At 49.5% G+C, this 58,454-nt stretch overlaps 1 protein-coding gene and 1 pseudogene across 3 annotated transcripts; one reads left to right on the top strand and one right to left on the bottom strand.

Moving 5' to 3' along the window:
* Window positions 1-18,033: 18,033 nt before the first annotated feature.
* Window positions 18,034-36,099, bottom strand: ASL (argininosuccinate lyase). Of its 3 annotated transcripts, XM_030932789.1 has the most exons (17): window positions 36,009-36,099; window positions 35,772-35,826; window positions 29,221-29,415; window positions 28,770-28,853; window positions 28,283-28,339; window positions 28,043-28,140; window positions 24,589-24,666; window positions 24,430-24,507; window positions 23,883-23,935; window positions 23,480-23,542; window positions 22,352-22,466; window positions 22,098-22,182; window positions 21,939-21,998; window positions 21,578-21,661; window positions 19,143-19,223; window positions 18,563-18,669; window positions 18,272-18,458 (listed from the first exon to the last, which is right to left on the bottom strand). In XM_030932789.1, the coding sequence occupies exons 2-17, from the start codon at window positions 35,781-35,783 to the stop codon at window positions 18,314-18,316; spliced, it is 1,395 nt and encodes a 464-aa protein (XP_030788649.1). In that variant the 5' UTR covers window positions 35,784-35,826; window positions 36,009-36,099; the 3' UTR covers window positions 18,272-18,313. The 3 variants fall into 3 exon arrangements, with proteins under 3 accessions (XP_030788650.1, XP_030788652.1, XP_030788649.1); XM_030932790.1 differs by having other exon boundaries at window positions 18,034-18,458; window positions 35,772-36,029; XM_030932792.1 differs by lacking the exon at window positions 21,939-21,998 and having other exon boundaries at window positions 18,034-18,458; window positions 35,772-36,029.
* Window positions 36,100-40,253: 4,154 nt separating this feature from the next.
* On the top strand, window positions 40,254-40,766 carry LOC104674100 (annotated as a pseudogene).
* Window positions 40,767-58,454: the final 17,688 nt, after the last annotated feature.

The raw sequence follows: 58,454 nt of genomic DNA on the forward strand, positions 1-58,454 counted from the left end.
ACATTAAATGTGCACTTTATTTCTATTATTATTGCCTTGTAATAGATAATGAAATATTTATACAACTCACCATCATGTAGAATCAGTGGGAGCCCCGAACTTGTTTTCCTGCAACTAGACAGTCCCATCTGGGGGTGATGGAAGACAGTGACAGATCATCAGGCATTAGATTCTCATAAGGAGCGCGCAACCTAGATCCCATGCATGTGTGTTTACACTCCTATGAGAATCTAATGGAATCTAATGCTGCCACTGATCTGACAGAAGGCAGACCTTAGGTGGGAATGCGACCAATGGGGAGCTGCTATAAATACAGAAGAAGCTTCTCTCACTCGCCTACCACTCACTTCTTGCTGTGAGATGTGGTTCCTAGCAGGCCACAGACTGGTACTGGTCTGTGGTTCAAGGTTTGGGGACCTTTGTTCTAACCTACAGAATTTTAAAACAATAAATTTGTGGGGTTTTGTGCAGTAGTATGTTACTGCAGTAAGAGAAAATCAGTATATTCCCGTACACATCTGTTGTTCTGTGCAGACTGTCTCCTGCTTACTCAGGGTCCAAAGTTATAAAATGCTACTTCTCCAGGTTTGTCCCTATGTTTTCTGCAGGAAGCTGAGTACCCCTCAGATACCTCCTAGATAGATCCAGGTGTCTCAAAATGTCATATGCGCGCCCACGCACACACACACATACACGCATGCACGAGCACCCCCAGAGTCTGTGCCCCCAATAGTGGCTGCCACTGGCCTCCGCAGTAGGGGCTGCTACCTTGCTGCAGCAGGCCAGGCTGCTGTTATTCTGGGGCCCTGAGGCATGGCCTCCTGCCTGACACCATGTCTGCAGACGCCTTGAGCTGCTTTAATTTATTATTATTTTGATTCTCTGTCTGCTGGAGTCTGTGGGGACTTGTAGGGAGACAATCAGAGTGACGGTCACAGTGTTCCACTCAGGATTGCCCCTTGGACCTTCCAACCAAGCAGGAACCTTAGATCTGCACCCTTGGGAGGAGGGACTCTTTCTTGGAGGCTCCCTGGTCCTGAGGGGGCCTGCTCTTCACTCCCAACCCAGCCCTCTAGGCAGGCCTGTCTCCTGGGGCCTCTGCCATGGGCTTTTTCCCATAAACATATGCAGTCCCCAGAAAAGTGCTTGAGATAGTGCTTGGCACTTAGTAAACACTGCATAAGAATGCTTATTGGCCAGATGCCATGCCTATGCCTGTCATCCCAGCACTTTGGAAGGCCAAGGTGGGAGGATTGCCTGAGCTCAAGAATACAAGACTAGCTGGAAAAACACAGTGAGACATGTCTCTACAAAAAATTAGCCAGGCAGGGTGGCATGTGCCTGCAGTCCCAGCTACTCAGTAGGCTGAGATGGAAGAATCACTTGAGCCTTAAGGTTTGAGGTTACTGTGAGCAACACTGCACTCATCTGGGCGACAGTGTGAGAGGCTGTCTCTCTTTTTTTTTTTTTTTTTTTGAGATGGGGTCTCGCTCTGTCGCCCAGGCTGGAGTGCAGTGGCCCAGATCTCTGCTCACTGCAAGCTCCGCCTCCCGGGTTCACGCCATTCTCCTGGTTCAGCCTTCCGAGTAGCAGGGACTACAGGTGCCCGCCACCAAGCCTGGCTAATTTTCTGTATCTTTTTAGTAGAGACAGGGTTTCACCATGTTAGCCAGGATGGTCTTGATCTCCTGACCTCATGATCTGCCCGCCTCGGCCTCCCAAAGTGCTGGGATTACAGGCGTGAGCCACCGAGCTCAGCCAAGATGCTGTCTCTTTTTTTTTAAAAAAAAAGGCCGGGCGCGGTGGCTCACGCCTGTAATCCCAGCACTTTGGGAGGCCGAGACGGGCGGATCACGAGGTCAGGAGATCGAGACCATCCTGGCTAACACAGTGAAACCCCGTCTCTACTAAAAATACAAAAACTAGCCGGGCGAGGTGGCGGGCGCCTGTAGTCCCAGCTACTCGGGAGGCTGAGGCAGGAGAATGGCGTGAACCCGGGAGGCGGAGCTTGCAGTGAGCTGAGATCCGGCCACTGCACTCCAGTCCGGGCGACAGAGCGAGACTCCGCCTCAAAAAAAAAAAAAAAAAGAGGCTGGGCGTAGTGCCTCACACCTGTAATCCCAGCACTTTGAGAGGCCGATCACCTCAGGTTGATCACCTGAGGTCAGGAGTTCGAGACCAGCCTGACCAACATAGTGAAACCCCCGTCTCTATTAAAAACACAAAAATCAATCGGTTGTGGTGGCACGTGCCTGTAATCCTAGCCACTCAGGAGGCTGAGGCAAGAGAACCTCTTGAACCTGGCAGGTGGAGATTGCAGTGAGCCGAGATTGCACCACTGCACTCCAGTCTGGACAACAGATCAAGACACATCTCAAAAAAAAAAAAAAAGAGAAGGCCAAGTGCGGTGATTCATGCCTGTAGTCCCAGCACTTTGGGAGGCTGAGGCTGGCGGATCACCTGAGGTCAGGAGTTCAAGACCAGCCTGGCTAACATGGTGAAACCCCGTTTCTACTAAAAACACAGAAAATTAGCTGGGTGTGGTGGCGCGTGCCTATAATCCCAGCTACTCGGGAGGCTGAGGCAGGAGAATTGCTTGAACCCGGGAGGTGGAGGTTACAGTGAGCCAAGATTGTGCCATTGCACTCCAGCCTGGGCAACAAGAGTGAAACTCCATCTCAAAAAAAAAAAAAAAAAAAAAAAAGTGCTTATTAACAAATCCCAGCTGGACACAATGGCTCACTCCTGTAATCCTAGCACTTTGGGAGTCCGGGGCAAGCAGATTACCTGAAGTCAGGAGTTTGAGAACAGCCTGGTCAACATGATGAAACCCTGTCTCTACTAAAGATACAAAAGTTACCTGGGTGTGGTGGTGGGTTCCTGTAATCCCAGCTATTTGGGAGGCTGAGGCAGGAGAATCACTTGAACCTGAGAGGCGGAGGTTGCAGTGACCCGAGACTGTGCTTCTGCACTCCAGCCTGGGTGACAGAGCAACACTATGTCTCAAAAGAAACAAAGAAACACATCGCCTTTATATTTCTGTCTAGTATAATTTCTATAGCATAGGGATTAAGAAAACAAGTCCTGGTCGGGTGGGTGGCTCACACTTGTAATCCCAGTACTGAGGGAGGCTGGGGTGGGCAGATCACCTGAGGTCAGGAGTTCAAGACCAGCCTGGCCAACATGGTGAAACCCTGTCTCCATCAAAATACAAACATTAGCTGGGCATGGTGGTGGGAATCTGTAATCCCAGCTACGCAAGAGGCAGAGGCATAAGAATCCCTTGAACCTGGGAAGCAGAGGCTGCAGTGAGCTGAGATCACACCACTGCACTCCAGCCTGGGTGACAAGAGTAAGACTCTGTCTCAAAAAAAAAAACAAAAAGAAACTAAAAAAAAAGAAATGGACACTTTTGGCAATAAAGCTTGAAAAGTATATTTATTTTACCTGAGTTCCTTCCTCAGGAGGGGATCCCCAGGCCTTTCAAAGATTATTAAAGAACTGAAACTAACCAGGTCATGGCATCCTGACAATGAGACTCCAGACCCCTCATTCATCATGATTGCTTCCTTACCCCTCCTGAGTTCCTGTTTTCTCACACATAGTTGCATTTCTTCCCTGCTGTATAAACCCCTAATTTTAGTAGTCAGGGAGATGGATTTGAGACTGATCTCCCAATCTCCTCAGCTGCAGCACCCCATTAAAATCTTCCTTGGCAATAATCATTGTCTCAATGATTGGCTTTTTGTGCGGCCAGCAGCTGGAGCTAGGCTGAACCCTGCTGTTTTGGTAACGCTAAAATTATGAAATGTGATCATAAACATGCAGTGATTCTAAAACATGTCTGCAAATTCTTTTTTTTTTGAGACGGAGTCTCGCTCTGTTGCCCAGGCTGGAATGCAAGAGTGCAGTGGCGTGATCGCAGCTCATCACAACCTCTGCCTCCCGGTTTCAAGCAATTATCCTGCCTCAGCCTCCTGAGTAGGTGGGATAACAGGTGCCTGTCACCACACCCAGCTAATTTTTGTATTTTTAGTAGAGACAGGGGTTTCACCGTGTTGGTCAGGCGGGTTGCCAACTCCTGACCTTGTGATCTGCCTGCCTTGGCCTCCCAAGTGCTGGGATTACAGGCATGAGCCACCGTGCCCAGCCCATGTCTGCGAATTCTCTGACACCCCTCATGGAGTGGAGTCTAATTCCTCCCCACCTTGAACATGGTCTGGTCTTCGTGACTCACCTCCTTTTCTTTTGAGACAGGATCTCACTCTGTTTCGCAGGCTAGAGTGCTGTGGTGCAATCAGCTCACTGCTGCCTCGACCTCCTGGGCTCTGGCTATCCGCCCACCTCAGCCTCCTGAGAAGCTAGGACCATAGGTGCTCACCACCACACCCAGCTGAATTTTTTTTTTTTTTTCCGAGATGGAGTAATGCTCTTGTTGCCCAGGCTGGAGTGCAATGGCGCGGTCTCAGCTCACTGCAACCTCTGCCTCCGGGGTTCAAGCGATTTTCCCGTCTCAGGGTCCCAAGTCGCTGGAATTACAGGTGCCTGCCACCACACCCAGCTACTTTTTGTATTTTTGAGTAGAGATGATGTTTCACCATGTTGACCAGACTGGTCTCAAACTCCTGACCTCAGGTGACCCGCCCACCTCAGCCTTCCAAAGTGCTGGGATTATAGGTGTGAGTCACTGCTCCCAGTTGATTTTTGTATTTTTTTTGTAAAGATTGGAGTTTCACCACCGTTGCACAGGCTGGTTTTTTGTGCGGCCAGCAGCTGGAGCTAGGCTGAATCCTGCTGTTTTGGTACCACTGAAATTAAGAAATGTGATCATAAACATGCAGTTCTAAAATATGTCTGCAAATTCTTTTTTTTTTTTTGAGACAGAATCTTGCTCTGTTGCCCAGGCTGGAATGCAAGAGTGCTTGGCTCAAGTGATTCTCCCATTTCAGCCTCCCAAAGTGCTGGGATTATATGCGAGAGTTACTGTGCCTGGCCAACTCACTTCTAATTCTTCTATTTTTATTTTTATTTTTTTGAAACGGAGCCTCCCTCTGTTTCCCAGGCTGGAGTGCAATGGTGCAATCTTTGCTCACTGCAGCCTCTGCCTCCCGGGTTCAAGCGATTCTCCTGCCTCAGCCTCCCGAGTAGCTGCAGGCATGTGCCACTACACTCAGCTAGTTTTTGTATTTTTACTAGAGATGAGGTTTTACCACGTTGGCCAGTCTGCTCTTGAACTCCTGACCTCACTCAGGTGATCTGACCACCGCGGCCTCCCTAAGTGCTGGGATTACAAGCGTGAGCCACCATGTCTGGCTCTGACTCACTTCTAAGAGGTAGAATGTGGTCAAAGAGACTGCATGACTGCTGAGGCTGCGTCAGAAAAGGTAATGCAGCTCCGACCTGGCTCTGGGGGATATGGGTCTTTGGAGCATGGAGCCAGCCTATAAGAAGCTCAGCTGCCTCCACGCCACCATGCTGGAGGGATTACATGGAGAGATCACACGGTTATACTGTGAGATGTCCTGTCTGTTCCAGCCCTCAGTCATTTGAGTCTTCCCAGTCTAAATACAAGACATGTGACTGAGGAAGCTTTTGAAATGACCCCACGTGGTGGTGCGCACCTGTAATCTCAGCTACTCGGGAGGTGAGGGAGAGTTGCTTGAACGCAGGAGGTGGAGGTTAGAGTGACCTATGATCAAACCACTGCACTCCAGCCTGGGTGACAGAGCAAGACTCCATCTCAAAAAATAATAATAATAAAATAAAAAATAAAAATAAAAACATGGTCTGGTCTTCATGACTCCCTTTTGAGACAAGATCTCAACCAGTACTGTAACCATATGAGGAAACATAAGCAAGACCTCCTAGCTAATTCAACCCCCTGAATTACCAGAGGTAATAATTGTGACAGTTGTTTTACAACCTGGGATGTCTCCTTACACAGCAAAAGACAACAGGTATACACATATAGTACTTTGCACATAAAAATCATTGAAAACATAGCAGTCCTGGCCAGGCGCGGTGGCTCACATCTGTAATGCCTGGCACTTCAGGAGGGCAAGGCGGGTGGATCACCTGAGGTCAGGAGTTCGAGACAAGCCTGGCCACCATGGTGAAACCCCCGTCTCTACTAAAAATTAAAAAATTAGCCGGGTGTAGTGGTGGACACTTGTAATCCCAGCTACTCAGGAGGCTGAGGCAGGAGAATTGCTTGAACCTGGGAGGTGGAGGTTGCAATGAGCCAAGATCGTGCCACTGCACTCCAGCCTGGGCAACAGAGTGAGACTCCATCTCAAAAACAGAAACATAGCAATCTTAATTGTTATTACTTCATACCAGCTTTATCTTGACCCACTAGGCCCTTATGTATTAATCATAGCAACTATTATTTATTGAACACTTAGTATAAATCAGACACAGCACATACGTGCACACCTTGTTATACTGCACTTTGATTTATCGTGCTTCACAGAAACTGCATTTTTTTTTACAAATTGAAGGTTTGTGGCAACCCTGTGTTGAGTAAGTCTGTCAGTGGCATTTTTCCAGCAGCACATACTCACTTCATACCTCTGTGTCACAGTTTGCTAATTCTTGCAATATTTCAAACTTTTTCATTATTACTGTATCTGCTGTGGTGATCTGTGATCAGTGGTCTTTGATGTTACTACTGCAGTTGTTTTGGACATCATACACTGTGCCCAAATAAGATGGTGATTTAATCAACAAATGTGTGTGTTCTGACTGCCTCTCTGACCAACTGTGCCTCCGTCTCATGCCCTCTTGCCCTCTTGAGTCTCCCTATTTCCTGAGACAGAACAATATTGAAATTAGGTCAATTAATAACCCTACAATGGTCTCTAAGTGTTAAAGTGAAAGGAAGGGTCCTACGTATCTCACTTAATGTCAAAAGATGGAAACATCGTGAGGCAGACATGTTGAAAACTGAGATGAACAAAAGCAAAGCCTCTTGTACCTGTTAACCAGGTTGTGAACACAAAGGAAAAGCTCTTTTTTTTTCTCTCTATGAGATGGAGTCTTGCTCTGTGGTCCAGGCTGGAGTACAGTGGTGCAATCTCGGCTCCCTGCAACCACTGCTGCCAGGGTTCCAGTGATTCTCCTGCCTCAGCCTCTCAAGTAGCTGGGATTACAGGCACGTGCCACCATAACCGGCTAATGTTTTGTATTTTTAGTAGAAACGGGCTTTCACCATGTTGGCCAGGCTGGTCTTGAACTCCTGACCTTTAGATGATCTGCCTGCCTTGGCCTCCCAAAGTGCTAGGATTACTGGCGTGAGCCATCGTGCCTGGCAGGGAAAGTTCTTGAAGGAAATTAAAAGTGCTACTCCTGTGAACACACAAATGAGAAGAAAGCAAAGCAGCCCTATTGCTGATACAGAGAAAGGTTGAGTGGTCTGGATAGAAGATCAAACCAGTCACAACATCCCCTTAAGCCAAAGCCTAATCCGGAGGAAGGCCCTAACTCTCCTGAATTCTATGAAGGCAAAGAGGGGTGAGGAAGCTGCAGAAGAAAAGTTGGGGCCGCGTGTGGTGGCTCACGCCTGTAATCCCAGCACTTTGGGAGGTCAAGGTAGGTGGATCACCTGAGGTCAGGAGTTTGAGACCAGCCTGGCCAACATGGTGAAACCCCATCTCTACTAAAAATACAAAAATTAGCCAGACATGGTGGCAGGTGCCTGTAATCCCAGCTACTCAATAGGCTGAGACAGGAGAATCACTTGAACCTGGGGGGTAAAGATTGCAGTGAGCCAAGATCATGCCACTTCACTGCAGCCTGGGTGAAACAGCAAAACTCCATCTCAAAGAAAAGAAATATATTTTGTGGCCGGGCGCGGTGGCTCAAGTCTGTAATCCCAGCACTCTGGGAGGCCGAGGTAGGTGGATCATGAGGTCAGGAGATCAAGACCATCCTGGCTAGCCCGGTGAAACCCTGTCTCTACTAAAAAATACAAAAAAATTAGCCAGGCATGGTGGCAGGCGCCTGTAGTCCCAGCTGCTCAGGAGGCTGAGGCGAAATCATGGCGTGAACCCAGGAGGCAGAGCTTGCAGTGAGCCGAGATGGTGCCACTGCACTCCAGCTTAGCTTGGGCGATGGAGTGAGACTCTGTCTAAAAAAAAAAAAAGAAAGAAAGAAAGAAAATTATGTTTACACTCTTCTGTAGTCTTTTATTATTTAATTAATTAATTAATTTTTTGAGAGGGAGTCTCGCTCTGTCACCTGATCTTGGCTGATCTTGGCTCACTGCAACCTCCACCTTCTGGATTCAAGTGATTCTCCTGCCTCAGCCTCCCGAGTAGCCGGGATTATAGGCACACGCCACCCTGCCCGGCTAATTTTTGTATTTTAGTAGAGATGGGGTTTCACCATGTTGGTCAGGCTGGTCTCGAACTCTTGACCTCAAATGATCTGCCCGCCTCTGTAGTCTCTTAAGTATGCAATAAAATTATGTCTATAAAAACAATGTACAGGTCAGGCGCAGTGGCCCACGCCTGTAATCCCAGCACTTTGGGAGGCTGAGGTGGGCAGATTACCTGAGGGCAGGAGTTTGAGACCAGCCTGGCCAACATAGAGAAACCTCATCTCTACTAAAAATACAAAAATTACCTGGGTGTGGTGGCACATGCCTGTAATCCCAGCTACTCGGGAGGCTGAGGCATGAGAATTGCTTGAGCCCGGGAGGCAGAGGTTGCAGTGAGCCAAGATCATGCCACTGCACTCCAGCCTGGCTGACAGAGCGAGACTCTGCCTCAAAAAAAACCCCAAAAAAACAAAAAAGGACATACCTTAACTTAAAAATATTAATGATCATCTGAGTTTTCAGTAAGTCATTACAGTTTTGTTAATGGAGGGTCTTACCTTGATGTTGGTGGCTGCTGACTGATCAAAGTGGTGGTTCCTGAAGGTTGAGATGGCTGTAGCAATGACAGGCGTGCACCACCACACCTGGCTAATTTTTGTATTTTTAGTAGAGATGGGGTTTCACCATGTTGGCCAGGCTGGTCTCGAACCCCTGACCTCGTGATCCGCCTGCCTTGGCCTCCCAAAGTATTGGGATTACAGGCATAAGCCACTGCGCCCAGCCTTAATATACCATTTTATAATTTTTTTTCTTAGACATGGTCTCACTCTGTCAGCTAGCCTAGAGTACAGTGACGTGGTAAGAACTCTCAATGAAGCCTCAAACTCCAGGGCTTAACAGATCCTCCTGCCTCACCCTCCAGAGTAGCTGGGACTACAGGCATGCACCAACATGCCCTTCTAATTTTTGAATTTTTAGTAGAGACGGGATTTCACCATGTTTGGGCAGGCTGGTCTCGAACTCCTGACCTCAGGCTATCCACCCGCCTTGGCCTCCCAGAGTGCTGGGACTACAGGTGTGAGCCACCATGCCTGGCCTCATTTTTTTTTTAACTTCACTTTGTTGCACTTCACATATACTGCATTTCTTAACTTTTTTTTTTTAATTGAAAAATACAAATAGGCTGGGCGCAGTGGCTCAAACCTGTAATCCCAGCACTTTGGGAGGCCAAGGCGGGCGGATCATGAGGTCAGGAGATTGAGACCATCCTGGCTAACACAGTGAAACCCTGTCTCTATTAAAAATACAAAAAAAAATTAGCCGGGCGTGGTGGCAGGCGCCCGTAGTCCCAGCTACTTGGGAGGCTGAGGCAAGAGAATGGCTGAGATTGCACCACTGCACTCTAGCCTGGGAGACAAAACAAGACTCCGTCTCAAAATAATGATGATGATAATAATAATAATAATATTTAAAACAATTGAGATGGAGTCTCACTACGTTGACCAGGCTGATCTCGAACTCCTGGCCTCAATCTATCCTACCATCTCAGCCTCCCAAAGTGCTGGGAGTTACAGGCGTGAGTCACCATGCCTGGCCCATTTCTTAACATAGAGGATTGTGGCAACCCTGTGTTGAGCTAGTGTATTGGTGCCGTTTTTCCAACAGTATGTGCTCATTTGGTGTCTTTGTGTCACATTTCGGTAATTATTATTGTATTTCAAACTTTATTACTATTTTTTTGAGAGACAGTCTTACTCCATTGCCCAGGCTCAAGTGTAGTGGTTTGACTGGGCTCAAGTGATCCTCCTGCCTCAGCCTTCTGAGTAGCTGGGACGACTGGCCTGTACCACCATTCCTGGCTAATTTTTATTTTTTATTTTTTGTAAAAATGGGTCTCACTATGTTGCTCAGGCTGGTCTCAAACTTCTGGGTTTCTAGCTATCTTCCCACCTCAGCCTCCCAGATTGCTGGGATTACAGGTGTGAGCCACTGCACCTGGCTGTTTCTTTTCTTTTCTTTTTTTTTTTTTTTTTTTTTTTTGAGACGGACTCACTCTGTTGCCCAAGCCAGAGTGCAGTAGCCCGATCTCGGCTAACCGCAACCTCCGCCTCCTGAGTTCAAGCGATTCTTCTGCCTCAGCCTCCAGAGTAACTGGGACTACGGGCGTGAGCCACCAAGCCCACCTGGCTGTTTCTTTTTCCTCCTCCCTCTTTCCTCTTTTCCTCCTCCTCCTCTTGTTTTTCTTCCTCCCTCTTTCCTCCTCCTCTTTCTTTTTCCTCCTCCCTTCCTTCCTCCTTGCTGCTCACCCCCAAATTGCTAGGATTATAGGCATGAGCCACCACACCTGGCCGTTTCCCTCTCCTCCTCCTCCTCCTCCCCCCCCGCCCCGCTCCGCCCCCTCCCCGCTCCCCCCCCCGCCGCTCCTCCCCCCGCTCCCCTCTCCTCCTTTATAGGCCTGACTCACCGGGCCTGGCTATTTCTTCCTCCTGCTCTATAGGTGTAAGCCACCACGACAGGCTGTTTCCTCCTCCTCCTTTTCCTCCTTTATAGGCTTGAGCCACCGAGCCAGGCAGTTTCCTTCTCCTCCTCCTTCTCCCTGTCCTCCTCCTCCTTTACTGGCATGAGCCACCGCAACTGGTGTTCTTCCACCTCCTCTTTTACAGGCGTGAACCACCCAGTCTGGCTGTTTTCTCCTCCTTTTTATCCTTCTTCTTCTCCTCCTCCTCCTCCTCCTTTCCCCTCCTCCCCTCCTCCTCCTCTCCTCCTTCTCCCCCTCCTCCTCCTCCTCTTTACAGGCATGAGCCACTGCAACTGGCTATTTCTTCCTCCTCCTCCTTTACAGGAGTGAACCACCCAGTCTGGCTGCTTTTTTTCCTCCTTTTTCTCTTCCTTTTCCTCGTCCTCCTCCTCCTTTTTCTCTTCCTTTTCCTCGTCCTCCTCCTCCTCTTCCTCTTTACAGGAATGAGCTTCCCTGCCTGTTTCTTCCTCCTCCTCCTTTACAGGTGTGAACCAGCCAGTCTGGCTAGTTATTTTTTCTCCTCCTTTTTCTCCCCCTCCTTTACAGGCGTAAACCACCACTCCTGGCTGTTTCTTCCTCCACCTCCTCCAACTCCTCTTCCTGCACAGGTGTAAGTCACCATGCCTGGCTGTTTCCTTCTCCTCCTCCCTCCTTTACAGGCATGAGCCACTGCGCCCGGCTGTTTTTTCCTCCTCCTCCTCCTCTTTTACAGGCGTTAAGCTGCCTCGCCTGGCTGTTTCCTCCTCCTTCTCCTTTACAGGCTGCGCCACCACGCCTGGCTGTTTCTTCCTCTTCCTCCTTCTTCTTTACAGTCGTGAGCCACCTCGCCTGGCTGTTTCCTCCTCCTTCTCCTCTTCCTCCCTTACAGGCATAAGCCACCCTTCCTGGCTGTTTCTTCTTCCTCCTCTTTACAGGCATGAGCCGCCGCACCTGGCTGTTTCCTCCTTCTCCCTCCTTTATAGGCATGAGCCACTGTGCCTGGCTGTTTTTTCCTCCTCCTCCTTTTCCTTTATAGGCGTGAGCCACCTCACCTGGCTGTTTCCTCCTCCTCCTCCTCTTCCTTCTCCACCTCCTCCCTTACAGGCATGAGCCACCGTTCCTGGCTGTTTTTTTTCTTCTTCTTCTTCCTCTTCTTCACAGGCATGAGCCACTGTTCCTGGCTGTCTCCTCCTCCTCCTCTACAGGCGTGAGCCACTGCACCTGTTTCCCCCTCCTCCTTTACAGGCTTGAGCCACTGTGCTGGGCTGTTTCTTCCTCCTTTTCCTCCTTCACAGGCATGAGCCACCATGCCTGGCTGTTTCCTCCTGCTCCTCCTCTTCCTTTCCAGGTGTGAGAGCCACTGTGCCTGGCTGTTTCTTCCTCCTTCTCATTCTCCTCCTCCTTTACAGGCCTGAGCCACCTAGCCTGGCTGTTTCTTCCTTCTCCTCCTCTATAGGTGTGAGCCACCACGACTGGCTGTTTCCTTCTCCGCCTCCTTTACAGGCTTGAGCCACCGAACCTGGCAGTTTCCTTCTCTTTCTCTGATAAGTGGAGAAAAGACGGAGAATAAGAGAGGGAGAAGAAAGAGGGAAGAAGGAATAAGAAGAGAAAGAAGAAGATAAATCTAGAAAAAAAAGAAAAAAAGAAACGAATTAAAAGTATAATGAGACAACGAAAGACTCAACTCCACCCCTCCTACTTTCATCCTCCTCCTACCCTCCTCCTTCTCCCCCCGTCTCTCCTCTTACTTTCCTCCTCCTCCTTTCTCCTTTCGTTCCTTCTCCTCCTTTCCTACTCCTAATCCTCTCCTCTTCCTTTCCTCCTCCTCTCCTCCTCCTTTCCTCCTTCTCACCTCCTCTTCCTCCTCCACTGCTCCTGGCTGTTTCTTCCTCCTCCTCCTTTACAGGCTTGAGCCACTGTGCCTGGCTGTTTCCTCCTGCTCCTCCTCCTCCCTCTCCTACTCCTCCTTTTTTCTTCTTATTTACTTATTTATTTTTAGACAGTCTCCCTCTGTCACCCAGGCTGGAGTGCAGTGGCGTGACCTCAGCTCACTGCAACCTCCACCTCCTGGGTTCAAGCAATTCTCCTGCCTCAGCCTCCCGACTAGCTGGGACTACAGGCTCCCACCACCACACCAGGCTAATATTTGTATTTTTAGTAGAGACGGGGTTTCACCATGTTGGTCAAGCTGGTCTTGAACTCCTGACCTCAGGTGATCCACCTGCCTTGGCCTCCCAAAGTGCTGGGATTACAGGCATGAGCCACTGTGCCCAGCCACCATTTTATTTTATTTTTAAGACAGAGTCTTGCTCTTGTCACCCAGGCTGGAGTGCAATGGTGCGATCTTGGCTCACTACAACGTCTGCCTCCTGGGTTTAAGCAATTCTGCCTCAGCCTCTCGAGTAGCTGGGATTACAGGTGCCCGCCACCATGTCCAGCTGATTTTTGTATTTTTAGTAGAGACGGGGTTTCACTGTGTTGGCCAGGCTGGTCTTGAACTCCTGACCTCAGGTGATCCACCTGCCTTGGCCTCCCAAAGTGCTGGAATTACAGGCGTGAGCCACTGTGCCCAGCATTATTATTTTATTTATTTTAATTAGTTTATTTATTTATTGAGATAGAGTTTTGCTCTTGTTGCCCAGGCTGGCGTGCAATGGCATGATGTCAGCTCACCGCAACCTCCACCCCCCGGGTTCAAGCGATTCTCCTGCCTCAGCCTCCCAAGTAGCTGGGACTAGAGGCATGCACCATCACGCCTGGCTAATTTTTAGCATTTTTGTAGAGATGGGGTTTCACCATGTTAGTGAGGCTGGTCTTGAACTTCTGACTTCAGGTGATCCACCTGCCTTGGCCTCCCAAAGTGCTGGGATAACAGGTGTGAGTCAACGCACCGGCCTATTATTATTGTAATAATATCTGTCATGCTGATCTATGACCGGTGATCCTTAATGTTACTATTGTATCCGTCCAAAAGTAATTGCAGGTTTTGCCATTGAAAGTAATGGCACTAGGCCGGGCACAGCGTCTCACGCCTGTAATCCCAGCGCTTTGGGAGGCTGAGGTGGTTGGATTACCTGAGGTCAGGAGTTCAAGACCAGCCTGACCAACATGGTGAAACCCCATCTCTACTAAAAATACAAACAAATTTAGCCAGGCCTGGTGGCAGGTGCCTGTAATCCCAGCTGTTTGGGAGGCTGAGGCAGGAGAATCGTTTGAACCCGGGAGGAGAAGGTTGCAGTGAACCGAGATCGCACCATTGCACTCCATCCTGGGCAACGGAGTGAGACTATGTCTGAAAAATAAAATAATAATAATAATAATATCGACAATGGAAGCAGAGAGAGAATTGAAGATGCTACACCACTGGTCTTGCAAAGGGAAGAAGGAACGACAAGCCAAGGAATGCAGGTGGCCCCTAGAAACTGGAAAAAAAAATAAGGAAATGGATCCTCCTCTAGATCCTGGCTGACGATTTCATCTCGGTAAAACCAGTTTCAGACTTGTGACGTCCAGAATTAAAACATTACACGTTATGTTGAGCCATTAAATTCGTGGTAGGCTGGGCATGGTGGCTCATGCCTGTAATCCCAGCACTTTGGGAGGGTGAGGCAGGTGGAAAGCTTGAACTCAGGAGTTTGAGACTAGCCTGAGAAACATAGTGAGAGCCCATCTCAATTTTTAAAAATAAAATAAAATTATTTTAAAAGTTTTTTTTTTTTGAGGAATCTCACTCTGTCACTTAGGCTGGAGTGCAGTGGCATGGTCTCAGCTGACTGCAACCTCCGCCTCCCAGGTTCATGCAGTTCTCCCACCTCAGCCTCTCGAGTGGCTGGGACTACAGGCGTGCACCACCACGCCCGGCTAATTTTTGTATTTTTATTAGAGATGGGGTTCTACCATGTTGGCCAGGCTGGTCTCGAACTCCTGGTGTCAAGTGACCCACCCGCCTCAGCCTCCCACTGCACTGGGATTTCAGGTATTACAGGTGTGAGCCACTGTGCCTGGTTTGGCTTGGTTTTTTTTTTTGAGACGAAGTCACACTCTTGTCCCCTGGGCTGGAGTGCAATGGCACGATCTCAGTTCACTGCAACTCAGCTCACTCTCAGCTCCACTGCCCGGGTTCAAGCAATTCTCCTGCCTCAGCCTCCCAAGTAGCAGGGATTACAGGCACCTGCCACTGCACCCGGCTAATTTTTTGCATTTTTAGTAGCGATGGGGTTTCACCATTTTGGCCAGGCTGGTCTTGAACCGCCTCGGCCTCCCAAAGTGCTGGGATTACAGGCGTGAGCCACCGCACCTCGCTTTTTTTTTTTTTTTTTATGTGGTAGCTGGGATCTTGTTATGTTGCCCAGGCTGGTCTTGAACTGAACTCCTGGCTTCAAGCAATCCTCCCACCTTGGCCTCCCAAAGTGTGGATTACATGCATAAACCACCATACTTGGCCTCTAATTTCAGGTATCTCTTATCAGGAGTTTGGTGAGATTTGCGTAGAAGAGGTCTTTGTGTCACCACGGGCTCTCTACAGAACACTTGCCATGTGCCCAGCCTGGCCTCAGGGCTCTCTGCAGGTTTGGTGTGGCCATGCCTCCCTTGACTGCAACAAGAGGCAGGTCCCCTCCAGGCCCTACATCCCAGTCACCCTCCCCTCAAGGTCACTGCGGGAGAATTTATCTATACATCACTCTCTAGGGTGGAGGAGGTGTTGGTTTAGCAGGAAGCTAACCCAGTGGCTGGCATCACATACTAGCTGGGTGGCTGACCTTACCACTCCATACACCATGCCCCTTAGAAGGGCACAGGTCACCCTTGCAGCACTGGTACAGGCCTCAGCCCGAGTTAATACCCTGTGATGGTGCCTGAGTAGTTCAGGAAAGGGTAGGTTCAGCAAGGGGTGAATGAGGGCAGGGGGAGCCCAGGGGACACTGGGAAGGAAGGGAGATGGACAGTGACTGATGGGGCCGCCCACACCATCAGGTCCCACCAGTCCTGCCAATGACACCCAAGGCAGGTCATTTCTGCCCCGCACCCCAATGAAACAGAGTCTCACAATGTTACCTAGGCCGGTCTTGAACTCCTAGCTTCAAGCAATCCTGGCTTAGCCTCCTGAGTAGCTGGGATTACAGGTGTGTACCATCATGCCATGCTTTTTTTTTTCTTTCTTTTTTTTTTTTTAGGTCACTGTGTGTTTTCTGTTGTTGTTTTTGAAAGTCTTGCTCTGTCACCCAGGCTGGAGTGCAGTGTCATGATCTCAGCTCACTGCAACCTCCCCCTCCTAGATTCAAGTGATTCTCCTGCCTCAGCCTCCTGAGTAGCTGGGACTACAGGCATGCCCCACCACGCCTGGATAATTTTTGTATTTTTGGTAGAGACGGGGTTTCACCATATTGACCAGGCTGGTCTTGAACTCCTGACCTCAAGTGATCCGCCCGCCTTGGTCTCACAAAGTGCTGGGATTATAGGCGTGAGCCACTGTGCCCAGCCAGAAAGTTTGCATTTCTAATAAGCTCCTCGGTGAAAATTATGATGGCCAGGAATGACAGTCTGAGAACAACTGCTCTGGAAGATTTTATCTGTGACCAACAGCTTTGATTTTGGGGATTTGGTGTCACGTCCTTACTGCTGGAGTCTGGCTTTTGGTTTTTTTTTTTTAAGACGGAGTCTCCCTCTGTCGCCCAGGCTGGAGTGCAGTGGCACAATCTCAGCTCACTGCAACCTCCACCGCCCAGGTTCAAGTGATTCTTCTCCCTCAGCCTCCCAAGTAGCTGGGATTACAGGCATGCACCACCGTGCCCGGCTGATTTTTGTTGTTGTTGTTGTTGTTGTTTGTTTGTTTTTTTTGAGACGGAGTCTTGCTCTGTCGCCCAGGCTGGAGTGCAGTGGCCGGATATCAGCTCACTGCAAGCTCTGCCTCCCGGGTTTACGCCATTCTCCTGCTTCAGCTTCCCAAGTAGCTGGGTCTACAGGCGCCCACCACCACGCCCGGCTAGTTTTTTGTATTTTTTTAGTAGAGACGGGGTTTCACCGTGTTAGCCAGGATGGTCTCGATCTCCTGACCTCGTGATCCACCCGTCTCAGCCTCCCAAAGTGCTGGGATTACAGGCTTGAGCCACTGCGCCCAGCCTTTTTTTGCATTTTTAGTAGAGATGGGGTTTCACCATGTTGGCCAGGCTGGTCTCAAACTCCTGGCTCCCCCCTTGGCCTCCCAAAGTGCTGGGATTACAGGTGTGAGCCACTGCACCCAGCCTTGGTTCTTTAACAAAATCTGTCATTGCTCCCAAAGTCACATGGTAGGGGTTATTCATTCTTCCTTGAGTTTAGCTTGTTTATCTTTGTTGTTAATAAAACGTAAGTTTCAGACATTTTTTACTTCTTTTTTTCTTTTAGGGACAGGGTCTTGCTCTGTTTCCCAGGCTGGAGTACAGTGGTGCCATCGCAGCCCACTGCAGCCTCCCACTGCTGGGCTCAAGCGATCCTCCTGCCTCAGCCTTCCAAGTAGCTGGGACTATAGGCACACATCACCACAACCGCCTAGTTTTTGTTGTTGTTGTTGTTTAGACAGAGTCTCGCTCTGTGGCCCAGGCTGGAGTGCAATAATGCAATCTCGGTTCACTGCAACCTCTGCCTCCTGGGTTCAAGCAATTCTGCTGCCTCAGCCTCCTGAGTAGCTGGGATTACGGGCATGCGCCACCACACCCGGCTAATTTTTGTATTTTTATTAGAGATGGGGTTCCCCCATGTTGGCCAGGTTGTTCTCGAACTCCTGGCCTCAAGTGATCTACCAGCCTCAGCCTCCTACAAGTGCTGGGATTAGGTGTGAGCCACTGCGCCCGGTTTGGCTAGTTGTTTTCTGTTTTTGTTTTTTTAATGTGGTAGCTGGAGTCTTGATATGTTGCCCAGGCCTCCCAAAGTGCTAGGATTACAGGCGTGAGCCATCGCTCCTGGCCTAGGAGGTCACCGTGATACCCTGTTTGAAGGGGATGGGGCCTGGACAGAGCAGAGGCTATGATGGGAGCCCCCCTTCCCTTTCATCTATGACTCTCATTGCCCTTGCCCAGTTTTCTCTGCTTCCCTTTATTTTTTATTTTTTATTTTTAGAGACAAGGTCTCACTGTGTTGTCCAGGCTGGAATGCAGTGGTGTGATCATAGCTCACTGCAGCCTCCACTCCTGGACACAAGTATCCTGTCACCTCAGCCTTACAAGTAGCTGGGACTATATGCACAGGCTACCACGCCAGGCTATTTGTTTCATTATTGGGTAGAGACACGGGTCTCCCTGTGTTGCCCAGGCTGGTGTCAAACTCCTGGCCTCAAGCATCCTTGCACCTTGCCCTTCCAAAGGGCTGGGATTACAGGCCACCCCACCTTGCCTCTCCAGTCTGACCATCCCCACTGGTCAGCCCCAGAAAGCCCAGCAACGAGGGAGCCAGGCTGGGGCAGGAAACACGCAGCAGCCTCCTCTCGCACCCACTTTATTAGGGGGCAGGTGCAGGAGGACCTAGGCCTGCTGTGCCTGCAGTAGTGCCCGCACCTGGCGGATCTGCCAGTCAACACTGGAGCATGCAGTGCCACCCAAGGCACCATACTGCTCCACGCTGTGCCCGTAGTCCCACACGCAGCTCACGTCGCCCGAGAACAGGGGGCTGGGGAGAGAGGAAGAGGTGGGCCAGGGAGCTGGGCCACCCTGGGCTCCAGGTACCCAGGCTCACTTCCTAGGAGGCAGCATGGGGAAGGGGATGGGCCGCACCTGATGGTCTGAAGCTCCTGCAGTGACAGCTGGTTGAGGGCGACCCCCTTGGTCTCGGCCATGAACACGGCTTTCCCGGAGGCCTCGTGGGCCTGGCGGAATGGCATCTGGGTGCCAGGGAGGAAGATGGTGCTGAGGCAGCTTCCTCCATGCCCTGATCTGCCTCCACTGCCTGCGCCCCTTCCTTTTTTTTTTTTTTTTTCTGACACAAAGTCTTGCTCTGTTGCCCAGGCTGGAGTGCAGAGGCATGATCTCACCTCACTACAACCTCCACCTCCCAGGTTCAAGCGATTCTCCTGCCTCAGCCTCCCGAGTAGCTGGGATTACAGGAGTGTGCCACCACACTGGGCTAATTGTTGTATTTTTACAATTGTTGCATTTTACAACAAAGGAGACAGGGTTTCACCATGTTGACCAGGCTGGTCTTGAACCCCTGGCCTCAAGTGACCCACCTGCCTTGGCCTCCCAAAGTGCTGGCATTACAGGCCCAGGCTGGGCCACCTGCACCCCTTCCTGAGCTCTCCCACCCTCTGGGGGGCACCCCATCTCCTCACCCTCCCCTTGGCTGCTACACACTTACCCCTTTGCGGACCAGGTAATAGGCAAGGTCAGTGGCCAGCATGTCGGGGCTGAGAGCCTGTCCCATGTTCTCTCGGTGAATCTGGGGACACAGGTGGGCGAGTGGTGAGCCCTGGGGACCCTGGGGTCTGAAGCTGCCAGGTCCAGGACCTGCCCCTCTGCCAGGATGTCCCTGCCTTGGACAGATACTCTCCTACCCACTCGGCTCTGTCTCACTCTCAACTTGAACCATCTTCTCATAATTATCTATAATATTTGCGTATGCTATTAATGCTTACTGGTCTGTATGTTTTACTGGCCTTTATGTTTTCAAAGCGTCCTTATCTTTAGCATGCATCAGATGTTCCTGGAGGATTTGTTTTCTGTTTTAGGAGACAGTGTCTCCTAAAACAGGAGACTGCTCTGTTGCCCAGGCTGGAGTGCAGTGGCCACGATAGCTCACTGTAGCCTGGACTCAAGGGATCTTCCAGCCTGGGCCTCCCAAATAGCTGGGACTACAGCCATGCATGCCACCATGCCAAGCTAATTTGTTGTTGTTGTTTTGGGCTTTTTTGAGACAGGGTCTTGCTCTGTCGCTCAAGTTGGAGTGCAATGGCACAATCCTGGCTCTCTGCATCCTTGACTTCCTGGGCTCAAGGGATCCTCCCACATCAGTCTCCTGAGTGGCTGGGACCACAGGCACACGCCATCACGACTGGCTAATTTAATTTTTTTTAATTTTTAAATTTTTTTAATTTTAGAGACAGGGTCTCGCTATGTTGCTCAGGCTGGTTTTGAACTCCTGGGCTCACGTGCTTCTCCTGCCTCTGCCTCTCAAAGTGCTGGGATTACAGGCACGAGCCACCAGGCCTAGCCACTGGAGAATTTACTAAGAAAAAAGTACAAATTGCTGGGGACCACCCCCAGAGTCTCTGATTCAGCCATCTGGAGTGGGGCCTCACATTGCATTTCTCATGAGTTCTGAGGTGATGCTGGTGCTGCTAGTTGGGGGACTAGCTTTCAAAAACACTGTTTTTTATTTATTTATTATTATTATTTTTTGAGATGGAGTCTTGCTATCACACAGGCTGGAGTGCAGTGGCACGATCTCTGCTCACTACAATCTCCATCTCCCAGGTTCAAGCAATTCTCCTGTCTCAGCCTCCTGAGTAGCTGGAATTATAGCCGTGTACCACCACACCCAACTCATTTTTATATTTTTAGTAAAGATGGGGTTTTGCTATGTTGGCCAGGCTGGTCTCCAACTCCTAACCTCAAGTGATCTGCCCACCTTAGTCTCACAAATTGATGGGATTACAGGCATGAGGCTCTGCACCCAGCCAAGAAAGACCGATTTCAAGACACATCCTGAACTATCTAGGAATGAAATGATGTGATGATGGGAATTTGCTTCAAAATAAGGGGGTAAAGGAGTGGGGGAGAGCTGTAGGTAAAGACTGCTGGAGCCAGGATGTCTGTGAGTTGATTATTATTGAAGCTAGGTGTCGGTACATAGGGTTCATTATGCATTCTCTAGCTGTTATATACATATATTTTCCATAATAATTGGTTTTAAAAGAAATCAGCCAGGAAAGTGGCTCATGCCTATAATCCCAACTTTGGGAGACCAAGGTGGGAGGATTGCTTGGGGCTGGGAGTTCGAGACCAACCTGGGAAACATGAGGAGACCCTGTCACTACAAAAAATAAAAAAATTAGCCAGGCATGGTGGCGCATGTTTATAGTCCCGGTTACTCTGGAGACTGAAGTAGGAGGATCACTTGAGCCCAGGAGTTTGAGACTACAGTGAGCTACGACTGCACCACTGCACTCCAGGCTGGGTGACAGAGAGCGACCCTGTCTCTAAACAAAGGTTTTTTTAGATATTTAATTTAATTTAATTTATATATTTGTAGACGGAGTTTTACTCTGTAGTCCAGGCTGGAGTGCAGTGGCATGATCTTGGCTCACTACAACTTCCATCTCATGGGTTCAAGTGATTCTCCTGCCTCAGCCTCCTGAGTAGCTGGGATTACAGATGTGAGCCATCGTGTCTGGCTAATTTTTGTATTTTTAGTAGAGAACATGGTTATGCCATGTTGGCCAGGTTGGTCTCAAACCCTCAACCTCAAGTGCTCCATCTGCCTCGGCCTCCCAAAGTGTGAGATTCCAGGCATGAGCCACTGCACCTGGCCTTTTGTATAGATTTTCTTTTTTTAAAAAGAGTTCTGGTCTGGCCAGTTGACAGACCCAAGGCCCCCTGAGTCTCATCTGCTTCCACTACAAGGCAGCAGTTTCTGTCCTTTCCCTGTTCCTCAGGAGCAGGAGCGAGCACACCTCTCCTTCCCTGCCCCAGGTCCTCCAGCCCTACCTCACCTCCTCCCAAGGCCACCCTCCCTGTATGCCCACCCCAGTGCCTGGGACCTAGGGGAGGAGAGGCAGGTGGGTGATGTCTTGCCTGCAGCGTAGAGATGACGCCAGTGGCCACCTGGAGCACGGCACTCATAGTGTCTGACACTTCAAACACAGCTTCCTTGTCTTCCTGGGAGGCACATGGCAGGAGGTGAGGGCCTAGCAGCCCCCTTGCACCCAGGGTCCCCACAGCCCCACACCCCCAACTGAGGCATCCCCACTGCCTTCCATGGGAAGAACACTCAGTACCCCAACAAAGGAAGGGCAGAAAGTCCAAGGGCAGCCATGGATGAGGCTGTGTGCACAGGATGGGAGGATGTATGGCAATACCCGGGTGAGGCCCTGCCTGGGTGTGCCAGAGCCCTGAGAACTGGCACGTAGTAGGCAGGCCTCCCCTGGCCTCGCACCTGTAAGTCTTTGTTGTAGGTGCTGGGAAGTCCCTTGAGGGTCATCAGAAGCCCGGCACACTGCGGGAAGAGGGAGGCACAGGGGCTGGACCCGGGATCCTACCCCCTGGTCACCCACCATCAGCCCAGAGGCTTCGCCCTTCCCCCTGCCTTGCTCACCCGCCCAAACACACGCCCAGCCTTGCTCCGGATCAGCTCCAAACTGTCGGGGTTTTTCTTCTGGGGCATCAGGCTGCTTCCCGTGCTGGGGACAGAGGTGCTGGCGCTGAAAGGGCTGGATCCTTGGCTGGTCCAGTAGCTCATAGGCCAGGTCTGGCGGAGGGGTGGGGCGGGGAGGAAGGAAGCCACGCCCGCGGGGGGCGGGGAATACAGAGGCCGGCAGGGGCAGATGGAGGTGGCAGTTCAGGGCTTACCTGTAGGCATCCGAGAGCTGCACGAAGCTGAATTCCTTGGTGCAGTAGAGGATGAGGTCCTCGGCCATCCTGCTGAGATGGGTCATGCATAGCGAAGCCCAGAACAGGAACTCAGCTGGGAGGGAGAAAAGGTTCCCAGTCACCAGGCCTCTCCCATCCCCACCCAGCCTGACCATATAGGGGTCGGGAGGAGGTTAGGCGGTGGGGGGACCCAGCTAAATTTTCATTTTTCGTAAAGATGGGGTCGTGCTATGTCGTCCAGGCTGGTCTGAAACTCGTGGGCTCAAGCAATCCTCCTGCCTTGGCCTCCCAAAGTGCTGGGATTAAAAACGGGAGCCACTGCACCTAGCCTGTTTTTTGTTATTGTTGTTTTAAATGAACCAGCTTTACCGAGTTATCACCCACATACAATTTATCCATTTATTTATTTATTTTTTTGAGATGGAGTCTCACTCCCATCGCGCAGGCTGGAGTGCAGTAGCGCGATCTCAGCTCACTGCAACCTCTACCTCCCAGGTTCAAGCGAATCCCCTTCCTCAGCCTCCCGAGTAGCTGGGATTACAGGCATGCACCACCATGCCCAGCTAATTTTTGTGCTTTTAGTAGAGACGGGGTTTCCCCATGTTGGCCAGGCTGGTCTTGAACTCCTGACCTCAGGTGATCCACCTGCCTTGGCCTCCCAAAGTGCTAGGATTACAGGCGTGAGCCACCATGCCTGACCTATTTTTTTTTTTTTAATTTTATTTTTTGAGTTGGAGTTTCACTCTTGTTGCCTAGGCTGGAGTGCACTGGTGAGATCTCAGCTCACTGCAGCCTCCACCTCCCGGGTTCAAGCAATTCTCTGGCCTCAGCCTCCCGAGCAGCTGGGATTACAGGCACCTGCCACCACATGCCCAGCTAAATTTTGTATTCTTAGTAGAGATGGGGTTTCACCATGTTGGCCAGTGCTGGGATTACAGGCGTGAACCACTGTGCCCCACCCAATTTACCCATTTAAGCTTTACACTTCAGTGTACAACCATCACCACAACCAGCCTGTCCGTAGGGGGGTGGGAAGAGACTGGAGAGAAGCTGGGCTGAGGGACTAAAGTGAGGCACAGGGCAGGGGACTGGCTCCCCAAGACTTACCCACAAAGTCCCGCTCACTAGTGGCATCCATGCTGTTGAGAGTGATGGCCCCAAAGTTGAGTTCTGGGGAGTGGGAGAAAGCGGGGCTGGGCTGGAGGACAGGAAGTGGCTCCCTCTCCCCCAACTAGGTTGCCCAGCTCCCACCCCTAATCAGGGTGGGGTGGCAGCTGGGGGAGGGATCTTTTGCACAGTCCCAGGAGGGAAGCAGGAGCCCTGAGTCTCTCAGTACCAAGCAACCCTGCCATGAGTGACCCCTAGACTTGATGAACTCAGTGCCCGTAGGCAATGAATGAAGGTTTCACCAGGAGCTACAGGCCCCTGCCCTCTGGTTTCAGGTGTGTCTGCGGGTCCTGGCGGGTGCTGAGGGTGACTCTCCCTGGGGAGGAGGGGCAGGGCGTCTCACCTGCTTGAAGCAGCTCTCGATCCACACCCAGGGGATTGCCTGCAATGGCCCCACTGCAGGGACAGGGATTCATGGTGACCAGGGCTCCTGCAGGCAGCCCTGACACATACACACACACGCACTCAAGCACACACAGAGAACCCAGTCCTGGTTGCCAGGGCAACCACCTGGAGCTCAGCCTCTTCCCTGGCCCAGTCGCCTTGGATACAGAATACTTGTCCCTAAGTGTCCACAGAACACTTGTCCACAAGCACTGAGTCACCCTGGGTGCAGGACACTTGTCTCCTGACACATGTTCCCATATGTCAGGCTGAAGACAGCAGGCTGGGCTTGCCAGGAGCCTTGCTGGAGGGCTCTGGCCCTGCTCAGACACATTCAATGGCTTGGTCGTCCCCACCTTAGCGAGAGCTGGGGCTCCATGCAGGGTCCCCCGCTGAGCAGATAAGGCGGCTTTCTGTCCCACTCTGCCCTTCCCAGCTCTGTCAATCCCTAAGGCTATGCAGCAGCCACCCCCACCAGGCCCTCCGGGCACTGGAGCCTCACCCACCTCCCCAGGGGCAGGACATTGATCCGCTTCCGCACCTCCAGCAGCCGCTCAGAGTCTCGGGTCAGCGCCACGGCGTGGCTGTGGGAAGCCAGGAGCAGGAGGGTCAGGGCAGCCAGGGTCCTCCCCTCTAGCACGGCCCCTGCACCTCACCTGGCTCACCTCAGAATCCAGTGGCTCCAGCGGATGGGCTGGGCCCTCTGCAGATGGGTGTACCCCGGGAAGAGGACATCACGTTCCCTGTGGGAGAGGAGGAGCAGGAGGTCAGGTGGAGGCTCATGCAAGGCCTGCCTGTGACACTGGGACCCTGTCACCCCTGGAAAAAGTGTCGCCCTGCAGCACTCCACCTGAATGAGGGATCTGGTGATCTCCCAGGGACAAGTCGGTCTTAAGGGAAAAAGGCCGGAAGTGGGGCCGTGTGACCCAAGGACTAGGCCTGAGCTGTGGGGCCTCCTGGGGTGAGGCTTTGCCAGAAACACCCAAAGTCCAGCCTCTGTAACTCAGCATCTCTGAGCGGGGGCCAGAACAGGGGAGGAGGCCCATGTTGGGTATGACTTGACTGTGAGAGGTTTCGTTTGAGGACCCTAGAAATAGCTGAGGCTCCTTCAAGGGCTGCTCTGAGCAGGTAAGATGCCCTGTACCACATTCAAGTAGGCAGGGCAGAGGCAGAGGTGCTGTGAGTGATGGTCCTGTTTTCTTGTTGTTTTGTTTTGTTTTTGTTTTTAGAGACAGGGTCTCATTCTGTTGCCCAGGCTGGAGTGCAGTGGCATGATCATAGCTCACTGCTGCCTCTATCTCCTGGGCTCAAGTGATCCTCCTGCCTCAGCCTCCTGAGTAGCTGGGACTAAAGGGACATGCCACCATGCCTGGCCAATTTTTAATTTTTTGTAAAGATGGGGTCTTGTGGCCGGGCACGGTGGCGCATGCTTGTAATCCCAGCACTTTGGGAGGCCGAGGCGGGTGGATCACGAGGTCAGGAGATAGAGACCATCCTGGCTAACACAGTGAAATCCTGTCTCTACTAAAACCACAAAAAATTAGCTGGGTGTGGTGGCGGGCACCTGTCGTCCCAGCTACTCGGGAGGCTGAGGCAGGAGAATGGCGTGAACCCAGGAGGCAGAGCTTGCAGTGAGCCGAGATTGCACCACTGCACTCCAGCCTGGGCGACAAGTGAGACTCCATCTCACTCTGTGAGATGGGGTCTTGCCATGTTGCCCAGGGTGGTCTGAAATTCCTGGGTTCAGGCAATCCTCCTGCCTTGGCCTCCCAAAGGGCTGGGATTACAAATGTGAGCCACCATACCTGGCCTGTTTGTTGTTGTTGTTGTTGAGAAAGAGTTTTGCTTTTGTTGCCCAGGCTAGAATGCAGTGGTATGATCTCAGCTGACTGCAACCTCTGCCTCCCAGGTTCAAGAGATTCTCCTGCCTCCCAAATAGCTGGGATTACAGGTGCCTACCATCACACCCGGCTAATTTTGTGTATTTTTAGTAGAGATGGGGTTTTACCATGTTGGCCATGGCTGGTCTCGAACTCCTGACTTCAGGTGATCCACCTGCCTCAGCCTCCCAAAGTACTGGGATTACAGGCGTGAGCCACTGCGCCTGGCCTGTTGTTTTAAATAAACTAGCTTTACTGAGATATCATTCACAAACAATGTACTCATTAAAATTTACACTTTACTGTACAACCATCACCATAACCAATTTTATAACATTTTCATCACCCCATAAATAAATTCTGTCCTCAAGGCCAGGCACAGTGGCTCAAGCCTTTAATCCCAGCACTTTGGGAGGCCAAGAGGGAAGGATCACTTAAGGCCAGGAGTTTGAGACCAGCCTGAGCCACATAGAGAGATCCTGTTTCTACAAAATATTTAAAACATTCGCGGCTGGGCATGGTGGCTTATGCCTATAATCTCAGCACTTTGGGAGTCCGAGGTGGGTGGATCACGAGGTCAGGAGATTGAGACCATCCTGGCTAACATGGTGAAAGCCCATCTCTACTAAAAATACAAAAAATTAGCCGGGCGTGGTGGCAGGCACCTGTACTCCCAGTTACTCGGGAAGCGGAGGCAGGAGAATGTCGTGAACCTGGGAGGCAGAGACTACAGTGAGTAGAGATTGTGCCACTGCACTCCAGCCTGGGCGACAGGGTGAGACTCCATCTCACAGGCGGTGCACACCTGTAGTTCTAGCTACTCAGAAAGCTGAGGTGGGAGGATCATTTGATTCCAGGAGTTTGAGGCTACAGTGAGCTATTATCGAGCCACTGTACTCCAGCCTAGGTGACAGAGCAGGATCTCATCTCTAAAGACAATTTAAAAAGTTAAAAATTTAAAAATTAAGCTGAGTGCAGTGGTTTATGGCTGTGATCCTAGCACTTTGGCAGGCCGAGGTGGGTGGATCACCTGAGCTCAGGAGTTTGAGACCAGCCTGGCCAACATGGCAAAACCCATCTCTACTGAAAAAAATACAAAAATTAGCTGGACATGGTGGTGCACACCTGTAATCTCAGCTACTTGGGAGGCTGAGGCACTATAATCACTTGAACCCAGGAGGCAGAGTTTGCAGTTAGCTAAGATCGCGCCACTATACCCCAGACTAGGCGGCAGAGCAAAACCCTGTCTCAAAAAAAAAAAAAAAAAAAAAAAATTTAAAGAAACCTTGAACTCAGTAGCAGACACTCCCTGTTCCTCCTAGCAGCCCTGCCCTACCTGCTGAGTGACAATTCTTGTGCCCTTGTTTCCCCCCAAGTCTGCGAAACAAGCATCACAGGGAGTTGAGGAAGAGGAGGGGTCTCTGACAACACATGGAGACTCCTCAGCAGCTCTTCATCCAGGTCTGTAAGGAACAAATCCAGTCCCAAAGACACCAGGTCTCAGAAGCCAAAGCCTGAAATGAGGCCAGCAGGAGGCAGCCTTTGGCTCTGTCTTTTGCCAGATGTGCTAGTTGGGGACACGAAGCTTGGGATGGGGGATCTGGGGGACAGGCAGGGTGGGGAGTGACTCTGGCTGCTCCAGGCATAGCCAAGCTAGCTGTGCTTGGCTTAGTTTCCTGCCCTCAACTCTGCAAATGGTGAGTTTCCTTTTTTTTACTTTTTTTTCTTTGAGATGGAGTCTCGCTCTGTAGCCCAGGCTGGAGTGTAATGGCACAATCTCGGTTCACTGCAACCTCTGCCTCCCGGGTTCAAGCAGTTCTCCTGCCTCAGCCTCCCGAGTAGCTGGGATTACAGGCATACACTACCACGCTTGGCTAATTTTTGTATTTTTAGTAGAGACAGAGTTTCACCATGTTGGCCAGGCTGGTCTCGAACTCCTGACCTCAGGTGATCCACCCACCTTGGCCTCCCAAAGTGCTGAGATTATAGGCATGAGCCACCGCACCCGGCCCCACAATGGGTGAGTCTTCCCTGCCTGCTGAGCTAGACTGGCATGGGACCATTGGGGCCTGCAGGAAATGGCCCACTCCTAGCTACTCTGCCTCGATCCTGGAGTTCTGGGATGTCCCTGTCCCCCAGGGCCTGGCACCCCCACCCTGTTCACCCCTGCCCCCTAGGTTTCCTGTTCAGGCTGCCATCACACCTCTGTCTGCCCCCTGGGTGTCCCTGTAGGACTCACGCCTCTGCCCTATCCACCATGGTCCTGATGAGCTCCCAGAGGAGGCCCGAGAGCGTGGAGCAGGTCTGCCGCATCCATAGCCTGAGGTCCGTGACCACCTGTGCGAGGAGGAGGTGGTGCTCAGGGAGGCCGACGTGTTGCTTCCCTGAGAAGCCAGGACCGTTGCAGAGCTCTAAGTGCCCCCTGGGCTCCCCAAGTTTGGGACAACATGGAGCAGTGGGGTGGAGGGGCTAGAGGCACCTGGTCATTCCGGCTCCGTCCCGTGTGCAGCTTCCCTGCCGTTTCACCAATGAGCTCCTGGAGGTGAAGGGAGACCCAAGGTCACGGTCTGTATCCCCCAAGGAGTCAATCCAGGCAGGGCAGGGTTCTTTATCAGCCCCGCTAACCTACCTCCGTACCCCAGGGCTCCAGGTCCTACCCAAATCTCTCACCATTTCTGCTGAGGCCTATTGTTCTTTTTTTTTTTTTTTTTAATTTTTGTAGTTGTGGGACCTCGTTATGTTGTCCAGGCTGGTCTGGAACTCCTGGCCTCAAGCGATCCTCCCACCTCAGCCTCCCAAAGTGTTAGGATTATAGGCATGAGCCAGGGTGCCTGGCCCATGTCCTAAGGTCTCACCTGCTGTCTGCCAGTGGCGAAGTAAACAGAATGATGGTGCTAATGCTCAAAGTGGCCCTGGGCAAGGTGGAGGGGGAGGCCAGGACAGCGGTGGGACTCCAGGGGTCATACCTTCAGGCGGCGCTCGTTGGCTGTGTGGATGTCCTCATCGTTGGGGCTGAGTTTGAAGGTGCCCTGGGCCCACTCCTCAGCCACCTATAGCGGGTAGCAGCAATGCCAGGGGTCAGGTGAGCAGGCATCAGCAGCTAAGAGAGCCCCAGCCCTGGTCCCACCCTATCCATGATGACTGACTGTCCCCATCCAGGAGCTGAGTCCTGGAAGCGCACCCTGGGAGAGGGGCATCTCAGGCCCACCTTTACCCATGAGCCATGTGGGTCACAGGGATCATTAAAAGATGGAGAGAGGTGGACATCAAGGCACACAGTTAAACAGCACTTGAGCATATAATTAGTTCAATGTGAAACCACAGATGAGCAACACTGCACTATTTGCTTAGGGATTTGGTGGGAGCCTGGGGCCACAGGGAAAGGGCCTTGGGTGGGGCGTTGGCCACGGCGAGTACCTTGTCTAGGCCATGGAGTATCTGGTCCATCTCAGCCTTGGTGAGGAGCCCTGCCTTCTCCAGGCCCCTGCTGTAGGCTTTGCTGCCTTGAACATCCACCTCCCAAAGGTGCCGGTCGTAGGCAATGGACGCGTTGAACTTCTCCATGATGGGGTCCACTGCACCCACAAACCGGCCACCCCAAAGCTTCCCACTCTGGTCAGGAGAGCAAGAACAATTAGTCTCTCCTCCACCCTCCAGAACAGTGCTTCTTGCAGTCTTCGGGAAACTTATCAAGTCTGATGGTAGCAGGGGCATCAGATCATTCTAACTGGGCAGACAAGGAGGCTGAGACCTTCCCAGAGTCACCATGGGACTGAGCATGGGAGTGAGCATGGGAACGTGGCTGAACACCAAAAGTTTGGGTTCTTTTTTTTTTTTTCTTTTTTTTGAGACAGAATCTCACTCTGTTGGCGGCCAGGCTGGCATGCAGTGGCGCCATCTTGGCTCACTGCAACCTCTGCCTCCCAGGTTCAAAAGATTCTCCTGCCTCAGACTCCCGAGTAGCTGGGATTACAGGCACGTGCCACCACAGCCCGTTAATTTTTGTATCATTAGTAGAGATGGGGTTTCACCATGTTGGCTAGGCTGGTCTTGAACTCCTGACCTCAGGTGATCCTCCCGCCTTGGCCTCTGAAAGTGCTAGGATTACAGGCATGAGCCACTGTGTGTGGCCTTAAAGTTGGGATTCTTTCCCACCACATGGCCCCACTCCAATGAGATGGTGGCAGGGCCTGAGGCATCCCTGGAACCACAGCAGAGCTTCTGGAACCTTTCCTGCCACTGACCAAGGTGCCAGGTGCCATCCTAATTGTTGACACAACCCTCTGGGGTAGGCACCAACACAAGTCCACTATGAAGAGGGGGAAACTGAGGCACAGAGGGGCATGCAGCCTGCCCTCACCTGAGGTGGGAGAGCCAGGGCTGCAGCCCAGCAGTCTGAAGTCAGAACCCATACTCTTCACCCCTGTTCCACCAGTCAGAACCCACGCTCTTCACCCCTGTTCCACCAGGGCTTCTGGACTTGGCTCTGGTGTCCTGAACCTTTGCTGCAGGGATAGGCAAAGAGGCCTTGAGGGTGTCCACCAAGCTTAAGTGCTCTGCAACTCTCCCTCACAGCTTGGAGCTGGACTAAGATCCCAATTCCTACCACTCCCTTGGCTCTGAAAAGCACCCTGACACCCCCCATTGTCACTGGCCTTCTAGGAGGTCACTGGGTGACCCCTTACTCCCTAGGAGCCAAGGGCAGTGGAATGGTATGTAGGCATCTACGTTTTGTTCTTTTTTTTGAGATACAGTCTCACTCTGTCACCTAGGCTGGAGTGCAGTGGCATGATCTCGGCTCACAGCAACCTCCGCCTCCCGAGTTCAAGCCAATTTTCCTGCCTCAACCTCCCGACTAGCTGGAATTACAGGCGTATGCCACCACACCCGGCTGAGTTTTGTATTTTTAGTAGAGACAGGGTTTCACCATGTTGGTCAGACTGGTCTCGAACTCCTGATCTCAGGTGATCCCCTGACCTCAGCCTCCTAAAGTGCTTGGGATTACAGGCATGAGCCACCGTGCCCAGCCCGTTTTGTTTGTTTAAAAACACTTTTTAAAATTCTTTTTCTTTTTTTTTGAGATGGAGTCTCGCTCTGTCACCCAGGCTGGAGTGCAGTGGCGGGATCTCGGCTCACTGCAAGCCCCACCTCCCAGGTTCTCGCCATTCTCCTGCCTCAGCCTCCTAAGTAGCTGGGACTACAGGCGCCCGCCACCACGCCTGGCTGATTTTTTGTTTTTGTTTTTTTTTTTTTTTTTTTTTTTTTTTTTGAGACGGAGTCTCGCTCTGTCACCCAGGCTGGAGTGTAGTGGCCGGATCCTGGCTCACTGTAAGCTCCGCCTCCCAGGTTCATGCCATTCTCCTGCCTCAGCCTCCCGAGTAGCTGGGACTACAGGCGCCCGCCACCTTGCCCGGCTAGTTTTTTGTATTTTTTTAGTAGAGACGGGGTTTCACCTTGTTAGCCAGGATGGTCTCGATCTCCTGACCTTGTGATCCGCCCGTCTCGGCCTCCCAAAGTGCTGGGATTACAGGCTTGAGCCACCGCGCCCGGCCTGTTTTTGTTTTTTTTTTTAAGCAGAGACCAGGTTTCACTGTGTTAACGAGGATGGTCTTGATCTCCTGACCTCGTGATCTGCCTGCCTTGGCCTCCCAAAGTGCTGGGATTACAGGTGTGAGCCACCGCACCCAGCCTTTAAATTCTTTTTTAGACACAGGGTCTCACTCTGTTACCCAGCTTGGAGTGCAGTGGCACCATCATAGCTCACTGCAGCCTCAAACTCCTGGGCTCAACCAGTCCTCTCGCCTCAGCTTCCCCAGTAGTTGGGACTACAAGCATGCGCCACCACATCCAGACAGTTTTCAAAAATTTTGTAGGGCTGGGCCAGGCCGGGGGCGGTGGCTCACGCCTGTAATCCTAGCACTTTGGGAGGCCGAGGCGGGTGGATCACGAGGTCAGGAGACCGAGACCATCCTGGCTAACATGGTGAAATCCCGCCTCCACTACAAATACAAAAAATTAGCCAGGAGTAGTGGCAGGCGCCTGTAGTCCCAGCTACTCGGGAGGAGGCAGGAGAATGGCGTGAACCCGGGAGGTGGAGTTTGCAGTGAGCCGAGATCGCGCCACTGCACTCCAGCCTGGGTGACAGAGCGAGACTCCGTTACAGGAAAAAAAAAAAAAAAATTGTAGGGCCAGGAGTGGTGGCTCACGCCTGTAATCCCAGCACTTTGGGAGGCTGAGGTGGGTGGATCACGAGGTCAGGAGATAGAGACCACCCTGGTTAACATGGTGAAACCCAGTCTCTACTGAAAATACAAAAAAACTAGCTGGGCGTGGTGGCGCTCACCTGTAGTCCCAGCTGCTTAGGAGACTGAGGCAGGAGAATTGCTTGAACCCAAGAGGCGGAGTTTGCAGTGAGCCAAGATTGTGCCACTGCACTCCAGCCTGGGCGACAGAGCAAGACTCTGTCTCAAAATAAATAAATAAATAAAAATAAAAAAAATTGGTAGAGACAGAGTCTCACTATGTTGCCTAGGCTGGTCTTGAACTCCTGGTCTCAAGCCATCCTCCAGCCTCAGCTTCCCAAAGTGCTGGGATTACAGACATGAGCCAAGGCGCTGGCCACATCTATGTTTTGAAAGAGGGCAGAGACCAGGGCATGGGACAGATCAGGGAGGGGGTACAGAATACCTGGGGCACAGCCCTAGTGCCCAGGACTGGGAGGAGGGTGGGGTGGAGGTGGGCATGTCACTTCACTGACGTCCTTTTTGTGGAAGGGAGTCTACAATGGCCAATGGGGACATATATCCTCCTCTGTCCCCCTGCAATGCCCCAGACTTCTCTTAACCACCTGGCCTGGCACCTATTATTAAACCTCAGGGTTGGGAGGCTCAGGGAGGTGGATCACTTGAGGTCAGGAGTTCAAGATCAGCCTGGCCAACATGGTGAAACCCTGTTTGTACTAAAAATACAAAAATTAGCCAGGCTCGGTGGCGGGCAGCTGTAGTCCCAGCCACTTGGGAGTCTGAAGCAGGAGAATCGCTTGAACCCTGGAGGTAGAGGTTGTGGTGAGCAGAGATGGCGCCATTGCACTCCAGCTTGGGTGACAGAGCAAGACTCCTTCTTAAAAATAATAGTAAGGGCCAGGCGCGGTGGCTTACGCCTGTAATCCCAGCACTTTGGGAGGCCGAGACAGGCAGATCACGAGGTCAGGAGATCGAGACCATCCTGGCTAACACGGTGAAACCCCGTCTTTACTAAAAATACAAAAATTAGCCGGGCGCGGTGGTGGGCACCTGTAGTCCCAGCTACTTGGGAGGCTGAGGCAGGAGAATGGCGTGAACCCGGGAGGCAGAGCTTGCAGTGAGCGGAGATCGCGCCGCTGCACTCCAGCCTGGGCGACAGAGCGAGACTCCATCTCAAAAAAAAAAGATAATAATAATAATAAGTTAAAGATAATAATAATACCTATCTGATAACCTTGTTGTGAGCATTTAATCAGATAGCATTTGCAAATTACATATATAACGTGGTGCCTGGTGTTCAGGAAGGACTTGAGAAATGCCAGCTGTTACTAAGGGAGGGCTGGCAGGGGATAGGACATGCTTCAGCTCTACTCCTGGTTCCTGGGTGCACCCCAGAGACCTCTACAGTGCTCTGGCCCTGAGCTGTGAGCTGACCCCTCCATGCCCAACAGCCCCAGCTGCCAAAGGACTCTGCCCTGCAGAGGCAGGCTCCACCCCCACCCCGTCTTTTGAGCTGGTCCTGCCTCTTACCCCACAGCTGCCCCACCAAGCCCAGATCTCCAGCAAAGCACCACGTGGGGACCTGGTCCTGATCACTGGAGCCAGCCAGCCAGTCAGAATTGGGGCCAGCCTGCCCTTCAGCCGGGAACCTGGCACCGCCTCCCCCAGCGGGCTCCTGGGCCACCCTGCCTAGGTTGTTAGTAATAAAAACAACTACTTAATAAGCGGAGCGGCAGCCAAACCAATTAGTGCCAACCTACAGGAAGGTCTGGGGCAAGCTGAGGTCACCTGGAGCACTGGGCTTGTGGGAAGCCAGACCACTGTGCTCCAGACCAAACTCCTATCCTTACTGGCAGGCATAATAGGACCTTACGGGGAGATCAGAGTGAGGTGCCTCCCCTTGGGCACTGAGGAGAGGGGAAGCCCAGTGTGGTAGCAGAAGGTGCTACTGCAAGCCAGGACACATCTGGGCCAGAATGGTCTCTTCAGGGCCAGAGGATGGGGCACTGAGTCGGGCTGGGTTGAATGAGCAACAGTCAAGGTTGAATGTACATGGGAAATACCAGTTTTGGTTTTGGGATTTGTGGGTTTTTTTCCTTTTTTGAGGTAGAGTCTTGCTTTGTCACCCGGGCTGGAGTGCAATGGTGCGATCTTGGCTCACTGCAACCTCTGCCTCCCGTGTTCAAGCGATTCTCCTGCCTCAGCCTCCCGAATAGCTGGGACTACAGGAACCTACCACCACACTTGGCTAATTTTTGCATTTTTAGTAGAGATGGGGTTTCACCATGTTGGCCAGGCTGGTCTCAAACTCTTGACCTCAGATGATCCACCTGCCTCGGCCTCCCAAAGTGTTGGGATTTCAGGTGTGAACCACCATGCCTGGCAGGGTTTTCTATTTTTATTTTTTGAAACTGGATCTCATTCTGTTGCCTAGGTTGGAGTGCAGGGTGAGATCATGCTCACTGCAGTCTCAAACTTCGGGGTTCAAGCAATCCTCCTGCCTCCGCCTCCTATGAGACTACAGGTGTATGCCACCACACCTGGGTAATTTTCAAAATTTTTTTGTAGAGACAGTATCTCACTATGTTGCCCAGGCTGGTCTGGGATTCCTGGGCTTCAGCAATCCTCCCGCCTCAGCTTCCCAAAGTAGAAATATCAGTACTGTTGTGGTTAGCCACCATTTATTGAGCACCTACTGTTGTTCAGCCCTGTGCTAGGGATTTGACATGTGTTATTATGGCCTTTTATGAGGTGGGCAATATTACCCCTATTTCACAAATGAGGAAAGAGGTTTGGAGGGCCCAAGTGACTGGTACAGAAACCAAGTCTGTTTGGCTCCGAAGTCCAGGCCCTGCTCCCCCGCCCCCCGCCCATGACCCAGAAGCTTGCAGGGCACTGAGAAAGAGGAAGTGAATTGCTAGCTAATGAAGGCCAGAAGGGCCTGGAACCCAGACCTCCTGCTTCCCGGGGTTCCCTTCATCAAGCATCAGGTGAACAGCCCCTTTCCCCTGAAGTGTCCAAAGCAATGGCCTCATAATCTAGTGCCTTACAGAGGGAGGCCAACAGCTATTATTACCCCCATTGCCAGATAAATCAACTGTGCCCCAAAGGAAGGAAACCTCTGCCCAGGACTCCGGCATCTCAGTGGTCAGGAAGAGAAGCCAGGAGCCACTGACCCTAAGGAGCAGGGTCCAGTGAGACAGGAAGGCAACCAGGCACTGGGGTTGCTGGAGTCACAAGGCGAGGTCCCCTTTTTCCTGGTTCTTTCCACATGCCACAGTCAAGGACAAGAACACTTAGGGGCTAAGCCTTATTCTATAAACAGGGACAACTGCTCCAGCAAGAGAAGGGGTGTGGTGTGGGGTGGGACCTGACAGGAGGACACGGGGAAGAAGGAATGAAGAGGTGGAAGGCTGAAGGCTTGGGAGCACTTTTCCTGGCCAGGCAGGCATCACTGTGAGGTGAGGGCAGAGCCACTCTACCCCTAGTAGTGTGGGTTGGTGGGTTTGCCAAAAGGGCTGCCTGGGGACACAGGTGAGTCCCAGTAAAGGTGACTGCTGAGCTCCAGAAGATGCGCCCGGGAGGGTTGGGGATGCCAGCTTCCTGGGTAATTTTCAAAATTACTTCCTGGAGGGCGATTCCCAGCAGGGTGGCCCGAGGCAGGTCTGGCGCCCCCACCCTCTCGTTTGGGGGCTGGGAGGACCGGCGTCCCGAGGTCCCACTCACCTCCGAGGCCATATTGGGCAGTTCCTTGTCGTCCGGAAGCTTCGGTCCACCGGGTCTGGAAGACAAGACAGGACTGACGACCTCCTTGGCCAGCAGGGTCCCCCGGGCCAGGCTGGCTCCGAGTTCTGGGCACTGCGCTTGGCCGAGCTCAGCCCTTGGGAAGACGGACGTGAGCGCGCGCCACCGTTCTCGGCGTTCTCCACGCCCGTCCCGCCCATCCGGCTGCCGCGCACTCACCTCCGCCTGGTAGCAAGGACACTGTCGCGCCCGCCACTGGCCAGGGCTTTTCTGGCTATAGGATGGCGTCAGCAGCCGCCGGCCTGTCCCCACCCCTGGCGGGGGCCGCGTCAATAGGAGGCAGCCCGGTGGGTTGGGCGTTGCCTCCGTCCTCCAATCCTGGCTGTGGGCGGGGACACCTCCGGCTGAGCTAGGAGCTGAGCTGCACCGCGGCAGGAAAGCGGGCCGTGAAAAGGGTGGGAGGGACCCCGACGTGGAAGGGGGCTGGGCTCGGGTTGGGGAGGGTAGTGCCCTGGCGTTCGCGCTGCGGTCAGCAGACACGCAGGGGACTGGAGACTCGGGCCAGGGGTAAAGGCTATGACATCAGGCCCGGGCCTGGCGGCTTCACAAGATATATAAGGTGAAATGGCATGTTCGCCCGTTAATTCATTCATTCAACAAACACGTACCAAGCACTTCCATGTGCCAGGTACAGAGTTAGAAAGGCATCGAGGAAAAAGGAAGGGCCATCAGAAATAAAGCCCGTGCCAGGCGCGGTGGCTCACAGCTGTAATCCCAGCACTTTGGGAGGCAGAGGTGGGAGGATCGCTTGAGGCTGAGTTGGAGATCAGCCTGGGCAATGTAACAAGATCCCACCTCTACAAAAAAAAATAATTTAAAAAAGAAAATAGCCGGGCGTGGTGGTGCACGCCTGCAGTCCTAGCTATTGAGGAGGCTGAGGTGGGAGGAGCAGTGGAGCCCAGCAGTTCGAGGCTGTAGTGAGATATTGTGCCACTGCACTCCAGCCTGATTCCTCTAAAAAAGAAAAGAAATGCGGCCAGAGACCGAGCGCGGTGGCTCACGCCTGTAATCCCAACACGTTGGGAGGCCGAGGCAGGTGGATCATGAGGTCACGAGTTTGAGACCAGCCTGGCCAAGATGGTGAAACCCCATCTCTACTAAAAATACAAAAATTAGCCGGGCACGGTGGCGGGTGCCTGTAATCCCAGCGAGTCGGGAGGCTGAGGCAGGAGAATCGCTTGAACCTGGGAGGTGGAGATTGCAGTGAACTGAGATCGTGCCACTGCACTCCAGCTCTGGATGACAGAGCAAGATTCCATCTCAAAAAAGAAAGAGAGAAAGAAAAAAAAGAAAAAAGGCCGGGCACCGTGGCTCACGCCTGTAATCCCAGCACTTTGAGAGGCTGAGGCGGGCGGATCACGAGGTCAGGAGATCGAAACCATCCTGGCTAACACGGTGAAACCCTGTCTCTACTAAAAATACAAAAAATTAGCCGGGCGTGTTGGCGGGCGCCTGTAGTCCCAGCTACTCCGGAAGCTGAGGCAGGAGAATGGCGTGAACCCAGGAGGCAGAGCTTGCAGTGAGCGGGATTGTGCCACTGCACTCCAGCCTGGGCGACAGAGCGAGACTCCGTCTCAAAAAAAAAAAAAGAAGAAGAAGAAAGAAAGGAAGGAAGGAGGGAAGGAGGGAAGGAAGGAAGGAAGGAGAAAGAAAGAAACGAAACAAAAGAAATGAAGCCTGACTTCAAGAAGTTCCAACATAGCATAGAGGAGGTGTGCAGGAAGCACGGGGGTGGGGCATGGGGGTGCTATATTGGGTACTCAGAGAAGATGTCCTTGATCTGATTAATTAATTATTCAACCAAAATGACAGGCTGGATTCTAGGCACTGGGAGTACCCTGAAGGGGCTTCTAGTGAACCTGTCCTCTGAATTGGGTCTTGGAAGATGGGGGGGATTTGCCCAGGGAGGAAGGGGAGAAGAACATTCCAGGCAGAGGGAGAAGTCTGGACAAAAAAGGTGACTGGCCTGCTTTAAGAACAGGAAATCATCCAAGTGGCTATAATTATAACAAAAGGTAGGGAGGAGAGGTGGAAGGAGTTTGGGGAAAGGCTGTGAAGAGTTTTCAATGTCAAGAAAAGGAGTTTGTTCTTGGCCCTGTAGGTCATATAGGGAGCCCAAATCAGTTTTAAAATCAGAGGAGCCAAATTTATTTTATTTTATATTTATTTATTTATTTATTTGAGACAGAGTTTCCCTCTTATTGCCCAGGCTAGAGTGCAATGGCACAGTCTCGGCTCACTGCAACCTCCGCCTCTCAGATTCAAGGGATTTTCCTGCCTCAGCCTTCCAAGTAGGAAGGTTACAGACATGCACCACCATGCCTGGCTAATTTTGTATTTTTAGTAGAGACAGAATTTCTCCATGTTGGCCAGGCTGGTCTTGAGCTCCTGACCTCAAGTGATCCGCCCGCCTCGGCCTCTCAAAGTGCTGGGATTACAGGTGTGAGCCACCGTGCCCAGCTGAAACCCCATCTTAAAAAAGAAAGAAAGGAAGGAAGGAAGATAAATCTAGCTATAGTATTGAGGATGAAATGGAGGGAGAAGAAGAGACAGATGGCTGGAATGTGTTGTGGCTTGAAGGTTTTTAGCCCTCGCTCAACTCAAGAGTGGAATTACTTGGAGTTCCCAGAATGCATCGGACTGTTTCAAGCCTTCCTAAATGCTCTTCCCTGTGCCTGGGATGCCCTTCCCTCAGTGTCGGTCCTGCTACCTCCCATTCGTCCATCAGTATTCTAGCCAAACATCATCAATGTCAGGCAGACTCCCAGCTGATCCAGGTGTCCAGCTCTGGGCTCCCGTGTGATCCTGAGTGTATGGGCATTTAGCAATCTTTTCCTGATTTGGGAGCACTGTCATAGTGCCTTCTGGGCCTTCTCCACCACCCAAGTGGTGAGCTCCTTGCAAGCAAAGGCTCATCTGACACATTTCTATGCCCTGACTCCCATCCCTCTCCTGTCTTCCCCCACAAAAGCCCTAGAACTGGGCTGCAGCTGACCACTGGGAGGACAGAAAAGACTGTTAGACCAACTGTATGCCTTGTGGTCCTGAAAAATGCGAAAGTGGAGTGGCAAGTCCCGAGATCCACCAGCTAGTGTCTGAGGCCTAGAATCCCTTCCTGGGAGGCCTCGTGTGAAAGTCAGTGGCGTTCTGCAGATGTGAGGTCGTACTTCTGAATATCCAGCAAAATACTGGGGCCAAACCCTTTGGCAAATGAACTGAGGCTAGAAAGAGAGTTGGAGAAGTGGTTTGACAGCAGAGCTGTAACCACAATACCTAACATGGGTAAGTCACCAGGTGGCAGGCTCTGAGCTAAAATTCATCTCATTGCATCTTCACGACAGTGCTGTTTATATATAAAGAAACAGAAGCTGGCAGGGCTTGGTGGTTCACACCTGTAATCTCAGGACTTTGGGAGGCCAAGGCGGGCAGATCACCTGAGGTCAGGAGTTCGAGACCCGCCTGACCAACATAGAGAAAGCCTGTCTCTACTAAAAATACAAAATTAGCTGGACATGGTGGCGTATGCCTGTAATCCCAGCTACTCGGGAGGCTGAGGCAGGAGAATCGCTTGAATTGGGTGGCAGAGGTTGCAGTGAGCCAAAATCGCACCATTGCACTCTAGCCTGGGCAACAAGGCTGAAACTCCATCTCAAAAAAAAAAAAAAAGAAAAAAAGAAACAGAAGCTGCAAAGGGTTAGGGGTTAGAGGACATGTACACAGGCACCCAGGTAGAAGAGAACAGTCAGTCTGGCTGCCCAGATGACAAAAGAGAGATTATCAGTCCAGGTTTGTTTGCAGCAAACAGCAAGCTTGCAAGTTTGGCATATGTGGAGTCCATGCTGTAGGGATGGGGAAGGGAACTCAGGAAGAGGAGAAAGACAGGAAGGCAAGCCGGGCATGGTGGCTCACTGCCTGTGGTCCCAGCTACTCGGGAGGCTGAGGCAGGAGAATTGCTTGAACCCTGGAGGCAGAGGTTGCAGTGAGCTGAGATCACGCCATTGCACTCTGGCCTGGGGACAGAGCAAGACTTAGTCTAAAAAGAAAAAAAAGAAAGACAGGAAGGCAGCATAAAGGCTTGCAAAAAAAACCCCACAAAAAATAAAAAACAAATAAACAAAAAGCAGATAAGTCAAAAGTGTCTGCAGCTGAGTCCCTGATGGTTGACACTGAAATGGACGTGAGGCTTTATCTTGACAAAGCATTAAAGACTTTATCTTGACTTGGCGTTAAAGACTCATAGGAGGGCAGGACGCAGTGGCTTATGCTTGTCATCCCAACACTTTGGGAGGGTGAGGTGAATGGATCACCTGAAGTCAGGAGATCAAGACCAGCCTGGCCAACATGGTGAAACTATGTCTCTACCAAAAATACAAAAATTAGAGTGCGGCCCGTCCTGTCCTTGCCATGAAGCCACAGCAGGCACCAGTGTCCAGAAAGGTGTTCATTCAGCGAGATTGCAGCAGTGGCACACACTGCCAGATCCAGACCGAGCTCCCCACGGAGCTGGAGAACTGGATTGATAGGCAGCAGTTTGAAGAAATAGTTCGAACTCTAAATAACCTTTATGCAGAAGCAGAGAAGCTTGGCAGCCAATCATATCTCAAAGGTTCTTTGGCTTGTTTAACAGCATATACCATCTTCCTATGCATGGAAACTCATTATGAGAAGGTTCTGAAGAAAGTCTCCAAACACATTCAAGAGCAGAATGAGAAGATCTATGTTCCACAAGGCCTCCTCCTGACAGACCCCACTGAGTGAGGACTGCGAGTTATTGAAATTACCATTTATGAAGACAGAGGCATGAGCCACAGAAGATAAACCATAGAATTAAATATCCCACTTCCAGCCGGGCCCCTCATGTATCCATTGGCCGACCACAGAGTGTCCCTACCTCCTCTCCAGAGCATCATTCCTTTCTATCTGCCGCTAGATCCACGGTGCCATTTACTCCAAGGACTTACTTTGTAGCGTTCCACACCTGGAGTGACCTCTAGTCTCTCAGCATCCACTTTGTGTCTCTAAATTGTGTAGGATTCTGTAATCTTTTGACTAGTTTCTGAGAAAACACAATGAAGCATTTCACTTTTTTTATTCAAGGCCATTTAATAAAACGCAGCTGGTCAGCCCAGTGCAAAGCTTATTATCTGCCACCAGTACATACCATTGGTTCTCTTCATTCCCTGGGGCAGCTTCTTAGGTAGCTTTAGACCTCAACAAGTTGTATCTTCACCAGTGTTCCATCTTGTTCCCCTAAATTAATAAAATGCTTTTCTCCAGGATTTTGGCAAGGGTTGGTTGTGGCTGTGGTTGTGCTAATGCACCTCCTAGATTTCAAAGATTTACCGGTTTTACCATGACTCAAATCTTAAGATCTGTTTCTACTATTCAGTTCTTCAAACTGAAGCTCATTGAAAAAATAATGTATAATGTTATTTGTTTTATTATAGCAATTATTCCTCATTAAAGCAGTATTTAATGCAATTTCCAGTTATTTCTTTGGAGAATTTTATATCATTGTTGCATTACCTTGAATGTTGTGAAGATGTGATGTGTGTTGCTTATCACAAAAATCAGTAAGCACAATAAAGTGGATGCCAAACCATCAAACACATAGATGTTCCTGTTGTGTCCCTGGATATGTAATAAGCAGGTATAAAAAATATTTTAGGCTGGGCGTGGTGGCAACCTGGGCAACAGAGCTAGACTCTGTCTCAAAAACAAAAAAATCATCATAATAAATATTTTAATTACAGTTTTCCTATAAATATAGCTTATGAGAAAAAAACTTGATAGGAATAATACTGTATATTACTAATTTTTAACTATCCCTATGCAAACCTTATGACTCACAGAATTTTCTCATATACAGTATTCAGTGCACATTATGATTGGCTCAAGTACAGTAAGTTACTTCTAAGTAAAACTCTCAAATCTGAGTCCCTATTTGTAGCTCTGCTTTTGGCTGTACATTTCTAGGATCAGGGCTGCTTATGCCTTTGCGTTCATCCTTGGGGTTTGAGAGCACTGTATTTGGGAGCAAGTTTAAAAATACATTAGGAGAGGGAAACCATTAAAAATTTCACTGTCAGAGATATTGCAGGTGCTAATACTGGATTTCGTTTTTCAGATTTAATTTCTTTTATGGGTCTGACTGGGCGTGGTGGCTCACGCCTGTAATCCCAGCACTTTGGGAGGCCGAGGAGAGTGGATCATGAGGTCAGGAGACTGAGACCCACCTGGCTAACACGGTGAAACCCCGTCTCTACTAAAAATACACAAAATTAGCTGGGCGTGGTGGCAGGCGCCTGTAGTCCCAGCTACTCGGGAGGCTGAGGCAGGAGAATGGCGTGAACCCAGAAGGCGGAGGTTGCAGTGAGCCGAGATCATGCCACTGCACTCCAGCCTGGGCAACAGAGCGAGACTCCGTCTCAAACAAACAAACAAACAAAAAATTTATTTTATGAGTCTGTTAGTCATTCAATAAATTCCATAAGTATGTGTAATATTTCAGTTGTGTAAAACTCGTTTGTTACTTTAAAGCCTGTAATAGTGTGTTTGTGTTTTCAACCCGTTGATAACTTTGCTGAAATATTGACACATTAATAAAAACTTTTCTTAAAAAAAAAACAAAAATAAAAATACAAAAATTAGCCAAGTGTTGTGGTGCATGCCTGTAATCCCAGCTACTTGAGAGGCTAAGGCAGGATAATCACTTGAACCCAGGAGGTGGAGGTTGCCGTGAGCCAAGATCACACCACTGCATTCCAGCCCAGGCAATTAAAAAAAAAAAAAAAAGCCCGGGCGCTGTGGCTCACACCTGAAATTCCAGCACTTTGGGAGGCTGAGGCGGGTGGATCACGTGGTCAGGAGATGGAGACCATCCTGGCTAACATGGTGAAATCCCGTCTCTACTAAAAATACAAGAAATTAGCCTGGCACAGTGGCGGGTGCCTCTAGTTCCAGCTACTCGGGAGGCTGAGGCAGGAGAATGGCACGAACCCAGGAGGTGGAGGTTGCAGTGAGCCAAGATCGTGCCACTGCACTTCAGCCTGGGTGACAGAGCAGACTCTGTCTAAAAAAAAAAAAAAAAGGAAATATCAATAAAGAGATAGAAAACCTGAAAAAGAAACTAAGAACAAATTTTGCAACCAAAAAGTATAACAAATAAAATGAAAAATGGGCAGAATCAATGATATAGTTTGAATGCCTGTCCTCCCAGACCTCATATTTAAATGTAATCCCAATGTTGGAGGTGGGCCCTGGTGGGAGGTGTTTTGGTCACGAGGACAGACCCCTTACAAATGGCTTGGTGTTCCCCTTGCAATAGTGAGTGAGTTATTGTGGGATCTGGTTGTTGAAAAGTGTGTGGCACCTCCTTCCTCTCTCTCTTGCTCCTGCTCTTGCTGTGTGATGGGCTGGCTCTCTATCACCTTCCACCATGATTGTAAGTAAGCTTCCTGAGGCCTCACCAGAAGCAGATGCCAGCACCATGCTTCCCACAAAGCCTGCAGAACCATGAGCCAATGAAACCTCTTTTCTTTGTGAATTATGCAGTCTTAGGTATTCCTTTATAGAAACACAAAGAATGGCCTAATACAAAAAAAGAATGAGCAAATTTGAAGAAAGGACTATGGAAATTATTGAGTCTGAGGAATAGAAAGAAAAAAGCTTGAGGAAAAGTGAACAGAGCCTGAGAGACCTGTGGGAAACCATCATGTGCACCAAAGTATGCATGGTGAAAGTTCCGAAGGAGAAGGGGGGTGGGTGCTAAGAGAATATTTGAAGAAATGATAGCTGAAAACTTCCCAAATTTGACAAAAGACATAAATATAAAAAATCCAAGAAGTTCAATGAACTCCAAGTAAGATGAACTCAGAGACCCATAGTGAGGCACATTATAATTAAAGTTTTGAAAGCCAAGGAGAGAACCTTGAAAAGAGCATGAGAGAAGCAACTCCACATGCAAGGAATCCTCAATAAGATGAAAATCAGCAGATTTCTCATCAGAAGCTATAGAGATCAAAAAGTTAACACAGTGAAGTGGTAAAAGAAAAAGCTGTCAACTAAGTATCTTATATCCAGCAAAACTATCCTTCAAAAGTGAGGGAGTGGCCAGGTGTGGTGGTTCACGCCTGTAATCCCAGCACTTTGGGAGGCCAAGGCGGGCAAATCACGAGGTCAGGAGTTTGAGACCAGCCTGACCAACATGGTGAAATCCTGTCTCTACTAAAAATATAAAAATTAGCCAGGTGTGATGGCACATGCCTGTAATCCCAGCTACTCGGGAGGCTGAGGCAGAAGAATTGCTTGAACCTGGGAGGCAGAGGTTGCAGCGAGCCAAGACTGTGCCACTGTACTCCAGCCTGGGTGACAGAGTGAGACTCTGTCTCCAAAAAAAAAAAAAAAAAAAAAAAAAAATGGTGAGGGAGATATTAAGACATTCAAGATAAACAAAAGCTGAGGGAGTTTGGGCCAGGGGTGGTGGCTCACGCCTGTAATCTCAGCACTTTGGAAGGCCGAGGTGGGCGGATCACCTGAGGTGATCGAGAGTTTGAGACCAGCCTGACCAACATGGAGAAACCCCATCTCTACTAAAAATACAAAATTAGCTGAGCATGGTGGCGCATGCTTGTAATCCCAGCTACTCAGGAGGCTGAGGCAGGAGAATTGCTTGAACCCAGGAGGCGGAGTTTGCGGTGAGTTGAGATAGCACCATTGCACTCCAGCCTGGGCAACTGAGCGAAACTCTGTCTCAAAAAAAAAAAAAAAAAAAAGCTGACCGGGCATGGTGGCTCACACCTGTAATCCCAGAATTTTGGGAGGCCAAGGCGGGCGGATCATGAAGTCAGGAGTTTGAGACCTGCCTGACCAACATGATGAAACCCTGTCTCCACTAAAAACACAAAAATTAGCTGGGCATGGTCACGGATGCCTGCAATCCCAGCTACTCAGGAGGCTGAGGCAGGAGAATCTCTTGAACCCGGGTGGTAGAGGCTGCAGTGAGCCAAGATTGCACCACTGCACTCCAGCCTGGGTGACAGAGCAAGATTCTGTCTGAAAAAAAATAATAAAAAATAAAAACCTCTTTGCACTGGCTAGACTATTTTGTACGAAAAAAGAGAGAATATCTTGTACAGTACTGAATAGAAGGGACGGCAGTGGACATTCCTGTCTTGACCTGATCTTTAGGGGAAAGCATTTAGTCTTTCACCATCAAGCATGTCGTTACTTGTAGGTTGTTTGATGGTGTCCTTTATCAGTTTGAGGAAGTTCCCTTCTATTCCTAATTTGCTGAATTGATCCTGTCAAACACTTCTCTGAATCTATTGAGAGATATTCTGAATCTAATGGTTTTCTTTTTTAGTTTAATAAAGGAGTTGTGTTGATTGTTTAAAAATAGCCTTATTGAGATATAATTCATATAGCATAAAATTCACACATTTACAATGCATAATTCAGTGATTAGTACACTCAAAAGTTATGCAACCATTGCCACAACATAATTTAAAAACATTTTCATAGGTGGGGCATGGTGGCTCATGCCTGTAATCCCAGCACTTTGGGAGGCCAAGGTGGGCAGATCACAAGGTCAGGAGTTTGAGACCAGCCTGGCCAACATGGTGAAACCTTGTCTCTACTAAAGATACAAAACAATTGGCCAAGTGCGTGGCTGATGCCTCGGAAAAAAAAAAAAAAAGATGCAAAAAATTAGTGGGGCATGGTGGCACACACCTGTAATCCCAGCTACTTGGGAAGCTGAGGCAGGAGAATTGCTTGAATCTGGGACACAGAGGTTGCAGTTAGCTGAGATCACACCATTGCACTCCAGGCTGGGTGACAGGGTGAGACTCCATCTCAAAAGAAAAAAAGAAAAAAAAATTTCCATAAAATAACTCCACAGCTATTAGCAGTCTAAAACTATTTTCTTCCATGCTGTGGATTGTCTTTTCACTTTCTTGGTTGCATCATTTGCAACAAAAATGTTTTGATTTTGATGAATTCCGACATATTTATTTTTTTATTTTGTTTTTTTGTACTTTTGGTGTCATATCTTAAAAAACATTACCTAGCCCAAGGTCATAAAGATTTGCTCTTGTTTTCTTCAAAGAGTTTTGTAATTTCAGCTCTTAAATTTAAGTCTATGGTTCAATTTGAGTTAATTTTTCTATATGGGGTGAGGTGGGGGTGCAAATGATTCTTTTGCATGTGGATATGTAGTTACCGTTGCAGTATTTGCTGAAGAGACAAATTGTGGTCATGGATTTGATTCACATCCATGTGAATCAAATTCACATCCTTAGTGAATAATAATGCTGAGCATCTCTTCAAATGTCTATTGACTATTTGTATATCTTCTTTGCAGAAATATCTGTTCGAATTCTTTTCTCATTTTTATATTAGGTTGTCTTTTCAAATGTCCCCATCAGATTGTCTTGGCATTCTTATAAAAAATCAGTTGACCTAAAAGTAAGGTTTTATTTCTCTTTCTTTTTTTCTTTTCTTTTCTTTTTTTTTTTTTTTTTTGAGATGGAGTTTCACTCTTGTTGCCAGGCTGGAGTGCAATGGCATGATCTTGGCTCACTGAGACCTCTGCTTCCCAGGTTCAAGCGATTCTCCTGCCTCAGCCTTCCCGAGTAGCTGGGATAACAGGTATGCGCCACTACACCTGGCTAATTTTGTATTTTTAGTAGAGATGGGGTTTCTCCATGTTGATCAGGCTGGTCTTGAACTCCCAACCTCAAGTGATCCACCCACCTGGGCCTCCCAAAGTGCTGGGATTACAGGCGTGAGCCACTATGCCCAGCAGGTTTTATTTCTCGATATTAAATTCTACTCCATTAATCTATATCTATATCCTAATGCCAGTACTGTATGATCTTGACTACTTCTGAGATTGTTTTGGCCACTCAGGGTCCCTTGCATTCCCATATAAATTTAATACTCAGCTTGTCAAATTTTGCAAAAAATGGCAGCTGAAATCTTGATAGGGATTGTGTCGAATCTGTAGATTAATTTGGATAATCTGTAGATTAATTTGGAGAGTATTTATATTTTAACAATATTACATCTTTTTTTTTTTTTTTTTTTTTTTTTTTTTTTTTTTTTTTTGAGATGGAGTCTCACTCTGTTGCCCAGGCTGGAGTACAGTGGTGCGATGTTGGCTCGCTGCAAGCTCCGCCTCCCGGGTTCATGCCATTCTCCTCCCTCAGCCTCCTGAGTAGCTGGAACTACAGGCGCCCACCACCACGCCAGGCTAATTTTTTTGTATTTTTTTTTAGTAGAGACGGGGTTTCACTGTGTTAGCCAGGATGGTCTTGATCTCCTGACCTTGTGATCCGCCCGCCTCGGCCTCCCAAAGTGCTGGGATTACAGGCATGAGCCACCAGGCCTGGTCAACAATATTACATCTTTCATTCAATTCATGAATGTGGAATGGCTTTCCATGTGTTTCTGCATTCCTTAGTTTCTTTTTTTTTTTTTTTTTTTGAGACGGACTCTCACTCTGTTGCCCAGGCTGAAGTGCAGTGGCGTCATTTCAGTTTACTGCAAGCTCTGCCTCCCAGCTTCACGCCATTCTCCTGCCTCAGCCTCCCGTGTAGCTGGGACTACAGGCACCTACCACCTTGCCCGGCTAATTTTTGAATTTTTAGTTGAGACAGGGTTTCACCGTGTTAGGCAGGATGGTCTCGATCTCCTGACTTGGTGATCTGCCCACCTTGGCCTCCCAAAGGACTGGGATTACAGGCGTGAGCCACCGCGCTCAGCCTCCTTAGTTTCATTCAATAATGTTTTGTAGTTTTCTGTGAATAACTCTTGTACCGTCTCGGCTAAATTTTCTTTTCAGTATGTTATACTTTCTTCTTTTTTTTTTGATATGGAGTTTTGCTCTTGTCGTCCAGGCTGGAGGGCAATGGCATGATCTCGGCTCACTGCAACCTCTGCCTCCTGGGTTCAAGCAATCCTCCTGCCTCAGCCTCCTGAGTGGCTGGGATTACAGGCACCCACCACTGTGCCCAGCTAATTTTTGTATCTTTAATACAGATGGGGGTTTCACCATGTTGGCCAGGCTGGTCTCGAATTCCTGACCTCATGATCCACCCGCCTTAGCCTCCCAAAGTGCTGGGATTACAGGTGTGAGCCACTGCGCCTGGCCTCAGTATGTTATTCTTTTTTGATGCTATAAAATTCTTTTTTTTCTTTTCTTTTCTTTTTTTTTTTTTTTTGGAGACAGAGTTTTGCTCTTGTTGCCCAGACTGGAGTGCAATGGTGTGATTTTGGCTCTCTACAACCTCTGCCTGCCGGGTTCAAGTGATTCTTCAGCCTCAGTCTCCCCAGTAGCTGGGTTCACAGGTGCCTGCCACCATGCCCAGATAATTTTTTTTGTATTTTTGGCATTCTTAGGCTTGTAGCTGCATCACTGTGATTTGTACCTCCATTTTCTCATGTCCTTCTCCCTGGGTCTCCTCTGTGTCTCTGTATCCAAATCTCCCTCTGATATCGTTTGGCTCTGTGTCCCCACCCAAATCTAATGTTGTATTGTAATCCCCAGTGTTGGGGGAGAGACATGGTGGGAAGTCATTGCAGCTGGGCGCGGTGGCTCACGCCTGTAATCCCAGTACCTTGGGAGGCTGAGGCGGGCAGATCAGAAGGTCAGGAGATCGAGACCACCCTGGCTAACACGGTGAGACCCCCGTCTCTACTTAAAAAAAAAAAAAATGAGGCGGGCATGGTGGCGGTCTCCTGTAGTCCCAGCTACCGGGAAGGCTGAGGCAGGAGAATGGCGTAAACCCGGGAGGCGGAGTTTGCAGTGAGCCGAGATCGCACCACTGCACTCCAGCCTGGGTGACAGAGCGAGACTCCATCTCAAAAAAAAAAAAAAAAAAAAATATTCAGTAAGGAAGTGATTGCATCATAGAGGCAGATTTTTCCCTTATTGTTCTCATGATAGTGAGTAAGTTCTCATGAGATCTGTTTTTTTGTTTTTGTTTTTGTTTTTGTTTTTTTTTTTTTTGAGACGGAGTCTCGCTGTCACCCAGGCTGGAGTGCAGTGGCACGATCTCGGCTCACTGCAACCTCTGCCTCCTGGGTTCGCGCCATTTTCCTGCCTCAGCCTCCCGAGTAGTTGGGACTACAGGCACCTGCCGCCACACCCGGCTCATTTTTGGTATATTTAGTAGAGACGGGGTTTCACCATGTTAGCCAGGATGGTCTCGGTCTCCTGACCTCGTGATTCGCCTGCCTCGGCCTCCCAAAGTGCTGCGATTACAGGCGTGAGCCACCGCGCCCAGCCGAGATCTGGTTTTTTTAAAGTGTGTAGCACTTCCTCTTTACTGGCTCTCTCTCTTGCCGCCATGTGAATACATGCTTGCTTCCCCTTCGCCCTTCCACCAAGATTGTAAATTTCCTGAGGTCTCCGCAGCCATGACTTCCGTACAGCTTGTGGAACTGTGAGTCAATTAAACGTCTTTTCTTTGTAAATTACCTAGTCTCAGGTAGTTTTTTTTTTTTTTTTTTTTTTTTTTTGAGACGGAGTCTCACTCTGTCACCCAGACTGGAGAGCAGTGGCGCGATCTTGGCTCACTGCAACCTATGCTACCAGGGTTCAAACGATTCTCCTGCCTCAGCCTCCCGAGCAGCTGTGATTACAGGTGCCTGCCACTGCGCCTAGCTAATTTTTATAGTTTTAGTAGAGACGGGTTTTCACCATGTTGGCTAGGCTGGTCTTGAACTCCTGACCTTGTGATCCACCCGCCCCGGCCTCCCAAAGTGCTGGGATTACAGGCGTGAGCCACCGCGCCCAGCCGGTAATGTGAGAATGGACTAACACTCCCTCTCTTTTCTCTTATAAATATATCAACCGTTAGATTTAGAGTCCATGCTAATCCAGAATGATCTTGTTTTAACTTGATTACATCTGAAAAGACCCTATTTCCAAATAAGACCAGATTTACAGGTACTGTAAGTTAGGACTTGAATGTATATTTCTGGGGACACAGTTTAATCCTCTACTTTGGGGTTTCCATACTTGCCCATAATCAGGTTGAGGAAGTTTCCTTCTCTTTCTAGTTTATTGCTATATTTGTTTAAACAGTGAATTATACTTACAGAGAGTTAAATAGTAATAAAAGTCTTATATATTGTCCTATGTACTTTCCATTTCCTATGCTCTTTATTCCTTTCTGTCAATTCAGATTTTCATTTGTTATCCTTTTCCTCCTGTGTGAAAAAGGTATTTAATATTTTGTGTAGTGCAGTTCTGTTGGTGATGAATCCTCTCAGCCTTTGTATGTCTGAAAATATCTTTATTTCACCTGTGTTTTCTTTCTTTTTTTTTTTTTTTTTTGAGACGGAGTCTCACTCTGTTGCCCAGGTTGGAGTGTGCTGGCACAATCTCAGCTTACTGCAACCTCCACCTCCCAGGTTCAAGTGATTCCCCTGCCTCAACCTTCTGAGTAGCTGGGATTACAGGTGTGCACCACCACAGTTAGCCAATTTTTATATTTTTAGTAGAAACGGGTTTCACCATGTTGGCCAGGCTGGTCTTGAACTACTGAACTGAAGTGATCCACAAGCCTCAGCCTCCCAAAGTGCTGCTATTACCGGCATGAGCCACCATGCCCAGCCTTATTTTCACAATATTTTAATGAATGATTGTTATTGTATAGAAATGCCGGCCAGGTGCAGTGGCTCATGCCTGTAATCCCAACACTTTGAGAAGCCAAGGCAGAAGAATCACTTGAGGCCGGGAGTTTGAGACCAGCCTGGACAGTAAATGAGACTCTGTCTCCATTAAAAAAAATAAAATTAAAAAAAAAAAGAAAAGAAAAAATAGAAATGCTATTTTAGGCCAGGCGCGGTGGCTCACGCCTGTAATCCCATCACTTTAGGAGGCCGAGGTGGGCGGATCATGAGATCAAGAGATCAAGACCATCTTGGCTAACACGGTGAAACTCAGTCTCTACTAAAAATACAAAAAATAAACTGGGTGTGGTGGCCCGCGCCTGTAGCGCCAGCTACTCGGGAGGTTGAGGCAGGAAAATCGTTTGAACCCGGGAGGCGGAGGTTGCAGTGAGCCGAGATCACGCCACCACTGACTCCAGCCTTGGTGACAGAGGCCATCTCAAAATAAATAAATAAATAAAAATAAAGAAATATTATTGTGTACAGACATACCTCAAATACATTGCAGATGCAGTTTCAGACAACTACAATAAAGTGAATGTCACAATCAAGTGAGTTACACACATTTTTTGGTTTCCCAGCGCATATAAAAGTTATGTTTAGTGGCGGGTGCGGTGGCTCACGCCTGTAATCCCAGCATTTTGGAAGGCCGAGGCGGGCAGCACCTGAGGTCAGGAGTTTGAGACCAGCATGACGGGGTGAAACCCCAACTCTACTAAAAATACAAAAATTAGCCGGGCGTGGTGGTGCACACTTGTAACACCAGCTACTCAGGAGGCTGAGGCAGGAGAATCACTTGAACCCAGGAGGCAGAGGTTGCATAATAAAAGTTACGTTTAGGCTGGGCACAGTGGCCCATGCCTGTAATCCCAGCGCTTAGAAGGCAAATGCAGGAGGAGAGATTGAGGCCAGGAGTTTGAGACCAACCTGGGAAACATAGCGAGACTCTTTCTAAAAAATTAAAACTAAAAAAATTAGCTGGATGTGGCGGCATACACCTGAAGTCCCATTTACTCATGATGCTGAGGCAGGCGGATCACTTGAGCCCAGGTGTTCAAGGTTACAGTGAGCTAGGATCATGCCACTGCATTCTAGCCTCTTTTAGTGAGACCCTGCCTTAAAAAAAAAAAAAAAAAAAAAAAAAAAAAAAAAAGTTATGTTTATACTATTCTGTAGTCTTTATTTATTTATTTATTTATTTATTTATTTTTTGAGAAGGAGTCACCCAGGTTGGAGTGCAGTGGCATAATCTTGGCTCAACATCTGCCTCCTGGGTTCAAGTGATTCTCCTGCCTCAGCCTCCTGAGTAGCTGGGATTACAGGTGTATGCCACCACGCCCAGCTAATTTTTGTATTTTCATAGAGATGGGGTTTCACCATGTTGGTCAGGCTGGTCTTGAACTCCTGACCTCAAATGATCTGCCTGCCTGGGGCTCCCAAAGTGCTGAGATGAGAGGCGTGAGCCATCATGCCCAGCCTATATTGTCTCTTAACTGTGCAATAACATTATGCCTACAAAAACAATGTACAGGCCGGGCATAGTGGCTCACGCCTGTAATCCCAGTACTTTGGGAGGCTGAGGCGGGCGGATCACAAGGTCAGGAGATGGAGACCATCCTGGCTAACACAGTGAAACCCCGTCTCTACTAAAAATACAAAACAAATTAACCTGGCGTGGTGGCGGGCGCCTGTGGTCCCAGCTATTCAGGAGGCTGAGGCAGGAGAATGGCATGAACCCAGGAGGCGGAGCTTGCAGTGAGCCGAGATTGCATTACTGCACTCCAGCCTGTGCAACAGAGTGAGACTCAGTCTCAAAAACAAACAAACAAACAAACAAACAAACAAAAAGTACATACCGTAACTTTAAAAATATTGCTTAAAATGTTAATGATCATCTGAGTTTTCAGTAAGTCATTACATTTTCGTTAGTGGAAGGTCTTGCTTCAATGTTGGTGGCAGCTGACTGATCAGGGTGGTGGTTCCTGAAGGTTGAGATGGCTGTGGCAATTTCTTTCTTTTTTTTTTTTTTTTTGAGATGGAATTTTGCTCTTGTTGCCCAAACTGGAGTGCATAATTAGCCACTATGCCCAGCTAATTTTTTGTATTTTTAGTAGAAACGGGGTTTCACCACGTTTGCCAGGCTGGTCTTGAACTCCTGACCTCAGGTAATCCGCCCACCTCGGCCTTCCAAAATGCTGGGATTATAGGCATGAGCCACCGCGCCCAGCCAGCAATTTCTTAAAATAAGACAACAGTGTGGCCGGGCGCGGTGGCTCATGCCTGTGGTCCCACCACTTCTGGAGGCCGAGGAAGGTGGATCACATGAGATCGGAAGTTCGAGACCAGCCTGACTAACATGGTGAAACCCCGTCTCTACTAAAAATACAAAAAAAATGGCTAGGCGTGGTGGCACATGCCTGTAGTCCCAGCTACTGGGGAGGCTGAGGCAGGAGAATCATTTGAACCTAAGAGGTGGAGGTTGCGGTGAGTCGATATTGTGCCACTGCACTCCAGCCTGGGAGACAGAGCGAGATCCAGTCTCAAAAAAAAGATACGACAACAGTGAAGTTTATGGCATCGAATTGACTTCCAGCTTCACTGTGGCATGTGACGCTGTTTGATAGCATTTTACATACAGCAGAACTTTTTTCAAAATTAGAGTCAGTCTTCGCAAACCCTGCTGCTACTTTATCAACTAGGATTTTATATAGTATTCTAAATATTTTGCGTTATTTCAACAATATCCACAGCATCTTCACCAGGAATACATCACATATGAAGAAGCCAATTGTTTTTGCTCAGTCATAAGAAGCAACTGCTCATTCATTCAGGTTTGCTCATGGGATTGAGCAATTCACTCCTATCTTTGGGCTGAACTGTTTTTTTTTTTTTTGAGGCGGAGTCTTGCTCTGTTGCCCAGGCTGGAGTGCAGTGGCACGATCACGGCTCACTGTAACCTCCGCCTCCCGCAGCAATTCTCCTGCCTCAGCCTCTGGAGTAGCTGGGATTACAGGCACGTGCCATCATGCCCGGCTAATTTTTGTAGTTTTAGTGGAGACGGGGTTTCACCATGTTGGCCAGGCTGGTCTTGAACTCCTGAGCTCAGGTGATCCACCCTCCTTGGCCTCCCAAAGTGCTGGAATTACAGGTGTGAGCCGCCGCGCCTGGCCTGAACTTCTAATTCTAGTTCTCTTGCTATTTCAACCACACCTGCAGTTCCTTCCTCCACTGAAGTCTTGAACGTCTCAGAATCATCCATGAGGGTTGCAATCCACTAGTTCGATGCCTGTAATCCCAGCACTTTGGGAGGCCAAGGTAGGCAGATCACCTGAGGTCAGGAGTTGGAGACCAGCCTGGCCAACATGGTAAAACCCTGTCTCTACTAAAAATACAAAAATTAGCCAGGTGTGGTTGTGCGTGCCTGTAATCCCAGCTACTCGGGAGGCTGAGGCAGGAGAGTCACTTGAACCCAGGGGGTGAAGGTTGCAGTGAGCCGAGATTGCGCCACTGCACTCCAGCTTGGGCGATTGAGTGAGAATCCGTCTCAAAAAAATTAAATAAGACCAGGCATGGTGGCTCAAGTCTGTAATCCCAGCACTTTGTGGGGGCCGAGGCAGGCAGATCACGAGGTCAGGAGTTTGAGACCAGCCTGGCCAACACGGTGAAATCCTGTCTCTACTAAAAATTAGCTGGGTGTGGTGGTGCATGCCTGTAATCCCAGTTAATCAGGAAGCTGAGGCAGGAGAATCACTTGAACCCGGGAGGTGGAGGTTGCAGTGAGCCGAGGTCGCGCCACTGTACTCCAGCCTGGGCGACAGAGGGAGACTCCGTATCAAAAAAAAAAAGAGAAATAAAATAATAATAATAAAATTATGTAGCTCCTCCCCTCCTCTCTTGGTCCTGCTCCCCCTTGCCTTCCATCATGAGTAGAAGATCCCTGAGGCCTCCCCAGAAGCAGATGCTGCCATGCTTCATCTAGAGCCTATGGAACTGTAAGCTAATTAAACCACCTTTCTTTATAAATTATTTAGTCTCAGGTATTTCTTTTTTTCTTTTTACTTTTTTGTGTGTGTGTGTGTGTGTGTCACCCAGGCTGGAGTGCAGTGGCGCAATCTCAGGTCACTGCACACTCCGCCTCCTGGGTTCAAGCAGTTCTCCTGCCTCAGCCTCCCCAGTAGCTGGAATTTCAGGCCCAGCTAATTTTTTTTTTTTTTTTGATTTTTTTTTTTTTTTTTAAAGTAGAGACGGGGTTTCACCATGTTAGCCACGCTGGTCTTAAACTCTTGACGTCGTGATCTGCCCGCCTTGGCCTCCCAACATGCTGGGATTACAGATATGAGCCACTGCGACTGGCCTTAGGTATTTCTTTATAGAAGTGTGAGAATGGACTAATACAGAAGTCCTACATGAGTCTCACTGGCTAAAATCAAGGTGTTGGTAGGGCTGCAGTCCTTTCTGGAAGCTTCAGAGGAGAATCTGTTTTTTTGCTTTTTCCAACTTCTAGTGGTTACCTATACTCGTTGGCTCTTGGTCCCTTCCTCTGCCATCAAAGGCAGGAACATTGCATCTCTCAGACCATTCTTCCCTAGCCACACCTCCCTTGGGTTCTGACATTAGCTAAGAATGATTCTATGCTTTTAATGACCCCTGTGATTAAGTTGATACCATCTAGAAAATCCAGGATAATCTTTGCTTTTCGTCTCAAGGCCCAGTCCCTTAATTGTCATGGCGATCAGCTACTATCCAGGGCCAGAGGTGCAGACAGTAAAAAGAACTTTTACTTTGCTCGCTGCAACCTTTGCTTCCCGGGCTCAAGTCATTCTCCTACCTCAGTCTCCTGAGTAGCTGGGATTATGGGTGCCCGCCACCATGCCTGGCTAATTTCTGTATTTTTAGTAGAGACAGGGTTTCACCATGTTGGCCAGACTGGTCTTGAACTCCTGGACTCAAGTGATCCACCCTTCCGAACACCTCGGCCTTCTAAAATGATGGGATGACAAGCGTGAGCCACCGCACCCAGCCTAGTGGGTACCATTTGAACACCCAGCTAACTCCCTACTCTAAGTCACACCTGAGCCGTTTTATCATGGGGGCTGTCAGAGGCACTGTTCTTCTCCACTGAAACCTGCACCCAATTCCTAGACCTTGTGTGCTTTTCCCCTCACCCACTTCAAAGGCCCGTGGCTTTGGGACGCGTCTCCACCTCATTAGTCATTCCCTCCTCTGCCCCATCCCGTCGAAACACAATGCATTGTAGTTATTTATGTCCAGAGCTGGTTCCCCGACTAGGCTGTCAGCTAGCCAGTGCAGAGGGTATGTATTAGTCACATTTGTATCATCAGCCCCCGATGGGCCATGGCCACATATTTGTTGAGTGAATAACACAAGGAGCATCTTTAGCATTTCTTTGTGGGGCCCGATCTTCTCAACAAAGGTACAGGGAATTCTCCACACTAATCAGGCCAGCTGGCCTGGGTGGCATTTTATGTACTTTTTGTTGTTGTTGTTGTTGTTGTTGTTTTCTGATGGAGTCTTGCTCTTTCACCCAGGCTGGAGTGCAGTGGTGCGATCTGCAACCTCCTCCTCCCGGGTTTGGGCGATTCTCCTTCCTCAGCCTCCTGAGTAGCTGGGATTATAGGTGTGAGCCACCACTGCTGGTTAATTTCTTTTTTTTTTTTTTTTTTTTTGGTAAAGATGAGGTTTTGCCACGTGGCCCAGGCTGGTCTCAAACCGGCTCAAGTGATCCACCTGCCTTCATCTTCCAAAGTGCTGGGATAACAGCAGGTGGGTCACCATGCTCAGCAGAGTAAAAAATGTTTAACAGCTTTATTAATGCAGGATTCATATGCCATACAATTTGCCATTTAAAGTGTGCAACTCAATGTTTTCAGTGTATTCACATGGTTGTGAAACCACCATTACCATCCATAATACTTTTAGGATATTTTTGTTTCCCAAAGAGAAACTCCGTATCTATTAGTAGTCACTGCCCATCCCTGCCCCTAACCGCTCTCCTAGCCTTCTTTCTGTATCTGTAGATTGGCCTCTTCTTGGACATTCTTTTTTTTTTTTTTTTTTTTTTTTTTTTTTTTTTTTTTTTTGAGACGGAGTCTCGCTCTGTCGCCCGGGCTGGAGTGCATGGCCGGATCTCAGCTCACTGCAAGCTCCGCCTCCCGGGTTTACGCCATTCTCCTGCCTCAGCCTCCGAGTAGCTGGGACTACAGGCGCCCACCACCTCGCCCGGCTAGATTTTTGTATTTTTTTTTTTAGTAGAGTGACATTCTATATAAGATGGAATCATACGTATGTTTTTTGTTTTTTTTTTGAGGAGTCTTGCTCTGTCACCCAGGCTGCAGTGCAGTGGCGTGATCTCGGCTCACCACAACCTCCGCCTCCCGGGTTCAAGCAATTTTCCTGCCTCAGCCTCCTGAGTATCTAGGATTACAGACACCTGCCACCATGCCTGGCTACTTTTTGTATTTTTAGCAGAGACGGGGTTTCACTATGTTGGCCAGGCTGGTCTCGAACTCCTGATCTTGTGATCTGCCTGCCTTGGCCTCCCAAAGTGCTGGGATTACAAGCGTGAGCCACTGTGCCTGGCAATTTTTGTATTTTCAATAGAGACAGCGTTTCACCATGTTGGCCAGGCTGGTCTTGAACTCCTGATCTCAGGTGATCCACCCACCTCAGCCTCCTGAAGTGCTGACATTACAGGCATGAGCCATCCGGCCAGGTGATATGTATTATTTTGTGTCTGGCGTCTTTCACTCATTAATAGCATCATGTTTTGGGAGGTTATCCATGTTGTAGCATGTTATTTATTGATCTATCTATATGTTATATGCATTTTTTGCAACAAGGTCTCTCACTCTGTAGGCTGGAGTGCAGTGGTGTGATCATAGCTGGAGTGCAGTGGTGTGATCATAGAGGCAGCCTTGACCTCCCGACTTAAGTGATTCTCCCGCCTCAGCTTCCCCAGTAGCTGAGACTACCGGTGCTCACCACCACACACCGGGCTAACTTTTCGTAGAGAGGGGGTCTGGCTATGTTGCCCAGGCTGGTCTGGAACTCCCGGTCTCAAGAAGTCATTCTGCCTCCGCCTCCCAAAGTATTGGGACCAAGCCTGGCCTCCTTTTTATTTTTAAGTAGTTTTACATTGTACAAATGTAGCACATTTTATTCATCTACTCATCAGTCTCTAGTTAATGCATCCCTTGTATTTCTTCAGAATCACTGGGGTTCAATACCCACTGGACAAGTTCCTAGAGGAGTGACTTTTGGTAAATCATAATCTCTCCAAGTCTGCCTCAGTTTCTTCAATTGTAAAATGTCAATAATAATGGAATCTACTTCATAGAGTCATGGTTTTATTGCCACAGTAATTAAGAAAGTGCCAGGCACATTATAAGGATTATCAGACACATTTATTATTTACAAAGTAGGGAACAGAGGCCATTGTGGTGGCTCACACCTGTAATCCCAGCACTTTGGGAGGTGGAGGTGCGAGCATCACTTGAGGCTAGGAGTTCAAGACCAGCTTGTGCAACATACAGATTCTCCCATCTTTACAGAAAAAAAAAAAAATTCTAGCTGACCCTTTCGACAATAATTTTTTTTTTCTAGAAAATTAGCCAGGTGGGAACGGACGTGGTGGCTCACACCTGTAATCCCAGCACTTTGGGAGCCCGAGGCGGGCAGATCACGAGGTCAAGAGATCGAGACCATCCTGGCTAATACGGTGAAACAACGTCTCTATTAAAAAAAAAAAAAAAAAAAAAAAAAAAAAAAAAAAAAAAAAAAAAAGCCAGGCGTGGTGGTGAGCCCCTGTAGTCCTAGCTACTCGGGAGGCTGAGGCAGGAGAATGGCGTGAACCTGGGAGGCGGAGCTTGCAGTGAGCCGAGATCACACCACTGCACTCCAGCC

This window comes from Rhinopithecus roxellana, chromosome 6 (genome assembly GCF_007565055.1).
Source record: "Rhinopithecus roxellana isolate Shanxi Qingling chromosome 6, ASM756505v1, whole genome shotgun sequence".
Taxonomy (NCBI): domain Eukaryota; kingdom Metazoa; phylum Chordata; class Mammalia; order Primates; family Cercopithecidae; genus Rhinopithecus; species Rhinopithecus roxellana.

Bases quoted from the DNA above. Each gene is read 5' to 3' on its own strand.
- ASL (XM_030932790.1), bottom strand. The intron at 22,467-23,479 runs GTAAGTCTTGGG...TCTCCCTCCCAG, and splicing joins TAGTGAGCGGGACTTTGTGG to CTGAGTTCCTGTTCTGGGCT. The intron at 22,183-22,351 runs GTAAGCCCTGAA...CTCTGTCCCCAG, and splicing joins CAGCTCTCGGATGCCTACAG to CACGGGAAGCAGCCTGATGC.